This window comes from Trachemys scripta, chromosome 21, assembly GCF_013100865.1.
Source record: "Trachemys scripta elegans isolate TJP31775 chromosome 21, CAS_Tse_1.0, whole genome shotgun sequence".
NCBI lineage: Eukaryota > Metazoa > Chordata > Testudines > Emydidae > Trachemys > Trachemys scripta.
Window position 1 is genome coordinate 2,591,862 of NC_048318.1, and position 70,490 is coordinate 2,662,351.

Consider the following 70,490-nt stretch of genomic DNA (forward strand, 5'->3'; position numbering starts at 1 on the left):
CAGGTGGTATGTGCCAGGGTCTGAATCAGTGCCAACAGCCACCTAATAGGGGAAGTGCAAATTGTCTCTCCTCCATCCCTGGATAAACCTGGCTTTTTGTCTCCCATCCAGGCACTCCTCTGTGCCAGGGGAGGGGAGTTAAGTCTTGTTCAACAGGAGCAGAGAGCGACCCTTCCCCAGCGGGCAGCTGACATGCAAAATCTGCAGCCAAAACCTGAGACATGCCTGTGTGCGCCCAAGAACCCTGGTACTTTAGAACCCAGCCCAACCCATCCGTGGCTTTGAGAAACAATATTTGCACCCCAGCTGTGTTGGAAATGCACTCACCCTCTCAAACGGCTCCTGTCCCCAGCTCCCCACACTCACCTTTCTCTTCTCCTCTGGGCACGTGCTGAAGGGCTAGTGATTGAAAATGCAGGTGTGTCAGTCCCAGGATATTAGCGAGACAAGGTGGGGGAGGTAACATCGTTTATTGGACCTGCTTCTGTTGGTGGGAGAAATAATTTTTCGAGGGTACACAGACAGGGCCGGCTCCAGGCACCAGCCAACCAAGCACGTGCTTGGGGCGGCACCTGGTAAGGGGCGGTCAATCTTAGGGTGGTGGGGGGCAGCGCGATGCGGCGCTCGGCGGCGGGGGGGGGGGGGGGGGCCGCGCGGGGGGGGTGAGCAGTGCGGGGCTTGGCGGGGGGTGTTTCGGCGGGGCGGGGCAGCACTGGGGGTGTGTGTGTATTACGGCAGGGCGGCGCTTTTTTTTGGGGCTTGGGGCGGCAAAAAAGTTAGAGCCGGCCCTGTACACAGAGCTCTTCTTCAGGTCAAGCTTGGTGTAGCTCGAAAACTTGTCTCTCTCGCCAACAGCAGTGGGTCCAATAAAAGATATCACCCCTTGCCTCTCAGCGATTGACAGTGAAATGCACCTGGTCCTCTGCAGGGCAAGTTGCTGGAAGCGCAGACCCAAGGCAGCAGCCACTGGGAACAATGGAAGAGATTCCCTGTGCTGTATTTCCATATGTAGAAAGCAATCACATACTTTCAGCCTGCAGTGACTTACTGTGGTTAAGATGAATAAGTAGCATCTCCAGGAGAGAGCACAGAGAGAGAGAGAGAGTGGAGAGAGTGTGTGTGTGTGTGTGCGCGCGCACAGACACTAACATACTGCATAGGGTTACCATATTTTAATTTAAATGGGAAAATCGAGTGGAGGCGATAAAGCCTATCAAACACCAAACTGGGAAGATAGATGATGCCATAGTTGCCATTATGGAGGATAATGCTATGATAGGAACTGTGGGAGAACAGTGGCAGAGGGAAATGGAATCACCAGAAACATACATAACTTCAAATTTCTGTGTGGCTTAGTGTTGTAGCATGACATACTGTTTGAAATAAATGTTGTAAGCAAGAGACTCCAAGGTGTTGACCTTGATATATCTGGAGCAATGGAACAACTGGACAAAGCAAAGTCATACCTACAGTCTTACTGGTCAGATGAGGGATTTCAAAACGTTCTGAAGAGTGCACAGAAGTTGGCAGAGGAACTTCACACTGAAGCTATTTTCCCACCCATTCAAGAATACAAGAGTCACTGAAGATTTTGATTACGAGGCATGGGATAATTCCATAAGAGACCCCAAACAACAATTCAAAGTTGAATTCTTTAACCAGGTGCTATATTGTGCAATACAGTCAGTTGAAGAACATTTCATGCAGCTCAAGGAACACAGCAGTATATTTGGGATGTTGTATGATATTCCAAAACTCCTCACTATACCGGAAGAAGACCTGCACCAGCAATGCCAGGCACTAGAGACAGTGTTGACACATGATGACATGCACGATATTGATGCGAGTGATTTAGGTGATGAACTGAAAGCCCTTTCAAGATACATTTCAGCAGGATCAACTCCAAAAGCTGTTCTGAAATATATGTGCACAAATAGGATGACCACTCTCTTTCCAAATGCTTTTGTTGCTCTGCGCATACTTCTAACACTTCCTGTAACAGTTGCCAGTGGAGAATGCAGCTTCTCCAAACTGAAGTTAATAAAAACACATCTACGCTCCACAATGACACAGGAGAGGCTGGTCGGCCTTGCAACCATCTCAATAGAGCATGAGCTGGCCCAGACTGTGGACCTTCAGGAAGCAGTTCAAATCTTTGCAACCAAGAAGGCACGGAAAGCACCACTTTGATTATTCAAGCAGATAAAAATGCCAGTGTTTTTACTATACAGACAAGAAAAGTTACATTTGCTGTTCAGGTTTGAAAGGTAAGTGTTACTTAAAATTTTTGAACAAGGCATTTTAAGTTGTTAGTTCTCCTTTATTGGGGTAGGTAGCAGAGCAGTACCATGAGAGGAGTAGAACAGGAAGAAGGCAGAATTGAGACCTTTAAAAGTTTTGGCCCAAGCGAGGGGGCATGGGGGCGTCATTTGAGCTCCCCGCCTCAGGTGCCAAAATGTTGTGGGCTGGCCCTGGTGCTGGCTGCTGGTTCCTAGCTGGGAACAACAGGCCCCGCTGTTTGGGGTCACTGCCGACAGGGCCGCAGCTGGGAAATGACTCTGCTCCCCTCTCAGCTAGAGAGACGGGCTCTACAGGCAGAGGCTGGCTTGGGGGAGTTTGCACTGCGACTGCCCCTGCAGGCCCTGTCCGACAGAGCGAGAGCTCAGGCTCCAGGCCGGGCCCTTCCAACCAGCACCTAGCACACTGGGACCGCAGAGCACAGTGCACAAGATGTAGCCAGCCCTGTGTGCTAGTCACGTGGGGCACCCAGATGACTGCCCGCCCCCCCTTTGACTGCTGGTGCCTCTGCAAGGAGGGGCCTGCTCCAGGCACTCCCAGGCCAGGAGGAAGAACACCAATCACCTCCTGATCAATGGGAAGCCAAGAAGCCTACCCCAGGTCTGTGGGCATGCCAGGCCCTACAGCATAGGTGCTGGAACTAGGGGTGTGGGGGGTGCTGCAGCACCCCCTGCCTTGAAGTGGTTTCCATTATGTCCAGGGTTTGCAGTTTGATTCAATGGTTCTCAGCACTCCTGCTACAAAAATTGTTCCAGCCCCCCGGCCCTACAGAGAATGACGCACAGGGCATTCCAGTGGCAGCGGGCACTAACGGAGCCAGGTGCCACCTGCCGCTGGGGGGCCCCCCGTGCTGGCTACAGGTGGCAGGTGTGTCCCAGAGGAAGCCTGTGGGGTGGGATGACTCACGCTGCCTCTGTCATCTATTTAGAGTCTGACTGTGACTGACTGCAGGCCCAGCCCGTAGCCTGGAGCGCCTGGAGGCTGCCTGCCCTGTGACTCAGAGACCCCCCGCCCCCCGAGCCACAGTTCCTCTGCTTCTGCCGGCCGGCCGGTTCCAACAGCAGCTGCTGCCCCTGTCAGCTCAGCTGCTGTCTCCAGCACATAGAGGCTGCCCATCCCCAGCCCCGGAGGGAGCAATCAGGCACATCACCCCCCCCTTCCCCGACGCACCCAGCCCCATGGCTCCCCCCGAGTCTGAATCACAGTCTAGCCCTTACACTGCAAGCTCTTCAGGGCAGGGCCTGGCTTACCCTGGACACCTCCCGCATTCTGCAGGGGCCGAGCAGAGGGGTTGAGGATCAGTGGCGTGAGGTGCCTAAGTGCCTTTGTGGCTTTCCCTGGGCCTCGCTCCCCAGCCGTACAATGAGGAGAAGAGCAGGCCCCTGCCTCCCAAGGGCTGGTGAGGGTGGAGACAGTGAGGCGCTCAGATACTATGGGAACAGGGGCTATGTAAGCACCTAAGATAGCTAGAAACCCCCCTGAAGCAACCTGAGAAGTCAAGTCAGCCAGGAGAAGCTGCCCAGCCTAGCTCAGCATGGGCCCAACCGCGAGGCTGTGGGACCATGCCCAGCAGCACCCGGGAGCTCTCCCTCGCTGGCGTTCTATAGCCCCGCACGTGTGATGTGAGTAAACTGCAGTAATGAAAAGCAGCTCACCATGGAGCGTGTGTGGGCTGGAGGGAAAACTGGCCCCCATGTGTGAACTGAGCCCCCCGTAACGAGGCCCAGTCGGCGTATGAGCTCCAGGAACACGCTGCATCATCCCTAGCTGAGTGTTCCCCTGCGTCACTCTCTGGGGAGGCCCTTCTGCTGGCTAACAGCTCCCTGCAGTTAAGCAGGGCAGAGAGTTGAGTAAAAGCAGGATGGGTGAGAGGGTGTTTGACTCTCTCTGACTGCAGAATACCGCTGGAGTTGGCTGGAGAGTTCAGCCCTGCGTCCCCACAGCTTTGCTAAGAGTCACTGTCCACTTGGGTCAGATCCCGGGGGCGCCAGGTTACTGGCATGGGTGGAGCAGTTACTCGGACGGTAGCCTGCTAGCACAGGGTTGGCCTGTTTGTACAGGGCCCCGATCCTGACTGGAGCTCGGGGGAGCTACCAGAGTAATAAGAACTACTTTGTATGGCTGGCGATCGTCCCCAGGAGCTCGGTCTAGGGAGGCCATTGGCAGCTCGCATTCAGGGTGGTTCCAAAGGACACTGGTGGGGACACAAGCCAGCAGGGTTATACAGTTCACGAGCTTTCCTTTGGAGCTAAAGAAAAAGTTCCGTTTTGATGCTTCACCCTCCTGTCTTTGCCCATGACCTCCTCGCCCCGGAGTGGCAGAGCATTGGCCTGCTCAGTCCACCTCAGGGCTTCACACATGTCATGACATGGCTTTGGTAGTGAGTTTAGTGCTGGTGAAAGGTGCTAGGAGACCGCACAGGCCCAGTCCTGCGAGCGTCTCCCCACCAGCATGCCAAGGACTGGCGGGGTGAGTCCATGACTCACTCCTGCTCCGCGCAGGGCACGGGCAGTAATGCGTCGCATCTCTATGCCACAGCATGGGCCCTCCCCGAATCTCAAAGCACTTTCCAAGCGTATCAGTCCCCCAATTTCATACCCGGGCATGCCGAGGCGGGGGAGGTTCAATGACTTTGCCATGGTTGGATAGGTGCAGATCCGGGCCTAGAACCCAGGTCTCCTGGCTCCTTGCCCTGTCCGTGGCCTCGCTAATGAACAGGAGCACTTTGCATGTGTGGCTGAGCATCCTGAAACACCCAATGGTTTAAGGCTCTCCTCAGCCCCGAGCTGTAGGGCCGGGGTCGCAGGGGAGCAGCCAGGGCTCTTTCTGTGCAAGGTTCTAGCCTAGAACTCAGAAGACTGGGCTTCGGTTCGCGGCCCCAGGCAAGTCACTTAGCCTCTGGGCGCTCTAGCTCCCTGGCTGCCCTCCCTTGTGGGGTAAATATGTTACAAAGCACCAGGAGCTCGGCTCCTGCACCAATGGGCGGCACAAGCAGGGTTCGGTTTATACTGAACACGCCTCCAGCCCGTGTGCCTTTCGTTTTAGATGAAAGGGACAGCGGCAGAAGGCCAATCCCCTGGAGGCAGCGCAGTGTGTGTGTGTTTCCCCTGCCACACGCTGCAGCTGACCCAAAGACCAGATGGCGGCTGCTTCTGTCCGACAGCAGAGCCCTAGGAACATAACGGTGAGACCCAGGCCCCAGGAGGTACACACCTAGAGAGACCCAGGCCCCAGGAGGTACACACACCACATCCAGCTTGGTGACTCGCCTGGAGGGGGTTCCCCCAGCAGCACAGTGCCTTTGTTACCAGGCTGGGGTGCTTGTGCAGGGCTGATGCAGAGGGCAGAAGGGTGCACAGCTCTCTGGGGGTCTCCCATCTTCCCCGACATGCCTTTACCAGGAGCACTATCAGAAGTTTGGCATAAGGTGATAGGCCTGCTGGTACTTCATCTGAACGTGGGCTCTCTCTGGGCCTGCCTTCAAACCCTGCTGATGACAAGGTGGGGGTGAAAAAAGCATGTCTATAAAAGTTGATACAAAGAGCCTGGACAAATTGCTGGAAGGACTTTTACCAAGGGACATGGCGGATTCTCCATCACAGCAGTCTTTACATCAAGACTCTTTGATGGAGTCCTAGAAATATAGCCAAACTTGCCCACAGGACATGGGCGAAGAGGTTGGACTAGATGATCATAATGGTCCCTTCTGGCTTTACAATCTATGAAGCTATGGGGGGGAAGAGATCTGTCCTGCCATGGCAGCATCCCAGTCCTCACCCACCCTCACATGAAATGGGTTATATGCAGAGCTGGGTCTGAGCTCTGTTCTGGAGCCTGGCCCATTCTAGAGAGAGGAGCCAGGCATACATTTCAGATTCAGATCGAAGTTGGGCTGGCTGCTTGGAACTGAGATTTTGGTTTGGTCTCATTTTTATTTATTTGTATTATCTCTGAACCCTAGTCATGTACCTGGCCCCCACTGCTCTAGGGGCTGTCCAAACACAGAACAAAAAGATGGTATCTGCTCCAAGGGAATGGATTTCTGTTGCTAGGGTCTCGTCCAGTTGACTGTCCGCTATTTGGCGGCTGCTGTGTAGAATTCCCACAATTTTCATAATTGTGGGAATTGTAAGTGCATTGTTAGTTAAGGGCGGAGGGTTCCTTTAAGGCCTGTAATTCTGGGTCAGCCCCTGGAACTCATTGCCAGGGGATGTTGTGAAGGCCAAAAATATAACTGGATTCAAATAAGAATTAGATACGTTCATGGAGGATAGGTCCATTGATGGCTCTTAGCCAAGATGGTCAGGGACACAACTTCATGCTCCGTGTGTCCCTAAACCTCCAACTTGCTAGAAGTTGGGTCTGGACAGCAGGGGATGGATCACTCGAAATCGCCCTGTTCTGTTCATTCCCTCTGGCACTGGCCACTGTCAGAGACAGGATACTGGGCTAGATGGGCCATGGGCCGTTCTTACAAAAGACAAGAATCACACGTAGCAGCTGACTCTTGATTGGGAGATTTAGGGAGGAGAGATCTCTGGGGAGAGGATCCTTGAGTCTCCCTGGCTGCAGCTAGAGCTCATATTGCTCTGAATAATTGTCTGGGAATGACACCCGGGGGCCTCTTGTCCTGCTATGAGCTTTAGTTTATTTCACTGTGTTTGCAAGGGTGGGAACTCGTGAAACATTTCGATGATGTGTTCCCAGGACTTCCCCACCCCAGTAATGAACAGATGGGTCTTTGCCCCCAGGGATCTGGCCTGCTGCCCTCCAGCTAAGGGATCACACCTTCACCAGCCCTGTAGGAAGCAAAGCAGACAGTGTCTGCTTTTGACTTGATGTTTTTGCTGCTTGCTCCAGAACTGAAAAGTGGAAAAACTGCCACTTGGCTGTGCAATCAGTGCCCTTTCGCCCCGGTGAAAATGAACACTTGCTCGCAGGCTGAGGGCGCTTGCTCTTCTACAGATCAAAATGGGACAGTAACAACCTCCCCTCGCCCTGCCCTGAATTCTCACGAGGGCATCTAGCTGAGCGCTATCACAGCTGGCAATGCTCGTCTGAGATGCTGCGATCGAAGGAGAGAGCGAGAGCAAGAACCCAGAGACCTCTTTTGCAGGCAAGGAATGGAAAAAAATTCCATGAAGGGAAGTGCAGAGGGAAAGAGGAACGTAGGAGAAAAAGGGCCAGTTTATTAAACACCAGGCGAATCCAAACAGGTGAAGTCACCCCAGCCTCAAGCCAGACGAGTGTAAATTAGCTTGGCGTGGCTGTGACTTCCAGGACGTCTCCAAGATAAACAGCCCTCACCCTCGCCCTGAAAAGCTCTTATGGAAACTTCTAGTCCAACACTCCTGCCTCTGTCTGCAGCAGCGAGTGGGCTGTGCGATTGGCTTCTCTTTAGAGTTACAGCCCAAGTCGTCGGTTACAATGACTTTTTCTACCAAACGTTGCGGCGGGCAGTTGGGCAGCTCGAATGCTGGGGATGCTGGTGAGCTGTTCTCCAGGGCGAGGCGCTGCCGGTCACTTCCCATGCACAGGACTATGGGGAGCTGATGTCTGCACGCTTTTGCACTGCTCAGCCATTGCATAGCAGAGGAATGGGCGATGGGATCCGGGGGTCTGATTCAGCTAGGATCAAAGCCCTGTATACTCTTAACTACACAGTGTAAAAGACAGTTCCCACGCCCCTGGAAGGGAGCACAACCGATAGGCTTGATCCCATGCCTGTTGAAGTCAATGGTAAAGCTCCGTTGGTGCATGGCAGAGCTACAGCCCAGCTTGTCACACACTAACTCTCTGTCTAGACAAGCCCTGACTCAGTTGCCTAGGTCCCACCGGCAGGAGCTGACCCCAGATATTCCCCGGCTCAGTCCAGTGCCTTAACCACACGACCATCCTTCCTTGCTGATACTTGGCACTAATCCTCACCTTGATTGAGACTAAGGGTTATATGGGCTCTCCCCATCTCTGACCCCAGACACAGGTTACCCAGATCCAGGGCGAGGGACGGACAGATGGGAACAGGCAGATTTCACTCTCCAGAGATGTCAAGCTAGCACCGGTCAGCAGCACTAGGTTTGCTGTCCTGTGCACCAAACTCCATTGCAGCATCCTTCGGTACATCCCAGAATGGACAAGTCCAGGCCTCAGCAATTGTCCCCCTCTGGAGAATTATCACAGTCAATGAGCAGACTGTCCATCTGCAGCATTTTCTGTCCTAAGCAAAGTCCTGGTGAAAGCCAAAGGCAGTGAGCAGGGGTGGCCAGAGTCTTCATGCATCAAGACTTCTCCTGCCAGTCAGGAAGTACCAGAGCATCACTAAAGAAAATGTTTGGAGGTTCCAGTTGTGTCAAGGGCTGCACATTCCTCAACTGAGTCCATCATCACCCAGTCCTGGTCCAAACTAGCTGACCCAGAGGGTGCATACAGCACATCTGGCTGCCATGCCCACAAGCTGTGGCAAGCCACAGAGAGTGAGTGATGTCGTGGGCTACAGAAGAGCAGGCCTGTGAGGCTGGGGGAGGGTGGGGGGGTGGCTGAGACCAGCTGAGGCTGACGGGGCAGGGCCGAGTGGAGCGAAGGGATCGAGTTTCCAGGACGTGATGGTAACAAATCTGTCCCAGTGGGGTTTACATGATGGGTAGGCCTGGAAAGCAGATGTTCCCCTAGCTGCCAGTATCTGCGCTGTAGAGGACCACACAGTCCTGTCGAGACCTGGCCCCTGGGCAGTCCCAGTGGCTCCCTGAGCTTGATGGGTGCTGCTCAGCTGATGGGTTTGTTTTTAAAGCCTGGATGAAAGTTAAACCCACCGGCCACCCCAGTCATGAATAAGTGACACGGCGGATACCTAACCTGGCTCCTCCGGGAGGCAGACTGCAAATACTAAGCAGCAACCCATCAAAATCTTCTTTCACCTGCCGAGACTCGGGGTGCTGCTTTCTTCCGTCTCTGGAAACCGTTGTAACTGAGAGCAGGCTCCCCCACAGACTCAACCCTGAAAGCTCCCCCCAGCCCATGGGAAATGGGCTCCTGGCTGGAAGAGGCCACGTGGTAGCTGGCTTTGTGAAGGGGCTGGGTAAGACCATTGCTAGTTTTATGCTTTGGGATAAGGGTGATTGGGTCTCCTGCTTTCATGTTTCAGCTGACCCCTCAGCAGGGGTCAGGAAGGAAATGTGCCTCTTATGTTCAGCTCTGCACGAATAGCCAGGTGCATTATGGGTTGGAGGCACTGGTTTCCCAGGAAGCACTGGGGCAGGTCCAGATGGACTTTTCTGATGTGGCAAATGCTGCCTTTCTCCCCTGAGTATCTGCTCTGAATGGGGCCCACAATACAGGGTCGTTTCTGCAAGGCCAGCTGGGCAGAGATGCCAAGGCTAGGATGGGAGCATCCTCGGATGCAGCCAGACACAGCCCCACTGCCCAGCTTACATTATATAGCCTCTCTTGGGACGATCCCAGGCAGGTCTCAGATTTGCACCCTCCTTAGCTCAGTGCATGAAATGACCGGAGACGCTGGCTGGGCCTTCTCGGGGGCCCATGTCTTCAAAGGGGGAAGATGATGCCCTCCCTCGTACTCTGCATCAAGCCCAACCCGGTGCTTGGCAGGTCCCCCAGGTGCGCACACACATTGAGAGACACCACAGTCCCACTCACTGGAGGGGCAGAGAGGCCCTAGCCTGAAGCACAGGCGGGGATTTCTAGGCTGTCGCCTGGAGATGCTGGGAGGAGAGGGATGCTGCCCCCCCGCCCAAGCTACACCCAGTAATGGGGCCCTGGGTCTGTTGGTGAGGCAGTTTGCTCTGGAGTCTGTGATAATCTGATGCTTCAAGCACAGCTACGGCTTTGGTGCAGGGAGACCTGCACAGCTCTGGGCAGCACCCCAGTCCCTGACCATCAGACCCCAGATCCGCCCTTGGGGACTCGTCCGTCGTTTCAATTCAGATTTCCATGAACGTGACACACCAGGCCAAGGGAATGCGACAGGTGACTCCGTAAAGAGGCGCCTGCATAATAGATCAAGGAAAAGTGATTAAGGAAGAGAAGGAATATGAATAATTGAGGACTAATCAGGGACTATCCAGAGTAACCTGAGACCGAACTGGGCTGCATTTAAGCGGATGGGAGATTGAAAGAGGAGACAGACACGTCCTGCTCCCGCACCACAGAGATTCTACAGGGCTTCGGACTCACCCGGAGGTGGGAAAAGTGGCAGCGGGACTGGGTGCAGAGTGAGATGCACCAGTGTGGGGGCAGCTAAGGGCCGATTGTCTCTCTCTCAGAGTGACATGGAGACATGGATTATGGACCAGCCAGGAACTCACCATTTAGAAACCTGCTGAAAATATTTTGCCTTCTCCCAACAGTGGCTTACGGTGAGTACCGTGCTCTGGCTCAGCCAGATCCCTGGGCAACGGCTCCCATGCAGAGAGAATGGGCTCGGTACATTGCTAAGGGCCCAATTGCCCAGTGCCCTGCACCCGTGCGACGCCAACACAAACGGCACCACGCTGAGCCGGCAGCACTTTGCTCTGGTGCACATGATGACACAAGGCGCGGTGAACCTGGTGCGACAAATCCATGGGAGGAAGCAAAGGGTTCATTCCAAATAACCAGTGTGCCCAGCCCCCAGTAGTTAGAGGTTTGGGGCTTTTGTGCAGAAGCAGGAGGGTTTATAACCCTCCCCAAAGCTCTTGAGAGTCGCTGTGATATTGATGGGTTACTAATATTCGCACTGATAACTCAGGACCGTCCTGTGACTGGTATGAACGCCCAGCCCTGTCTGGATCCCTATCGATCGCTTGCGACCCGAGCCGTGCTAATCCTGCCAGGTCCTTGAGCAGCTCCCTCAGATTATCCAGACGTGGGGCACTGTGCTGGAAACCTCCTCCTGGCTCAGCAGCGCCTCTCCCGGGAGCAAAGGCCTACGCAGCACAGATTTCAGCAGGCTCCATTTCTCTGCTGCCGCCCACCCCTCCTCTCGGGGGACGCGTCGCTTTCGGTTAAATGGATTCCTCTCTGTCCTTGGCTGGAGGGGCTGCCAACCCCCTGGAACAGATTCCCTTTGAAAGGCTGAGCTCGGGGGAGTCCCTAGGGGACAGGACCCCACATCGCAGAGCCACCCCCATGCTTGGCCAAACAGGCTGGGCAGCATGAGCTCCCCTCTCACCCTGGCAGGATGCAGCTTGTGGGTGGGGAATGACACTGCCCCTGTGCTGTGCATCCTACAGGGCCAGCCCTGAATGCTCTCCAAGTGTAAACATGGGGGGAGGGATAGCTCAGTGGTTTGAGCATTGGCCTACTAAACCCTGGGTTGTGAGTTCAATCCTTGAGAGGACCATTTAGGCATCTGGGGCAAAAATTGGGGATTGGTCCTGCTTTGAGCAGGGGGTTGGACTAGATGACCTCCTGAGGTCCCTTCCAACCCTGATATTCTATGGAGCACTGACTGCACTGTGTCAAATAGGCTCTTTCTGGGACACCAGTAGCCCCAATTCCCTTTGTGGATTTGGTTCTTCCTCTTCCCTAGCTGTGTGTTTCCAGGCTCTCGCCTGTTAAGAGAACTCAAAACAAGTGTTACAGGCAACGTTTTAAATTCTATCCCTTGGGAAAACCTGCTGATGCTGGGGGCAGCTACCTAGAGCTCCAGGGGACACTGTTCTCTTACGCTGTCTTCAGTGCCTATTACCAGCACCTCCCAACCATCCCCGTATCCATCCCCACAACGCAGACAGTGCTGTATCCCCATTGAGCAAAGGGGAAGTGATGCACCCAGAGCCTGTGCCGGAGTAGGGAACTGATCCCCGCTCTCCTGAGTCACAAGCTGCCGCTCTAACCCCTGGCCCATCCTTCCTCTCTCGTTCACCCCAGCTCAGCTACTCCACCCAGGCGATGCGAAGTACGAGGAGCAGGCCGTGCGGGGGGTGCGGCACCAGTCTGTGCAGCTGGCTTGTGGCGACGTGGTCTCGCCCATGGTGGTTTTTTGGAGCTTCACCAAGCTGGGCTCGCTGGTGCCCAGGGCCGTTGCCATCAGCAACGGGATAGAGTCCAAGGTAGAGAAGGCTTCTGCGGCCCTGGGGCAGGTGAGCCTGCAGAACGGCACCCTGGAAGTGAGCGACCTGCAGACGGCTGCCCAAGGGCACTTCATGTGCCAGGCAATGTTCGAGGAGGACGGCGAGATCAAAGTGGGCTACTTCTACATAGAGCTGGTCGTGCTAGGTAGGTAGCGTGGAGGCTGCGTCACCTCTGGGACTCTCTGAACAAGTATACAGAGGCACCAGTCAGGGTCCCCGAACCCGAAGCCACAGTCCTACTGTGCTCCCTTCTTTAGGGTCCCTGTTACAACCCTCGCAGACCCACCCCACTGAGGTGGGGCGCAACCGCAGCAGGCAAACTGAGGCAGAGGGAGGGGAAGTGGGTCGCACCCGGGGTGGAAGGGTGGGACTAGAATCCAGGGGCCCCGACGCCCAACCATCTCATCCAATCACTGCACACGCACCCCCACTCGTCTGTGCCTCGTATCCCTGCAGGTGAAGCTGCCCTTTGCTGCCTGCAAAGATGATGGGAGACGGAAGAGACCCATTTGGTCCCAGCTGTTCCACCCTCCCAAGATGTCCCCTGCAATATGTTCTCCGCCGCCTAACCCAGCCTGTCCTTATTATATTGCGGTAGTGCCTAGGACCAGACATTGCTGTGCTAGATGCTGTACAAACACCGAACAAACAGGCAGTCCTTGCCCCAGAGGGCTGAGTTCTCAATGCCTCCAAAAATAGGACTTCCTCTGCTTCCTTCTGGAGGCTCCTCTCCTGACCCTGTGCTACAAGGCCTTGTGTAGCATGGCCAACATTCCCCTCGGTCAGGAGCAACCTGAAGAGAGCCCTTTGGTACGGGGTTGTGTGATGGGAGTGAGTGAGACGGCAGGGCTGCCTGCCCAGCCTTACTGACCTTAACCACAACAGCACAATCTGTGGGCACAATGGCATTCTCAGCTCTGGGCCCTGGCGTTCTGCGTGCCCGGATCTCACCTGGCTAGAGACTGCCAGGGAGAGAGGGATATCCCCAGGCACCCTGCTGAGCAGAATGGTGTCCTACGCGGCCACGCTGCGGTCACATTCTGCACCATCACGCAAGCTGGTGCAAAGCAAAGCAGATGTTCTGCTGAGCAACCTAAACAGGCACACTTAGACCTCTTGAAATCCAGCCGGAGCTGCAGAATTGTGGCCGAATCCCAGTATTCCTGCCTGGGGGGTTACTGTCAGGGATTTTCTGCGGGACCCGTGAGGGGTGTATATCCCACCTTTCCTGGGACACCCAGCGGTTCTCAGCTCCTCCCCGCGCAGTGTGTCTGTTCACATGCACTCTGCTGGCTGGGGTTGGATAGACTCCACTGGCAAATACTTCTTGGTTGCTGGGAGATTATCTTCCTGAAGAATGTCGCTCAATGCCGGGCAGCCACTTCCCGCTGGTATGTCCATGAACTTCAGAGCACAGGGGCTCGCTGCCGATGGAAGAGCTGTCATCTGTCCAGGGCTCAAAGCCCTTTGGCTTTCTCTTCAGTATTAGCTGCAAACTGTGACTCTCATAAAGGCAGAACATTTCATAGATTCATTCAGAGTTTGAGGCCAGAAGGGACTGATTAGATCCCCTAGTTGGACCTCCTGTATATCAAAGGCCAAAGAATTCCAGTCCCATCAGGTGTTTATTCCAGCTTACATCAAAGCCGTGTGAGCCAGGTGCTGTTAGCATCCGTACCGTGATCACTGGAGATATAAAAAGGGAGAGATTTGGGGAGAAAACAATCATGGTGACAAGGCAGAGCTGGGAAAATGACTCGCTAGTAATTCATTGACTGACGGATGGGACATGTTTGCGAACAATTCATTGTCTGCTCCATAGAGGGGATTATTTACTCATCAGTTGGTGGGAAAACTCTCTGAATAAACTTCCTGGGAATAGCAACCTGTTCTAGGAATTCTAACACCTGGCATTTGTCTGATGCCTGCCCTGGGAGTACCCTAGAGCACTCAGTGAACTGAGCTTGCCCTGGTAAGGAGGGTGAGGATAACTATTCTCATTTACAGATGGGGAAACTGAGGCAGGGGATGGTTAGAGCCAATTTTTTTCAATATTAGCCTCTGATTTAGGGTGCTTCAGTTATTTATTGCTGTGGTGGCACCAAGGAGCCCTGCTCATGACCCAGGGCCCCTGGTGCTAGGCGCTGTACAAACACAGAACAGAAAGACAGTCCCCACCCCGAAGAGCTTACCGTCTAAGTCTAAGACAAGAATTAGGTGGCTACAGACAGATGGATGGGGAGAGAAAGGAGCCAATATTGGCTAGCATGACCGGCCGTGGTCTCAGCTGGTTGTCAAGTTCTTACAGGCAGAGGAGAGCCCCCGCAGCTCCTACCACTCCCTTTGGGATTGTGGGTGCTGAGCAGCTCTGAGAATCAGGCCATGGGTGTGTCGAGTTGGCACCAAAAATCAGAGGCCACACACGGATCTGTCAGCTGAAGCGGCACATTTTAATGGTGGGGACGGGGTGCTCCCTCCCCCCGGGTCCCCTCTGATCTGAACCGTGCAGAGGTTTTCAATCTGCCCTGGGCACAGAATCAATCAAGTGCAGCATCAAAGAGTGCCTCCAGCAGCCAAGAACAGAGGCACATGTGCAGCTGCTGCTGAGGCAGCCGTGCCAAGTGACAGAGGCGGGCTCCAGCCAGACAGTCACTCGCCGTGACATAGCAAGTGCTCTCGCTCGAATGGTTCCCAGCCTGCAGCGCCGACGGCTCTGGGGTGGACCCTGCTCCTCTGGGCTGCTCTGTAAAACCAAGGGGCTGAGAGTCCACTGGCCAGGCACAAACCAGCCTTGGCATCACAAACCCTAAGAGGTCAAAAGTCATGAGTCAGGTGCCCCCCAAATTCATGAAAGTGGCTTTAAAATCATGAGATTTATAAAAAAATATGCCGTTTTGGTGCTTTTGGGGGAAATTTTTGGCTGCCTTGGGTCACAGCCACTTACTGTTTTTCATGCCAGCTGAGAAGCTCGTGTCATCACCTGACTCCAGGAGCTGGGGCTTTAAGAAAAACACCAAATATCATCAGGTTTATAATAAAATCATGAGAGATGGCATCACAGCAGCCAGCCACTGGATTCCTGTGGTACCTGGCAGGGCCACCAGAGTTAGTCACCAACAGACCCACCTAGGGCAGGCATGTCCCCAGCACAGATACACGTGTGCACTGTGGGGACAGGCCGCTGCCCCTGGAGTGAGTGGAGAATTCTGATCAGGGAGCCTTTTGTACCCACTTTGCTCTTGCTCGGCACCACTGTAAATGGCTCCACCAAGTGCGAAGCAGTGGAGAATCCGGGCCCTGGAGGGGCCTAGACTAACACCCGGATCCAGACACCCCTATTGACAGGAGAGTTACTGTTGGTCCTGGGGCCACTACTGGCGGGCACCGGATGTTTGTTAGAAGAAGAACTCAGGGCATTTATCTCCAAAGCCAGCTCTCCGCTCCCCTGACCCAGAGCTCTCATTGACGTCAGTGGGCAGTGGCTCTCCCCCATGGTGCACCAGTCAGTCAGCGGAGTGCTCTGGTACTGGTGCTGTGCAGAGCCCGGCAGCCAGGTCACGGGGCTTGGCTGGACCCTGTACAGTTCTCTCCCTGGGGCGAGGGGTCAGAGTGAGATCCCAAGAGGACACATGGGTGGTACAGAGCTCCGGTGCCCAGCACGCATCTTTGCAGGGCAGGATGAGAGGGGATTGCTCTCCCCACACCCCTGCTGCCCCCTCAGGCTGGGGAAGGAAGCCGTGGTCTGATCCAGGAAATGCCTTCCCTGTGTACTCCCCCATTCCCAGCATGCCTGGTCAGGTCCCAGTGCCCTGCTAGTTTCATCTCAGTGGAGGGCAGCCAGCTGGCTCTGGGGCTGGGAGCTGGCTGCCCCTCTCCTGGCTCTGTGATGAACCATCTGGGCAGCTCCCCCATAGACTCTGGGCTCCAGCAGGCTTCAGAGGGGGAGTGCTGCAGCTGGCCTGCACCCCAGCGCATCAGCACCAGGGCCTGGACACTCGCTGCCCTCCAGTTCAATCCTTCAAAAACAGTGGGCGGCTGGGAAGCCTTAATCTTCTTCTCTCTCCCCACCACCTGTCCAACGTCCCACTGCCTCCTTCCCCCAGCCACTCATGGCTCCCTGGCCCCTCTGACCTCCTCCCTGCCCCGTCCCGCCTCAGCTGTCTCTGTACCCCCCAGAGCCTTTCTCTGCAGGACTGTCCAGCCCCCTCCTGCTGCCCCACCTTCCTCTGAGCTGCCGTCTGTGCTGAATGATCATCCGAGACCACGCTGCATTGGGAGCAGCTTCCATCGTGGGGGGCTGACCGATCCCGCCTCTTTACGGCTCCCTAGAACCTTCCCTCTGTCTCTAGCAATTCGTTAGCGTGGGTCTGAAGGGCACAGCAGAAAAATCACACGCCTGGGAGTGTAATGGACGAGATTCTAATAGCAAGGGCTGGCTTGGAAAAGAACCGAGCCGGTCATAATGGAAGGGATTAGTATGAAAGGATTGGCTTGGCTGAGATGGGACTGGAGCCAGCTGGATGGAGAGCATGGAGGGGGGCGTGGTGATGAGGGATGGAATGGGGCGGTTTGGAATGGATTGGATGGGGAACGGGGCAGAGTGCATCGGAAGAGGCTGCAGCGGGTGAGCTCACATCCGAGCTGTGTGTTTGGTCTCCCCTAGTTCCCGTTCCGAAGCCCTTCCTGCAGATGACCGACCCCACGCCGGTGGAAGGCACGGTGGTGATGATGACGTGTGCGGTGAAGGAGGGGACGCCTCCCATCGGGTACTCCTGGCACCGCCACACCAACAGGGAGGGTGCGGTGGCTGTCGCGGAAGCTGCCGGCGGGCTGCTGAACCTGACAGCGGCTAACCGGACTGACATGGGCTGGTACGCCTGCACCGCCCACAACGAGGTCAACAGCCAGACCAGCGACAGGATGTATCTCGACGTCATTTGTAGGTGACCTGCAGGCAGGCGCAAACGTCCTGCCCCTCTGCTTTGCTGTCACACGCCCCCCTCCAGGCCCGATCCTGCCAGCTGCTGAGTGCCCATAACCCCTACCAAGGCCGGTGGGAACTGGGGTTCTCAGCACCTCCCAGCACTAGGTCCCTAAAGAGCGTCTCCAGAGAACATAACCAGGGCTTCCAGACTCTTTTCCCCCCGGCCCAGAATCCTTGTGCTGCTTCCCAGACACCCCTGGGCACGTGGCCCAAACAGCAGCCCAGCTGCCCCGGTGTCTGACAAGGACTGAGGATTTGGAATGGGAATAAGATTATGATCCCCCCAGAAAACAACTGCTGGCAACCACTTTGGGGGTCATAACCCCATCCCTGCCCCCAGCATTGGGGGTCAGAGTGGACCCCCCTGCCATTCCTGGGCTACAGAGCCCCACGTCCTATTCCTGGACCAAAAAGATTCAGATAAACGATCCAGCTGCCGGATGGTCATCTGAACAGAGCCCCTCCCCTTCCTGCCATCAGCCAGGTGCTAACCACCTCATGCTTCATTCTGCAGATGGCCCTGATGAACCCGTGATCAATGTTGAGCCGTTTGCTATTAACCAGAACGGCTTCTCAGCTAACGAGCAGGAGGAGGTGATCCTGACCTGCCTGGCCCCTTCCAACCCGCCCAGCCACTACATCTGGTTTTACAACAGCTCCCAGATCTACTCCGGCCAGAAGTATGTGATAGCCAAGATCTCCCGGACTCAGACGGGCACCTACACCTGCCTGGCCCAAAACACACATCTCAATACGCGCACTCAGACCACCATCATCCTCACCGTCTACTGTAAGTGCGTCCCTCCCCGTGGCTGGGCACGCGGCCATCTGGGCATGCGTTCTCTCTGGCATGTGCAGCGGCATCCCCCTTCTGGTCCCATCTTCTCTGTCCTCTGCATTTCCCTCCCTTACTTCCCTTCTTTGATTCTCATGGTCACCTGTTAGCTAAAGAGGTATCAGGACGCTAGGGAAGAGCTCTTCAAGCTTGAGAGTGGGCAGGTCAAGTCTCATGAGAAGAACAGAGAGGTTTCTACCTCTGTCGGTCCCGCATGATCCAGACCAAGCAGGGACCCAACCTGTGTGAGAGCAGAATAGCCCCTTCCACAGGACCAGTATCACTCAGGGCTTAGCACCTCGGGACGGAAGGGGGGCAGTGTTGTGAGATCGATGGCGTGTGTAGCCTAAGGCAGCTGTTGTGTTCTTTTCGGTCGGGCTCCTCCAGCGGGGCCGTGGGGGAGCAGAGACGGGGTGTGTAAGCGATCCAGAGGCAGGTCGTCTGGCAGATGGTCGTGAAGAGAGAGTGTTTGCTCACAGCCGTGGCGAGCACAGCAGTAAACACCTGTGCGGATGGTTCCACTTGGTTTGGATCTACAGCTTAGACTGCTGTGCTGTGAGGGCCCGGAGAGTGAGCCGCTGGGAGAGGCACTGGGCCACGTGATGACGGCGACCGGGGAGCGGAAATGCGTAAGAGAGCTGAATTCCCTGTGAGGCCTCTGAGCTGGTAGCTTTGTTCCTCGCAACATCCACCTGCTCCCCCTTCATTTAGACCAGGTGTCAAGCCCTCCAAACCCTTTCCAAGCAGAGCCAGCCATTCGAGGGGCCAGATTTCTGGGCGAGGCCACTGGACACGTTACAAGATATTGATGTGGGGGATGCTGGCAGCTGGGGCGGCTGGGATGGAGGAACTGTCATGGGGGGCTGGAGGGGATCTTGGCAGGTGGGTTGGGGGCTTGTCACAAGGAGAGCAGGGGGATTTGGGCAGATCAGCGAGTTGGAAGGACTGGTCATGGGGACAGGGTGGATTCCGGCAGCTGGAAAGCGTCACTCAAGGGGGACGCTTGCCATGAGGGTGCTGGAGGGTTGCGGCAGCCGGGGGAGGGGTTGACTCTAGTCAACAACAGGCACTGAAACTGTGACACTTGCAAAGCTGGCACCCGCCTGAAGAATCGGCGCCAGCTCACGCTGTGTCCAAATGTCTCTGGCTCCGCACAGCGGGGGAGACATCTTGCGGACTGTCACCGGCGCGCCGGAGTGTCTCAGAGCCGCTGGGTCGCTGTCCTGTCCCCGGCGCACCAGAGCGTCTCAGAGCCGCTGGGTCACTGTCCCATCCCTGGCGCGCCGGAGCGTCTCAGAGCCACTGGGTCGCTGTCCCGTCCCCGGCGTGCCGGAGCATCTCAGAGCCGCTGGGTCGCTGTCCCGTCCCCGGCGTGCCGGAGCATCTCAGAGCCGCTGGGTCGCTGTCCCGTCCCCAGCACGCCGGAGTGTCTCAGAGCCTCCGAGTCGCTGTCCCGTCCCCAGCGCGCCAGAGCGTCTCAGAGCCGCTGGGTCGCTGTCCCATCCCCAGAGCGTCTCAGAGCCGCTGGGTCGCTGTCCCGTCCCCGGCGCACCGGAGCGTCTCAGAGCCGCTGGGTCGCTGTCCTGTCCCCGGCGCGCCGGAGCATCTCAGAGCCGCTGGGTCGCTGTCAAGTCCCCGGCTTGCTGCTTTCTGCCCTCTGCAAACTCCAAAGGTCCTGGGTGTCACTGGGTTGAGGCCACAGCTACCCCACCTAGGGTACAAACCATCATTCCAGTGAGGGGGCAGCCTTTACGGAAGAGGGACCACATGCCTGCCCTGCCCCTCCCTCACACTGGCCCTGGCTCAGGTGCCTTGCTGGGGAGCGGTCTCATGGTACCAGAGGGACAGCAATGTGCCAAAGGGAACTCGACCTCTGTCTCCATCGGCTGCTCTTGCTCCTCACGTTCGCACCTTAGCACTGATGGTGGCCAGGGCCTGCCCAGCACGTCTTGGGCTTAGCGATCCAAACCCACGTCGCCGGTCGCCGAGTACCCTGTGCTCTCCCTGCTCCTCTCCATTGCTCCTACGGCGCTTCGCCAGGGAGCCGGCCCCATTGGGAAGAGCCCACAGAGCCACACAGACAGAGCTGCCCCATGGTCCCTGACTCCCTGGCCCCAGTGCAGCTCCTGCGCATGGCAGCCCCAGGCAGCCGGCCTTGTGTTCTTCCCAGTGTTGCTAACTCCTCTTGCTGTTGATACAATCTTTGCCCCACGCACAGATCTGCCCGAGGGGAAGCCGAGCTGCACACCAGTCCCTGCTGCCAATTTCCGGGACATTGCTCTGCAGTGTTCGTGGCCTGGCGGGTTCCCCCCAGCGCGGCTGCGGTGGGTGAGAGCCGGCCGGGAAGCAGACGCTGCAGCGTCCTACTCCAATGCTACCAGAATCCACCGAGGGGTGGACATCCGGAACGGCAGCTCGTACACCTGCCTGGCCTCCCACCCAGCACTCAGAGAGGATGCTGTCTGCACCACCACTGTGTGTAAGTACCCTCGCCCTGCCTGCTCAGTGCCGCCCAGGAACAGAAACACCACTGCCCCTTCCGTAAGGCAGCCGGGTCCTGTGCTCTGCCCCCTGAGAGCCCACGCCAGCTTGTGGAGATGGAGTCTCCAGCTGGCGGCTAGAAACAAGGCTGATGCTGTGGGAAGCAGCTCTCCAAACAAGGGCGCAGTTCCTCCTTGCTTACTGTAAGGCCTCAAGCGGACATTCAGGGCTCCAGGGACCCTGGGTAGATGGCACCTTTGGTCTGGCAACAGGGAGCTACAGGGGTACTGCTTGATTGCAGCACTGTGACACGGCTAGTGAAGGTGACGTGTGTAGGAGCTGGCTTTGCTCTGGCTCTCATTCCCAGAACGAAAATAGGAATAAGGTGCTGATGCCCCCAGTGCAAACACTGGTCCTACAGGTGAGATGGCTGCAGCGTCAGGAACCCGTGCAGCCACGAGACTAACTCTCCAGGCTCGCCTGTATTCCAGAACCACTTCACTCTGGAGGGGTTTTGTTTGTGAGGTGCCTGTAGGCCATGAAATCACTTCCAGGGCCTGCAAAACCCCATGTGGTGCCAGGTCACATCATGTCCTGGTGACGGCTTTGCCCAATGGGATGATGTCGCTCATCCCATCCCATCACAATGAACCAACCCAGCGTCACGACATAAATGTCCAAGGGTGCTTGTGCCTGACTAAGGTGACGGGCTCGGCAGGCCGTGCTGGTCCCGTGGAAGCAGACACAGGTGGTGCAAACCCCAGAGAGTGCTGTGGTCAGCAAGCTAGCCCAGCACCCAGGGGCTCAGGACTCTCATGGGAGGTGCAGGGAGGTCTCCAGGGGTGTGGAGGAATGTTAGGGATGTTGGCATGTTTTCTCCTGGTTCCTTCATGGCCTGGTCTGGTCCCTCAGTAGAGATAACGCTAACGGGCTGGAGAGCCTGTGGGACTGTACCTCAGACTTGATTCTCCTCTCACTCACACTGATGTAACTCCATGGAGCTCCCCGCAGGGCCAGCGAGTGCTGGTTCTCTGGGGTATTTACCGCATGAGGCCCAGAGTTTGAATGTCAGAGGTTCTGGGGCAGAAAGTGCCCTTTGGGGCATATGGAAACACCCAATTCTTCCCAGTTTATGTGGGGAGAGCAGAGACCTGGGGACACGTATGATAGGACGTGCAGCATCTCCACCAGCTGAGATGTAGGCAGGGATGCTTGTCTCTAAGATGCTGCTGTCTCTGTCCCCTAGGGGTCCCCGTGGGGAACCCCACCTGTTCTGCCATGGCTACGAAGCAGAACGAATTCCTCATGCTGTCCTGCGACTGGGCGGGAGGCCTGCCCCGTGTCACACTCTGGTGGAGAGACTGGCGGAACCGCGTGCTGGGTGGCTTGAAACCATCCAGCAACATCTACGTCATGCAGTCCAACAGCACCCTTGGGGGCAAGGAGTTCACGTGCATCGCAGCCCACCCTCTGCAGGCCAGAGCCACGGAGTGTCTTGTCCGGCTGGGTAAGCAGGCCGGCTGCCACTCGGCGGGGCCGCAGGGACTTGTGGGCCATGTAACTGCTGGCAAAGCAAGTATGGGGAGTGCGGGTGGGACGTGGCACCAGTTCTGCAGTTCCTGGAGCCCTGACCGAGAGGCAGATTTCCACAGGGAAAATCCAGGCCGGGTCCGGCTCATGAGAGCGTCCCAAGGCATGTGTCAGAGCCCCAGGTGGGGACCGGGTGCCATGTCCGCCCTTCACTGGCTCATGGCGAATGTTGTGTGAGTGACGAACCTCACCGGCTCCCAAACCTCAGTGCTCAAAGTGGCCAGAAAAAAGTGGGGGGCTCTGAAAGTAACATTACATCTGCCTCCCTCTCTCCCCCCCTTCCCCCCCAGCCACAGCTCTGCTCCTCCTGCAACTCAGGGGCTCTTTACCCCCCTCCCCAGGCCTGGAGGAGGCTGCAGCGAGTCCCCTGTGCCCCCTCCCAGCCCAGATGCTGGAGGGGAAGGCGGGAGGGGCAGAGGAGTTGTCTCATTGCTCACAGGGATTGAAGGGGGATGAAGGGACAGAGCTGCCCTGAGCTGCTGGGCCCTCTCTGCTCCCCCCACCCCTCCTGGGAAAATGGGGTCTGCTCCTGAGGGAGGGGGCAAAGCTCTGGCTGCTCCTACAGCTGCTCCACCCCAAGAGGCAGGGCAGGGGGCTGAGGCGGGTTCAGGGACAAGACTTCTTGAGCTGGCAGATGGGGGAACTGTGCCCCAATGACAGGCGCACTCAGCGCAAATGCTAGGGGAGGCGGCCCTGGCGGGTGCTCTGTGTGCATGTAAGAATGGCCTCGTGGGCTCCCATGGCCGTCGTCTTGGTGATTCCTGACTCAGAGCACTTGGTTTGCAGCCCAAAGCGTTCCTCACAAGGGGCCAGCAGTCCTCACTCTGCCTTCAGAGACACCTGTGCTGTCTAGGGTTGCCAGGCATCCGGTGTTCAACGGGACCTGGGTGGCTCCTGTCAGCATAGTTGACGAGGCCATTAAAAGTCCGGTTGGTGGTGCAGCGGGGCTAAGGCAGGCTCCCTGCCTGCCGTGGCTCTGCACGGCTCCCAGAAATGGCTGGCATTTCCCTGCGGCTCCTAGGCAAAGGCGCGGCCATGGGGGCTCTGCGCACTGACCCCATCCTGAGCGCTGGCTCTGCAGATCCCATTGGCCAGGAACCATGGCCAATGGGAGCTGCGGGGGCAGGGCCTGCAGATGAGGGCAGTGCACAGAGCCACCTGGCCATGCCTCCGCCAAGGGGCCGCAGGGACAAGCTTCCCAGGAGTGGCCTGAGGTAAGCGCTGCCCGGGGCCTGCACCCCAAATCCCCTCCTGCACCCCACCAGCCTGCCCCAGCCCTGAGCCCCCTCCTGCACCCCAAACCCCCTGCCTGGAGCCTGTACCCCCAGCTGGAGCCATCATCCCCTTGCCCCCCAACCCCCTGCCCCAGTCCAGAGCCCCCTCCCACACGCTGAACCCCTCATTTCTGGCCCCACCCAGAGCTTACACTGCCAACCGGAGCCCTCACCCCCTCCCATACCCCAACCCCCTGCCCCAGTCTGAAGGCCCCAGCCTCTCACACTCTGAACCTCTTGCTCCTACCCCTCTAGCCCAGAGCCCCCTCCTGCATCCCACACCCCTCCAAGGCCCCACCACAGCCCAGTGAAAACGAGCAAGTGAGCAAGGGTGGGGAAGTGTGAGGGGGAATGGAGTGAGTGGGGGCGGGGCCCCGGGAGAAGGGGCAGGGCCTTGGGGAAGGGGCGGGGCAAGGGTGTTTGGTTTTCTGCAATCAGAAATTTGGCAACCCTAGTACAGTCCCCCTGTCATCACTGGGGTGCCCAGGGGTTGTGGAGGGCAGAATTTGGCCCTGCACTGGAACTGCAAATTAGTTACCAATCCTGGTGATGATGCATGAACTGGAATAGACCCTGGGTCCCCTCCCTGAGCTGGGCCACCCCGCAGGGCTCCCGGGACAGACCCCGGCTCCCCTCCCCGGGCTCCCCACGGGGCTCCCGGGACAGACCCCGGCTCCCCTCCCCGGGCTCCCCGCAGGGCTCCCAGGACAGACCCTGGCTCCCCTCCCCGGGCTCCCCGCAGGGCTTCCAGGACAGACCCCGGCTCCCCTCCCTGGGCTCTCCACAGGGCTCCCAGGACAGACCCCGGCTCTCCTCCCCGGCTCCCCCCGGGGCTCCCAGGACAGACCCCAGCTCCCCACCCTGGCTGCCCCCGGGGCTCACGGGACAGACCCTGGTTCCCCTCCTCGGGCTCCCCACAGGGCTCCTGGGACAGGCTCCTGCTCTGTTGAGAGTGAGGTGCCCTGCCCTGGGCACTGCTCTCACTGCAATAGCCCCCGTGTCTCTCTCTCTGGACAGATGTTCCCAAGCTGGCGGCCGAGCGCACCGAGGTGTCGCTGTTCGAGGGCGGCGAGGTCCAGCTGGCCTGCGCGCTGCAGGGCCCCCACCTGGGCTCTGAAGTGTTCTGGTTCAACAACAAGCACCAGGTGATCCGGCCGGATGCTGCGAAGTACAGGCTGCAGCAGAGCGACGCCTGGTTCAACCTGACCATCTGGGACACCGAGTGGATGAGGGACAGCGGCACCTACCACTGTGCGGCCGTGAACGCCGTGGGCAACACCACCGTCCCTATCAGGCTCCGCGTGAAGAGTACGGTGGGGCAGGGCGGGTGCTCATGGGAACCATACAGGGGCGGGACGGGGTGGGGGGGACAAACGGGGGCTTGGCAGAGTTTAGAAGGAAGCAGGTAGGAGTGTGCTGGGAAGAAGAAGTGGATGGGAGGGTCTGGGGGACCATGGGATAGGGAGGCGGAAGGAGAAGTGGATGGGGAGGTCCGGGGGCCCCATAGCAAGGGCTGGGGGCCCCATAGCAAGGGCTGGGGGAGAGGAAATGGATGGAGGGGGTCTGATGGGGTACACCGGGGGGGGGGGGGGGGGGGGGGGAGGGGGGTGGGGGGTTTGGTGGGGGCCCACATGGTGTGTGGAGGGAAGGGAAGTAGTGGAAGGGTCCGGGCCGGGGTGGAGATGAGGGTAAGGGTGTGATGGGGAAGGTGTGGGCAGGAGGTTTAGTCATGGGCCTGTTCTGAATGCAGATTGGTAGAAGCATAGCAATGGTGGGATGGGAGGGAGCTCAAGAGATCATCCAGACCAGCCCCTGCACTGAGGCAGGACTACGTATTATCTAGACCATCCCTGACAGGAGTTTGTCCAACCTGTTCTTAAAAAACCCCAACAATGGAGATTCCACAACCTCCCTGGGCAATTTATTCCAGGGCTTAGCTACCCTGACAGGAAATTTTTCCTAATGTCCAACCCAAACCGCCCTTGCTGCAATTTAAGCCCATTGCTTCATGTCCTGTCCTCAGAGTTAAGGAGAACAATTTTTCTCTCTCCTCCTTGTAACAACCTTTTACATACTTGAAAACTAGTATCATGTCTCATCTCCTCTCCAGACTAAACAAACCCACTTCTTTCAATCTTTCCTCATGCGTCATGTTTTCTAGACCTTTAATCATTTTTGTTGCTCTTCTCTGGACTTTCTCCAATGTGTCCACATCTTTCCTGAAATGTGGTGCCCAGAACTGGACACAAGACTCCAACTGAGACCTAATCAGCGTGGAGTACAGCAGAAGAATGACTTCTCATGCCTTGCTTACAACACTCCTGCTAATACATCCCAGAATGAAGATTGCTTTTTTTGCAACTGCATTACACTGTTGACTCATAGAACATCAGGGTTAGAAGGGACCTCAGGAGGTCATCTAGTCCAACCCCCTGCTCAAAGCAGAACTACTCCCCAATTTTTGCCCCAGATCCCTAAATGGTCCTCTCAAGGATTGAATTTACAACCCTGGGTTTACCAGGCCAATGCTCAAACCACTGCGCTATCCCTCCTCCCTCATATTTAGGTTGTGGTCCACTCTGACCCCCAGATCCCTTTCGGCAGTACTCCTTCCTAGGCAGTCATTTCCCATTTTGTACGTGTGCAACTGATTGTTCCTTCCTAAGTGCAGTACTTTGCATTTGTCCTTATTGAATTTCATCCTATTGACTTCAGAAGGTTGGACAAACACTTTGTGCAGCCCTGGGCTCCTCAGAGACCATGGGGTGAACTCCCAGGGGTTCCTGTTTCATTCACCCCCTTGGTTTCTATGACACTGAGTGAGGTCATGTGGGACTCTGGCAAACCCCAGGCTCCGGGGACTGCGCTGAGGCTGGTTTCACTCCAGGTGGGGGAGGCAGGTGCAGCCCTTTATTACCTGACTGGCCAGTTAAACCCTGAATGCAGCGAGAGAGGAAGGGAAGGAGCGTGTGCGTGAGAACGTGTGTGAAAGATGAGGTGTTTTTGTGCGTGTGTGTGATGTGCAGGTGTCCGGTGTCTGTGAGGCATACAGGGGATGTGTGTGTGTGTGTGTGTGTGTGTAGCATGGGGTCGGGTGTGTGTGAGGTTGTTTCTTTGCGTGCGTGTGTGTGTATGTGTGTGAGCAGTATGGGGCTGGATGTGTGTGAGGTTGTCTCTGTGTGTGTGTGTGTGTGTGTGTGTGTGTGTGTGTGAGCAGCATGGGGTCGGGGGGGGTGAGGTTGTCTCTGGGTGCGTGTGTGTGTGTGTGTGTGAGCAGCATGGGGTCGGGTGTGTGTGAGGTTTTCTCTCTGGGTGCACCACTGACATGCTCCCTACCCCCTGCAGAGTACCCGACGCCCCCCAACGTGACGATCAGCAAGCTGATGTACACCCGGCAGCGCACTGAGGTGCAGCTGGAGTGGGTGACGCAGGGCTCGGGGAACCTGACCGGCTTCGTCGTCCAAAGGCAAGAAGCAAAGAAATCCTCGCTGGGCCCATCCCGGTCGGCAGCCCGGGCCTGGGAGACGGTGGCCAGTGACATAGAACCTGACATCCGGGACCACAGGGTGGGCGGCCTGGACCCGGCGGTGGTGTACGCCTTCCGCATCCTGGCTGTCAACCACCGCACCACCGGGCACCCGTCCGAGGGGAAGACCCCAGGTGAAGTGACTAGGCCCCAGACTCCACTCTGGGGGCTGGAGTGGGGGATCCCCTACTGCAGCGGCTGTCCGCCGCCCACATGTCCAGAACCCCACCCCATCTCCCAGGGCTGGGCCTGTGTGGGGCCGGGGGTGTGTGTGGTCTGTTGGGGTGTGAGTGAGGTGGGGCTGTAGAGAATGGCGGGTGTATCTCTGTCCTGTTCCAGCTAGACAGGTAGGACTGGGCAGGATTAGCTTCCATGCCCCATTTATTCACCCAGCCCCTTTAGGATTCTTGTCACATTGGGATGAAGGGCCTGGAAAGCAGCCGGCTCCCAGGGCCACGTCCCTCCCTGGGTGTGAATCACAGCAAGCAGGACAGGCCTGTGTGGAGCTGGCAAGGCTGGACAGCTCCCCACAAGCGAGACTGGGCCAGAGGTGAGTAGGTCTTTAGCACAGTTGGATTGTAGGGATATAGATTGGTGAGATTCCATTGGGGTGTAGTGGATGGTGTCATTGTATCAGGGTGTAGGGGATGGTGTCATTGTGTTGGGGTGTAGGGGATGTTGTGATTGCACTGGGGGGTGTAGGGGACGGTGTTGTATCGGGGTGTAGGGGATGGTGTGATTGCATTGGGGTGTTGTATTGGGATGTAGAGGATGATGTATTATGATGTAGGGAATGGTGTCATTGTACTGGGGTGTAGGGGATAGCGTTGTATTGGGGTGCAGGGGATGGTGTCACTGTATCGGGGTGCAGGGGATGGTGTGCTGGAAGACCAACTAGCATTGCCACATCATGCAGGGAATGTTTCAAGTGTTGTAGTGGAGCTGAACAAAACTGCTCACAGAACCTGATCACTGGGCCCTGCTGGTGCAGTGGTAGATGGCTGGAACCAGGGTGTTGTGAGTTGGGAGTGCGGGGTATTGGCAGTGCAGTGCGGAGGATTCCAGGAGTGGAAGAGCTGTGGGTGCTGTAGTTCAGAATTGAGGAGCATTGGCAGTCACTTTGTCTGTTTATTCGTGACTGGGGTCAGCTATGAGCTTGGGGAGAAGTGCGGCATTGTACTCAAATTCCACCCAGCATCACAATCCCAGAATCTGAGCAGCTGAGTGCATTGTCATAAACTGATGAGCAGTGGCCTGTAAGCATTAGGTTTCAGAGTTAACGCCCTGAGGCAATAGGAGCAGGTCACACCTCCTTTACAGCTACTGGGCCTGATTCTGTTCTCACTCACGGTTGATCAGAAATATTCCTGGAGTGTGTGAGATCAGAGTGGGACCCGAGGGTTCTCTCTGTCTGCAGACTCATTCAGACCACGCTACAGCATGGTCACACTTTGAAGTTTTCTTTGCAGACGGGGGAGCCAGAACCAGATTTGTCCCCAAATTGAAGGTTAAATTCTGCAGCACTGTTAGAGCCATTGGTGAGACGCTGGTGAGGTGCAGTGGCCAGGCCTGGCTCGCCCGAACTTACAGAACTGGAATTCTCTGCCCTGAGAGAGGCAGGCAGGAGGCACAAAGCCAGAGTCAAGGGCAACCTATGGACCATTCCTTGGGTACCAAAGGGATCTTGGATTATAGAGCGGATTAGATGCTTAACCGTGGGGATTTGTGCTCATATGCGGTGTTGAAGAGAAGGTAAGGAAAACATTCCCCTTTCAGGGCAGGCTGCCTGGGAGCTTGGGCATCTTGGCCCAGCTCAGCAAAGGTATTTAGGCTCCTAAACCGTCAGTGGAAGTTAGGAGCCTAAATAGGTTTGTGGCTCTCGCCCCTGGTGCTTCCTGTGGAGCAGGGAGTTAGCTGGGTATATGCCCATGGCCCATTGGGTGCTTGCACTGGGCCATGGTCCTTTCTCACCCTCACTTCCTGTGCGTCAGTGGGGAGCTCTGGCCTCGGCAGTTTCAATCAGGCATAGACCGCTCGCCAACCAGGTCTGAATCCCCCATGGCCCCCGCTGAGGGATAGAGGAGAACACCCACCTCTGTGCTCACCGAGCAGCTTCCAGCCAATATGAGCTCTCCTAGCTCTGGCTGGAATTGCCGCCTACGGAGCGAGAGGGGCCTGGTTCAGGTCTCCACTTATGGAAAAGTCGTGTGGAATTTAATGGGAAATGCCACCCTGTCTATTGGCTTATTGAGCCCCCCATGGGGTTTGAGGAAGACTATCGCTGCTCTAGGCTTCACCTTCTCTTGCATTCTGTAGGGGAATTGCTCTGGGAAAATAGAGATTTCCTCCCTAGTAGGTCCACAGGACTTATCCACTGGGCCCCCTTGGAAACGCACGGGGTGCAGATACCCCAAGTCCAGCCACCAGAGAGGGACTCTGATAACTGCCGTCATCTGGCTGGCTCATGAACAGAGGCCCAAGGAACACCCCCTGGGTCTGTTGGGGCCATTTGGCACATGGGGCACTTCTGTGCCAGCAAAAGATTTCCCTGGGGTGGCAGGTGGGACCAGTGGGACATTATCAGCCCATCCCCCCCTTGGTGTTAGCTGCCACAGTTTGCTGCAATCCGGTGCCTGTCCCTCCCGGATGCCCCGTCTCCTCAGGACAGCATTAAGAGGAATTGGAAGCGTGAATGTCCCTGGCTGGTCCTGGATCGAGACTGAGGGGGTTTCTCTTGAGCACGGCTCTGCTCTGCAGGGCACGAGTAACAGCTGCTGGGAGCCACCGAACTGCCCTGCAGCTTGGATGGGCTTAGTTAGAAAGGGCTCTCCGGGGCCTGACAGTGACCTCCATGAAAAAGTTACCATGACAAGGAGCTGCTCTAGCAACAGGATCCGCCCTGTGCGTGTGATCAGCCAGTGAGAGTTAGGCCTGATGATGCAATGCTGCTAGCGGGGGATTTCCTTGACCAAGTGCTGATGACCTGCTGGAGTGCTGGTGCGGGGAAATCTCTGCAAGGTTCAGCTCTTGTGAAACTCAGTAGGTGTCTGCCTAACTTAGGGTGACCAGATAGCAAACGTGAGAAATCGGGACGGGGGTGGGGGTAATAGGAGCCTATATAAGAAAAAGACCCCAAAATTGGGACTGTCCCTATAAAATCGGGACATCTGGTCACCCTAGCCTAACTCCTTTCTAGGATGACATGAGGCCCAGGGCAAGAGGGTGCTAGGTCTGAAATGGTGTCAGCATGACCAGAACGAATCCCTGCTGCTCCTTCTTCTTCCCGTGCCCCTTCCGGGGTCCCTCTGTGCCTCCTTTTTCTGTCCCTGCCTCTCCATTTGCCTCCTGCATGGCCCAGCCTGCTGTATCCCCCCAGCTGACCCTGATGCATGAGTCGCCAGGAATGGGTGTCGATTCCTGGCGGTGCTGTGCAGTGTGGTGTGGGGGGGACCCCGTCTCTGATGACTTCAGTGTGATTGTCACTTCTGTTCCCCATCATCTCATTATCCTAATTGCATGGTTTCCTGCAGAGGATTATCCTTCCCGGGGAAGCACACCCCACCCTCTTGCTCCAGATGTCACTGCACAGCTCCAAGAAGTCATTCTGCTCACTTGTTTACTTGTCACTGTTAGCCCTGGCTGCGGTCCGGGTTGGTTTCACTCACCCGTGCTGTCTCTGCGACACAACAGAATCCACGCTGCATTCGTTCCGATAGGGGATACGACGGGAGGCTGCTCTGAGTCACATTTGCACAGAGGAAGCTACTCCAATTTGGCTTCATTATTTATACGACTGGCTTAAAATACCCTTAAAATTCCTGGAAAATGACTTCTCTTTGAAGTGCGATTTCTCCTGAAAAATGACTAAAATGGTCCCTTCTCTTTGCTGGCTGGGAAAAGATTCGTTTGCCCCTGCAAAAATTTGCAACAAAAACAAAGTGTTTGTTTTCATTGAACTTTTCCTTAACAATTGGGGGTGGGGGGTTGTGTAATCAAAAAACCAAAAACGTCTCCGTTTTTGGCATTGATGTTTTCAGTTATAGCCCTACAATGTCTGATGAAAATGGGGATTTTCACCAAACGATTTCCATCTTCACTGAGAAGCCATTTCTCGTCACTTAAAAAGTCTCAGCAAAAACTTTTCAACCAGGTCTGCCCCCTGTGTGCACAAAAGTTGGATCTGCTGACTTTAGGGACCAAAACAAGACCCAAGCAGCTGATTATTTGTAGTGCCATAGCACCTAGGAGGCCCAGGCATGGACTGTGCCCCGTTGTGCTAGGTGCTGTACAAACCATAGAGCAAAAAGACAGTCCCTGTCTCTTTGAGCACAGCTCTGCTGAGCTGGCTTGGCCTGAACACCCCGCCATGCAGAACCAGCCCAACACCTGGAGAGGCAGCTGAGGTCTGGTCCGTCCTGGGCAGCTTGAATAGGACCCTTCGTTATGTCCCGATTGGTTGAGTTGTGCAGCCAGTCAGGGTGCCTGGGCCTTGCTGAGGTCAGAATGTGGCCTGCAGAACCTCCAATACAGAGGCTGACGCATGAGAAGGGGCGAACTCAGTGTGACCCTCAGATCCCAGGCTGAGTCGGCGGGGATGTCAGCAAACCCCCTTTTCCCCTGGGCACTGAGCACCTTTAGGGAATAGCCATGGAGCCCCGTGATGCCCTTTTCAGACAGAGAGACGCATTTTAAAACCTGCTTCAAGGGCGTTTCTCTGAACAGCTCCCCAAGGGGTGCTGCTAGTGGACACTAGCTGAGCACCGATCTTCACCGATGTCGCTGGAGGCAATGATCCGTGGACATGTCAAAACCAGGGTGTTTGGGCCTTCTCTGCTGCCTTTCACGGGAGGGACTCAAAACACTTTCTGAACATTAAACCACACAACACCCCTGCCAGGCAGGTAAGTGTCATTGTATAGAGGGGGAAACCGAGGCACAGACTGTCAAAGGGACTGGAAGCCTGGCTCACACCTCTATTCAGTAGCAGAGCTGGGGATAAAGCCCAGGGGTCCTGACCAGTTCAGCACTGTGAACACTGGCTCGCCCATTCTCAGATCCCTGGGGGATCTCTGCGCAACCATGGCTGCTGTTAAAACAAGCCCTGACCAGCTTAGATGGTGTTGATGGTAGGACGTAGAATGAAAAAGACATTTGCCCCAGGTTAACCAGGGGGCATCTGAGTTGAGAGCTGAACTCAGGTTCCCATGAGGCTCCGGACCGCGCCTGAACCACGCGCCCCTCCTTCCTTCCCAGCGCTAGACGTGACCCCTCTACAAAAACCGAGGAAGAAATGGGTGGATTTTCTTGCCCATCTGTATGTGTCCGGATTTGATCCAGTGGGTCAGTTAAATGGGGGCCGATCTCTCTGCTCAGAAGGGATTGTACAAGCGGTGGAAAGTTTTCTGGTGCGGTTGTTTAATGCTCAGAGCTGGCCCAGCCACGCACAGAGATCGGCCCCGCCCAGAGGACATGGGTGGCGGGTATCATACGCCAGGGGAGGTTAAGCCTCCCCTAACCCAGGTCGTGGCCCCGCCCACACTTCCCCCAAGGCCCCGCCCACACTCTCTCTCTCCCCCAAAGCCAGCGGGGGCTCAGTTTGGGCGAGTGACTCGGGGCTCAGGGCAGTTTGGCTGGGACTCCTCCAGCCACGGGGGAGGGAGAGTGGGGGACTCGGGGCTCTGGTGGGTGAGGGGGGCAGACAGGGTGGGGTAGCAGCGGGGCTTCTAGCAGAAGGGGTGTGTCCCAGGGGGCCTAGCCTCCCCAAAGGGGGGTTCCCGCACCGCCCATGCCGGCAGCGCTTACAAACTGCAGTCAAAATCAAAATCTTCCTCCTGTGGCAGGTGCCAGCAAGGCCAGTGGCTGCACCCCTGTTTTCTGCTGATTGCTCCCTTTGTGGTGCTCGCGTTTCCCCCCACTGCCTCTCCGTGGCTGTGCTGGGGCCCCACCCAGGGCAGCCCCTTACTCAGCGTGTGGCTCCGGATCCTACCGACAGCTGGTGGGCCTGGTTCTCCCTGGGAATCTGCCGCTGGCCTGCCCTTACGCCAGGTGGACTCTGGCCCATGGAGAGACCCATCTTCTGCACTGCAGCCCTTCTCCTCCCCTTCCCTCCCTGCTCCACAGTGGAGCGTCCGCCCAACCAGGGCTGAGCTCATCCACCGGCTAGGAGAGAGGTGGCCAGCTGGGCTGGGCTTGTGGCCGCTTAGCCACGTCAGCTCTGTCCCTGGGCCTGCCCCGGGTCCGACCTGGTCTCGGTGGTGTTTCAAACCCGGGGTAAGTGAATTGTCGCTGAAACTGGGCAGCAGCTTGCAGTGCCCCCAGCCAAACACCATGAGTGAGGCGGGGGTGGGGCCTTACGGATCAGAGCTCCAGCAGGAGGAGATATTTGGGTTTCAATGCCCCAATTTGGAGTGGGGCTGACCTGACTCCCGGAGGGTCATTAGAACATGCTCCAGTGGTTACAGCACAGGCCTGGGGTCCAGGACACCTGGGTTCTAGTCCCTGCTCTGCAGCTGACTCGCTACGTGGCCTTGGGCAGCTCCCTTTGCCGCTGTGTGTCTAGTCTCCCCCCTGTCCAATGAGAGTAACGGCATCTCCTGTGTGCAGTGCGACCAGTGGGGGCAGTAATGACACAGCGAGCTCTGGGCACTGCTACTGGCCGAGCCAGGGGCCTCCTGTGTGTCTGTATTAACAAACCCTTGTGAGCTGCTCTGAGATACACAAGGGGTGAGAGCTGGGGGGCCAAGGGGTCTGCACCCCTGTGTGGGCTGTGTGGCCCTCACCTGGAGAGCAAGTCCCTGTCTCTAGCAGGCTCCTTGTGCAGGGATCCCCAGCTTGGGCTGCGTGGTGCTGAACGCCGGCCTGCTCTCTCTCTTCCAGCTGACCCCCCTTTCAACGCCTACCCCGCCGTGATAGGCGCTGCAGTAGCAGGGATGGTCGTGGCGGCGGTTGCCTCTCTGCTGGGGTTTCAGTACATCGTCCGGAACCGGGACAACAACCCACGTGAGTGCGGGGGAGGCCGGGGCCTCTTCTCGCTGCCGCTGGGGCTGTTCCGGTCAGGGGAAGCAGGCGCAGCGGAGAGCACAGGGCTAGAACATGGGGAATACCCATGCAGCACAGCTAGACTGGGACCCAGCTGATGGTTCCTGGTGCTGCAGTGACGGATACACCCTGAACGCTTTAGACTGGGAGGCAGAGGTGGATTAGGAGGGACAGGGTGCCAGGCGGAGGTGGGTTAGGAAGGACAGCATGCCAGGTGGAGGTGGGTTAGGAGGGACAGCGTGCCAGGCGGAGGTGCTGGGGTTAGGAAGGACAGTGTGTCAGGTGGAGGTGGATTAGGAAGGACAGCGTGCCAGGCGGAGGTGGGTTAGGAAGGACAGTGTGTCAGGTGGAGGTGGGTTAGGAGGGACAGCGTGCCAGGCGGAGGTGCTGGGGTTAGGAAGGACAGCGTGCCAGGCGGAGGTGGGTTAGGAAGGACTGCGTGTCAGGCGGCGCGGATGGGGTTAGGAGGGACAGCGTGCCAGGCGGAGGTGGGTTAGGAGGGACAGCGTGCCAGGCGGAGGTGGGTTAGGAAGGACAGCGTGTCAGGTAGCAGTGGGTTAGGAAGGACAGCGTGCCAGGCGGAGGTGGGTTAGGAAGGACAGTGTGCCAGGCGGAGGTGGGTTAGGATGGACAGCGTGTCAGGTAGCAGTGGGTTAGGAAGGACAGCATGCCCGGTGGCGGTGGATTAGGATGGACAGCGTGTCAGGCCGAGGTGGATTAGGATGGACAACATGTCAGGCGGAGGTGGGTTAGGAAGGACAGCGTACCAGGCGGAGGTGGGTTAGGAAAGACAGCGTGCCAGGCGGAGGTGGATTAGGATGGACAGAGTGTCAGGCAGAGGTGGGTTAGGAAGGACAGAGTGTCAGGCAAAGGTGGGTTAGGAAGGACAGCGTGTCAGGCGGAGGTGGGTTAGGAAGGACAGCGTGCCAGGAGGAGGTGGGTTAGGAAGGACAGCGTGTCAGGCGGAGGTGGGTTAGGAAGGACAGCGTGTCAGGCGGAGGTGGATTAGGAAGGACAGCATGTCAGGCGGAGGTGGGTTAGGAAGGACAGCGTGTCAGGCGGTGGTGGGTTAGGAAGGACAGCGTGTCAGGCGGAGGTGGGTTAGGAAGGATAGCGTGTCAGGCGGTGGTGGGTTAGGAAGGACAGCATGTCAGGCAGAGGTGGGTTAGGAAGGACAGCGTGTCAGGCGGAGGTGGGTTAGGAAGGACAGCGTGCCAGGAGGAGGTGGGTTAGGAAGGACAGAGTGTCAGGCGGAGGTGGGTTAGGAAGGACAGCGTGTCAGGCGGAGGTGGATTAGGAAGGACAGCATGTCAGGCGGAGGTGGGTTAGGAAGGACAGCGTGTCAGGCGGTGGTGGGTTGGGAAGGACAGCGTGTCAGGCGGAGGTGGGTTAGGAAGGATAGCGTGTCAGGCGGTGGTGGGTTAGGAAGGACAGCATGTCAGGCAGAGGTGGGTTAGGAAGGACAGCGTGTCAGGCGGAGGTGGGTTAGGAAGGACAGAGTGTCAGGCGGTGGTGGGTTAGGAAGGGCAGCGTGTCAGGCGGAGGTGGATTAGGAAGGACAGCGTGCCAGGCGGAGGTGGGTTAGGAAGGACAGAGTGTCAGGCGGAGGTGGATTAGGAAGGACAGCGTGCCAGGCGGAGGTGGTTTAGGATGGACAATGTGCCAGGCGGAGGTGGGTGAGGAAAGACAGCGTGCCAGGCGGAGAGCTGCTAGAAGGGCAGAGAGCTGGTAGTCCTGAGCAAATGGCTCAACGCTCTCTGCAGTTTGGGGTGTCGGGTGCCGGAGCCGATGTCAATGAGTGTGAAAGTGAATGAACCTCCTCATCCTGTGGCTAGAGTGCCCACTGCAAAGGTTTTCCTGCTGCTGGCAGGGGCGGCTGGGCTGCTGGCACAGGGCTGTGCATGAACATTTCCTCTGGTGCTGCTCAGCATGGAGGGCCTGCCACTGCCCTGGGCTTGGCCCGGGTTAAGCACATTCATGTTGGAGCCCCACGTCAGGCTGGGCTGTGGGATCTAGTGCTGGGAGCGGGTCTTACACCGTTATCTCCTTGTGTTGTTCCCCAGGGCTGCACGACCTGCTCTTCGGCATGTAAGTGTCCTGGGACAGCCATCCCCATCCCTCAGCTGTGATCAGACACCCTCCCCTCCGCCCCCCGCCGATCACCCCCGGCCACCTTCCCCTCCTGGGACTACCCCGCTGATCACGCTCTTATCCCCGAGCTGCCTCAGGTGTAGCTCTGAGAGCTCGGGACCCTGTGGTGCCCGAGGCTGGACCCCCAGGGGCTCAAGATGTGGCACTCCAGGCCAGACCCTCAAAGGTGCTTAGGCTCCAAACTTGCAGTGAAATCAGTGGACCTGCTCCCAATAGCCAAAAGCCAGGCCAGACAAACAGATCTGGACAAACAGCGCGTCACGAGGGCAGCCCCAGTCCTGCCCAGCGTTCCCTTGGCATCACCCCCCGCACCTCCTTCCCCATGGCTCAATTTGCCTTTCCTCCCCCCACCCTCCTGCTGGCCAGACGCTCCCTTCACACGCACGTCCGGGGCCTTGTTTCCATGGCTCTCTAGGTCCGCCCCAGCACCCGTCTCCGTGCGCAGTCCCCCCCATGGACCCCTGGCGCCTGCTGGGCGGTTTGTGAGGAACGGTTTTAGGGACATTCCCCCCCTTGTCCCCAGGGCTGGCCCAGAGGCTCATGAACACATCAGCACTCCGGAAGACGCTGAGACGGCCGCAGGCATGGCAGAGGCTGAGACGGGCGGGGAGCTTGGGGGCACATCCCCCACATCCCCCCCGGTCAGGGAAGCCGCAGCAGGTAACTGGGGCCCAAGTGCAGCTGATACGACAGTGAGGGGCCCAGCTAAGCACATAAGCTAGCCTGCATTTGAGGGTAAGCCTGCCTAAGGTGCAGCCTGTCACGTAAATCATTGGTCATCACGTCTGGTGCTTGGCTCTGGCTGGCCCCGGCTGAGGCGGCAGAATGTGCTAGCAGTGGGCAGCTATGTAATAATCTGTCCTGACCTTTCTTCCTGACCCTGCAAATGACTGACTGGCTTGTGCCTTGGAGCATGAGGGTTTATCTCCCCTGTTTATGGCAGTAGTGCGCAGGCCTACTGTGCGGGGCGGGGGGGCAGGGGCAGTTAGGGTGGGCTAGGGGTGTTTCTGGAGGACCCTGGTGTGCTTACAGTGCTCACCCAGGGCCATTTGCTGTCTGGAGCTCCCAGCTCTCAGTGATTTGCTGTGTGTCTCTCCCTTTTGCAGAGTGTCACCCAGAGCCCCCTGCATCCACCCAGGAGGCTCCCCCAGCTCCAGATCTTCCTGATGACGACCCTCCGGTCAATGTCACAATCACAGTGACTGCGACATCGTGAATCCCAGCCGGCCCCCATCAGACCCATTCAGCACCCCTGCCCCGCAAGAAGGGCTGCAGTCGGGGGAGGGGAAGGGGATCTGGCATTTACAGGGCCCCTGTGCAGGGACTGGCATTGCCAGGCTGTTAGGGGGCGGCTAAGAAGAAAATGGCCCCTGGGTACAATGCCCCAGAGGGCAGGAGCCAACGTACCAAAGCACGGCCTGGAAGGAGGGTTCGCTGTGGGGCTTAGAATCCGCTGGGGTTTTGGCCCTTTCTCCCCCTCCCCCGCCCCATAGCGATTAGCAGGGTGGCGCTTTCCCGTGCGGCTTAACTCACTCAGCCCAGCGCTGAGCTCTGCAGGCGGGACAGAGCCTGGGGAGCCGGCCGGCTGGTGACTTGCAGTCGCTGCTCCCCTCTCTGGGAGCGCCGGTGCCGGTAATAGTCGACGGCCCTGCTGACACAAGGGAGCGGGTTTGGCTGGAGTGACCAGGAGCAGCAGCCTTGTCTGTGTTAGCTGGAGATGGCCACACGCCGTCCTCCCAGCCTTGTTCGGAGCCAGGATACAGAGGACAGCAGCAGGTGCACCTTAGCCCCACCTCCTGGCTCTGCTGCCTGGGTGAGGGGCTGTGGGGGCCCTAGCTGGATTCGGGTTAGGGGGCTCCATGGGGAGCCAGGATAGCCGAGGAAAAGCCCAGGTCCTTTGTGTGAGCCAGGCAGGGGTTGGAGCCCCCTCGTCCCCTGCTGGCCCTGACAGACTCTTGGCAGGCCTGGTGGAAGCCGAGGGGCACAGGGTCCTGGCAGAGCACTGCCCTGTGCCCCTGGGACTGGGACCAGGACCCAGGCCCTCTGGGGAACTGCCCAGCAGCCCGAGGCAGGCCAGGGCTGAGCACCGGGAGGACCAAACCCTCTGCGTGCTGCACCTAGAGCAAGGCTTTTTATTGATGGGACACACACGCTGCACACAAGGGGATGTGGGGCCTCGGGCTGGATTCGGGCCCCTGCAGCAAGGCACAATCCCCTGCGAGCAACTCCTTCACGGCTCGGCCCACAGCTTGGGCTGGATGGGCAGCAGGGAGGGTGCTGAGCCTCGCCCCAAATCTGCCCACTTACTTAGGTGTCTAAGCTGAGCTCCCCTGCAAATCTGGAGGCTGGGCTATACCCTAGCCGGAGGCCTGGCTGCCTTAAAGGCACAGTACTAAATTCCCTTGCCACGGCCTTACATCGCCAACCCTCCACGTTAAGCAGTATAGTCACTGAACTGGCCAGTTCCCCCTTTGCCGTGGGAGGCAGGGTTGGGAGGGACTTCCCGTGCCCAAGGGACTGCGTCTAGGGCAGTGGGGGCGGCTCATAGGCAGAGCCCGGCAGCACCGACGAGCAGGGCCTTTCCTGAGATCCAACTCTGGGGGCGTTGTAAGTGCCAAGGGAGTGAGGCGCACAAGCCCCATGGAGAGTCACTGGGGATTATGCGCCTAAACCATTTGCGCCAGCTTCACAAAGGTGTTATTGATATACCTTTCAGGAGCTGGGCCTTAGTTCTTTGGACTGCCCCACCCTGGGGGGCTTCACCCCTCTCAGGTGCTGCAGCCACCAGTCTTTCGGCAAGAGCTCCCCAGGCACCAGAGCCTGCCAGGATCCCCGAGGCCTGGCTGGCTAAGGCCTGCGCCACACACAGCGTTTGCCCTGATATAACTGTCTGTGCGGGGAGAGGGAGGTGTTATTTGTTTTACCCATAGCCTTATCTCGGTACACCCCCTAGTCTGGACACAGTCATATGGATCTGAAAGGCCGTGTGCTGGGGTAGCTTATCTTGCTTGCCCAACTGGCATACGCTGGACCGGTATAAGCACTGGGTTATACACCTTAACTCTCCCGGTGTAGCTAAAGTGGCCAAACCGTCTAGTGTAGCCAGCCCTTAGGTAGCAAGCCCCCGGGTATTTCTTGGCTTTCCCATTCTTTTAACAGCCCATCCTCCCAGCGTCCTTTGGCCAGCAGAAAGCTGCAGAAAAGTCCCCCCGTGTCTTTCCCATTCACCCGCTGCAGTCAGGCCATGCATTCAGTAATAAAGTGGTAGCTCATCAATTAGGGAGGAGGGATAGCTCAGTGGTTTGAGCATTGGCCTGCTAAACCCAGCGTTGTAAGTTCAATCCTTGGGGATCTGGGGCAAAATCAGTACTTGGTCCTGCTAGTGAAGGCAGGGGGCTGGACTCAATGACCTTCAAGGTCCCTTCCAGTTCTAGGAGATAGGATTTATTTATTTATAATCGCACATTCCTGCATCCTCAGTCCAAGCCTTAGATGCTCTGGTTAGTCAGCACCTTCCAGCCAGACCGTCAGAGGGTTTCTCAGAGGAAGAACAGGAGCATTATCCCTGTTGACATATGGGGAAACTGAGTCACAGAGTGGAATATTGACTTCCCCAAAGCCACACCAGGAATCAATATGCAACCTGGGACTCAGGGGAGGATAGCTCAGTGGTTTGAGCATTGGCCTGCTAAACCCAGGATTGTGAATTCAATCCTTGAGGGGGCCATTTAGGGATCGGTAGCGAAAATCTGTCTGGGGATTGGTTCTGCTTTGAGCAGGGGGTTGGACTAGATGATCTCCTGAGGTCCCTTCCAACCCTGATAGTCTCTGGCTAGAAACCACAGTCCTTGATCATCCCCCTTTTTGGTAGGCCATGCTGCCTTCTTTCCTCCACAGACTCTAACCTGTTAGCCTGAAATCCCACACTGTTAACAGGTGCTGACCCTGCTGGGAAAGGGATAAGTGAGTTCTACTGCCTCACCCCCATCAGTGACTAGTTACCTACCCAGGGTATCAGTGAGGTGGGAGTGGCTTGCTGGGGGTGAGGATCTGGGGTGTGGGCTGAGCAGTCCGGAGGGAGGAGCCCAATGAGCAGCCCAGCATAGGGAGAAGGGTTGAGCCGAGCTTTTGGATTGTATTGTTAATTTGTTTGTGTTAATAAAGCCAAACCCCCAGAGGGGTGAGTCTGGACTCTGCTGTGAGGCCAGCGTCTGAGAGCAGATCGGGCAGGTCTGACACCTGCTCCCGTGTGGTGCGTGCGGTGGGATTTAACCCTCTCTGCCGAAGGAGGGAGCGCGGACTGGAAGCTGGTCTGGAATGGCTGATGGAACAGGCCCAGGAGGTAGCCCAAGAGACCCAGCAGCAGCCGCTCCAGACACTTATTAACACATAGAACAGCTGGGCTGCCTCCAGTGCGGCAGGCCCCTTCATACTGGTACCACTGGGCCCAGTGGGAGGAGTCTGTCCATTGGCCCTGGGGGATGCGCTGGCAGGTAAAGCCCTGCCCATTCACCAGCTGGAGGCCGGCATGTCACACACATGACTCCTGGCCCCCCCCCACCCCCACACACCCCCTGCGTGAGTGCTGTGGCCAGGGTTCAAGGACGACCCAGGCTGAGGAGAAAACCAAAGGGGCCCCAGGGCTGCAGGTGGGAGCTGGGGGAGGTCTCAGGGGAGCAGCCGCTCAGTTTGGTCAGTGAAATGGGTGTAAAAGCAAGCGTGGAGACACCTGGCCTCGCTGAGGCCCTGGCCCAGACTATGGGGAGCTGCCAGCCCCACCCACTCATGCTCAGCTCTAGTCTGTGGGGCACAGATCAGGGAGCTCCCCTCGCTGGGGGGGGAGGGCAGGATGCTACCATCTGGTGGTGGCTGCCAGCTGCAAGCCCCTTGGTGGGCATCGCCTACACCAGAAATGACCTACAGATGTGTCCCTGTGAGATGGGTCTGCCCAGTCCTTACACTGAGCCCCCTGCAGCAAGGCCCAGGCGAGGGCTGCAAACTAGCTCCCAGCCCTCAGCAGGCAGTTGGTCACAGCTACCCAAGACGATGCTACAATGGCTTTGCAATGCCATTCTAGTAGGATGCGCACCAGCCTTTTCCTGCTGTCCCCAGGGACGCTCCTACCTCCACTTCTCCCAAGAGCCTTGTGGTGCTGGCGACCTGGCCCAGTCAATGGGCTCCAAGCACTTTATCAAAGTGGGTATCATTATCCCATCTAACAGGTGGGGAAACTGAGGCCCAGCAAAGCAGTGACTGGGCCCGGCTCACACACTGATGCTGCATCCGAGCCAGGACAGCGACTTCCAGTCAATTGTACGAATAGTCTCAGGCACTGAAGCTTACATGTTATCCAATGAGAATTTGTGCCGGAGATGCTTGTGTGCTCCACCAATCAGGCACCAGCCTCCGTGACCAATCAGCTCGTCGATAGCGTGAATATCCAATACACACCAAGGTCAAAGCAGAGTGGTTTTTAAAAACGTCCAATGCTTTTACCCAGCCAATCCCGAGGCGTAACAGGGATCGGCTCTGGGCTGTACTGCCCGCAGAGAAAGAAGCTGTTTGTCCCACGACCCCTTGGGTCCAAAGAATTCACTGGACCATAAGGAAAATACATGGGGCGAGATGGTTTTCTGTGAATTCCTCAGCAATTTTCCCCAATCCTAAGAGCAGCTGGGTGAATCAACAGCCCCCTTTCCAGACAGCAGCCCCCCCCCCCCCCCCCATCCTGTAGCCCTGGCAACCGCCCTGTGCATTCGGCCATACCCATCCAGCGGCCTGCCTGCGTGAGGAAGCTTTGCTGCCTTCGCTAGCCCGGGCTAGTCCCAGTGTTCAAAATCCCTCCTGGGGAGGCAGGTCAATTGGGCTAACGGCCTTAACAGTGGACTGGCAACTCCGTTACAGGAGGGGGCATAACCTGTAGCCGGTTAAAGCACATTTCGACTGGCATCACTGAAGCAGTAAAATACTCACAGCCCTGCCCCCACATAGTTCTACCAGTAAAACCCAGCTAGGGCCCTAGCGCAGACGGACGACGCTGTGGTTTGCCTGGGGGCAGTTTATTCTGGTTCCTGGGCTGGGGTGGGGGTGGGGGGGTGAGACAGGTCTGCACTACGGTTTGCAGCAGGGACATGTCACTCATGCCTGCAAGCCCTATGGTCGCCCAGGTGTAAACGGGAACTAGCCCAGGGCAAAGGAGGGAGTCAAGGCTGTTCGCCCACTAGGAGAAGCCAACCCAGCCCACGACGACCCCTGACGCTTGACCAGACATGCCACCCCCGGGCCCTGTCACTGTCGCGCCACTCCCACAATGCTGCTCCGCCGGCCATCGCGCCCCGCAACCCAGGGGGTTTCCCCAGCCCCGCCCCGGGTTAAGCACCCTCCTGATGCCACGTCTTCTGCAGGAGCCACGCAAACCCAGCCCTTAGCGGGCAGGGGTGCAGCAGTTCCCAGGTTCATGAAAGCTGGGGGGCAGGCCGGGGCTGGAGTGAGCTGACAAGAGGAGGGGGAGGCTGGCTGAAGAGTTGTTTGCTCAGCCCATTGTTTGAACAGGTGGTGGGGGAGAGAGAGATGCAAACAGAAGTGCCGACTCCAACCGATCAACTCCGAATGTTGCTAATCCACTGGCCGCTGAGCACAGGATTTCAGCAGCTACCTTGCCCTAGGAGACATTCCTGCCATTGTCTCTGGGACGCACAAACGGCTGCGCTGTGGGAACCGACTGCCCCAGCAGCACCCATCCTGGGCCTGTCTCATCTGCCTGGAATCTCAGGCCTCTGCAGCCCTTGTTAAGGACACCCAGGCCAACCTGATAAAACACTGGCAATAAGGAGCTGGAACAAAGAGCCCCCTTAGCAAACAAGACCCTTGCCAAAGCCTGGATCGCTATTGTCCGCCAGCTGGGGGATTGGATGGGGGAGGCAGAGTCCTCCCCCAGGAGCGAGGCCTCTGTTTGCCAGCCCTATTGCTCAGCAGTGATATATTTCCCAGGGCTTTCAGCTGGGAGCCTTTCTACATCCCCCTGCAGAGAGACGGGTGGCCTCGGGGATACTTACACAAAAGCGAGGGGAGTCCCAGAGAGGCGGTAAAGGGGGTTGTGTCTTTTCCCCTTCGCTCCTTTCTGATGGACACATTCGGCCGAGCCCTGGGTAAGACACACACGCTTGGAATCAGGACTGGTGTCGCTGGGCTCCCCGGTTTGGCTGGAGGCCCCGGCAGAGGGGTCTGGGCGCTCTAACCCATTAAAAAGGACTGGTCTAGCTTCTAGGCTGAAGGCTGGATCCCCAACAGAGGGCGCAGCCAGGACACTTGGCAGCTCAGTGATGGGGCTTCCAGCCCTGGCTGGGATTACTTAGTTGGTGTTGGTCTTGCTTTGAGCAGGGGATGGGACTAGATGACCTCCAGAGGTCTCTTCCAACCCGAATCTTCTAGGATTCTGTGATCCACTCATGAGATTCTCTGGTCCAGTCCCTTTCCCACTTGATCTTAGCTCATCCCTCCCCCCTGGAGATATACGTAAGAATGATGTGATATAAGCTGGATACTCTTTAGTTCATAAGGAAAAGTTGATATTCTAGGGGACTGAACTCAGAGTCGTTACAATTTTGAGTTATTTGCCTCCCATTCCTTATTTGTAAGTGTCTGAATGAGGCATCGCTTTGGTTCATGTAAGTATTCTATGATGCCTTAAAGGACATACATGTTCCCTCATCACAAATATCCTGGCTTGTCATAATGCCAACTCTGGCCACAGTTGACAGATTAGTTGTAAGGGTAGAGGATTGTTGGCAAGTAGCCAAGGAGGAAATTCCTTGGGCTGCTTTAATATGCTTAAACATGACTTGAACATTTACAACCAAGCGGGTTTGTGCCTGGTTTTGTGTCTTTATGACTGATAAAGATGGCTTGGAAGATTTATGTAAAAATGGGGGCGGGGAGGGAGGGCTTTCTACTTGGTCTACAACAGAAATTCAGGTCTAGTGCACACTGGAAGACTATGGTGGCGGATGGACTAGTGAAATGATGATACGAAGGTACAAGAGAGTGAATTTTGAGTAACTGGGAGGGAAGGAACATGCAGTCAAATGCTTTAGAACTCTGGTTTTGTTAAAACCTATCTAAGGTCAATAGCTAAAGAACACTTGGGAGAAAGGACCTCTGCTACAAATTCAGCATGTCCACCCCATCAGTGAAGACAGGCATGCTAGCTCACAATACACAGTTGCTGGGACTTTGGTTGCAGGTGTCCGGTTTTTGACCGGAATGCACCGCTGACTGGGCCATTAAAAGTCTGGTCAGCAGCACAGTGGGGCCAAGACAGGCTCCCTGCCTGGCCTGACTCCGCGCAGCTCCCGGAAGTGGCTGGCATGTCCCTGCAGCCCCTAGGCGCAGGTGCGATCAGGGAAGCTCCGCAGCCAATAGGAGCTGCAGTGGCGGTGCCTGCGGGCATGGGCAGCGTGTAGAGCCATCTGGTCGCACCTCCACCTAGGAATCAGACACGCTGGACACTTCCAGGAGCCAAGGAGCCTGCCTTAGCCCCACTGTGCTGCCGACACCCGCACCCAACCCTCTGCCCCAGCCCTGACCCCCCTCCCAGAGTTGCAGTTTTGGTGAATTTTGCATAAAAGGTGAGGATTATTTATCCCGCACCCACACCCACACCCCAACCTCCTGCCCCAGCCCTGAGCCCACTCCCGTACTCCAAACTCCTTGGCCCCAGCCTAGAGCTCCCTCATGCACCCCAAACCCCTCATCCCTGGCCCCATTCCAGAGCCTGCACCCCCCAGCTGGAGCCATCACCTCCTCCCATGCCCCAACCACCCCCTTCCCCAGCCCAGCCTCCCCTCCCACACCCTGAACCTCTCATTTCTGGCCCCACCCCAGAGCCCACCCCCCCACCCCATGACCCAGTCCAGTGAAAGTGAGGGAGGGAGGATGGGGCCTCAAAGAAGGGGCGAGGCCTCAGGGAAGGGGCAGGGCAGGGCAGAGAAGAGGACAAGGGTGTTCGGTTTTGTGCGATTAGGAAGTTGGCAACCCTAACTGGGCTTTTGCACAAGGCTCCTCCAAGCAAAACCAGGTTCTTGTTATTTCTAGAGAGAAAAAACAACAACCCCAAACAGTTAACCCCTCCTTTTATGCCCTCTTTACCCACCAGACAGAAACCCACATTCTGAGCCCCCTTCGCCAATCAACTTTAAGGATCTAATGCCACATTAAAGCTGTACATATGGCACAACTAAGCTGAATATTATTCAGTTTAGAGACTGCACTTTGTATAAAACACCAGCAAATTTTGAGTGCTGGTAAATAATCCTCAGCTTTTATGCAAAATTCACCAAAACTGCAACAGTGTAGGCCAAAAGCAGCACCTTAAAGACCGTGACTGGGAATCCCGCTCTAGCCAAACCTAGAGGAAGAAAGAGGCACTTTATGATTCACCTTTGGTGTTATTGTACTGAATAAAAAAAGCAATGTCTAATATTTGAAAATCTGATTTTTAAAAGCTTCTGTGTTCACCTAGTTTTCTTACCCCTCAGACACAGAGACATTAGTAACATTAACTTCACTTTAAAGAACTCTGTCCATGAATTAAACGAAGGTCCCACTCCCAGATTACTGACAAGGGTTGAAATCTTCCCCACTGTGGAACACCACAACCATATGCAGTCAAAGCTCTGTGGCTTCCTTGTGCTGCATGAAAGAACATAAGGACGGCCATACTGAAAGGTCCATCTAGCCCAGTGCACTGGCCAATGCCAGGTGCCCCAGAGGGAATAAACAGAACAGGAATGAATGTAGTTCTTTTTTGAAACCTGTTATAGTCTTGGCCTTCATAACATCCTCTGGCAAAGAGTTCCACAGGTTGACTGTGCACGGTGTGAAGAAATACTTCCTTTTGTTTATTTTAAACCTGCTGCCTATTAATTTCATTAAGTGACCCCTAGTTCTTGTGTTATGAGAAGGAATAAACATCACTTCCTTATTTACTTTCTCCACACCAGTCAGGATTTTATAGACCTCTATCATATCTCTCCCCCCCTCCCCTCCGTCATATCTTTTTCAAGCTGAAAAGTCCCAGTCTTATTAATCTCTTCTCATATGGAAGCTGTTCCATACCCCTAATCATTTTTGTTGCCCTTTTCTGAACATTTTCCGATTCCAATTTATCTTTTTTGAGATGGGGCAATCAGATCTGCACGCAGTATTCAAGACATGGGTATACCATGGATTTCTATATGATATTTTTTGTCTTATCTATCCCTTTCTTAATGATGCCCAACATTCTGTTTGCTTTTTTGACTGCCGTTACACATTGAGTGGATGTTTTCAGAGAACTATCCACAGTGACTCCAACTCTTTCTTGAGTGGTAACCGCTAATCTAGACCCTATCATTTTATATGTATACTTTTGATTATGTTTTCCAATGTGCATTACTTCGCATTTATAAACATTGAAATTCATCTGCCATTTTGTTGCCCACTCACCCAAGTTTTGTGAGATCCCTTTGTAGCTCTTTGCAGTCTGCCTGGGACTTAACCATCTTGAGTAGTTTTGTATCATTGGCAAATTTTGCCACCTCACTGTTTACCCCTTTTTCCAGATCATTTATGTCTAAGCCATATAAGCTATCCACTCTCTCTCTCTCTCTCTTTTTTTTTATTATAAGTCCATTGGCTTCTTCTAGTGCTTGCCTAAGACTTAAAATATTGTTGGCAATCCACTGTTCTTTAGTGTAGGGTAAATTTGGTGAAGAGTAATTAAATATGAAACTAGTAAATAATTTGGCCTGTATTAAGTAGTGATACAGCTAGTCTGACTTTCTCTAGTATCAGTAGCTTTCGGCTAATGAGAATTCACACCACTTCTAGATTCAAGAGCAGACACAATCTAATAAGCATCACTCATAAAGCAGCAGCATTCTCTTTAATATTAATCAAACCACCAAAAAAGTCTGCCCAAAACTACATCATCATTTAAAAATATGTACAATTTCAAAAGAATATTACAACTTTTTTTTTTTAGGAAAATATAGCATATTTTTCTATATGATACAAAAACCATGCATCTTTAAGTCATTGCTTTCAAAAACCACACAGGTGAAATACAGAAAAACATTTTCCTTGGACAGTACGACAGCTGAATGACGTTCTCAGATACTGGGAGGATCAGAGAGGGTTGGTTTGTTTTTACCAAGACCCATATTAAGACAGATCGTTACATAACTAGAGCACGTACCAAGAGGAAAAGGTTTGAAACAGGATTTTTAAATTTATTGTTTCTGAGAGATCAAGATTTGGCTAGTAACAACCAGGATGCTTCAGAGGGCCTCTGTTTTTTTTAAAAAAAAAGAGGATAAAAAAGAGAAACGCACATAGGTCTAATGTCAGTGAATCTTCTTAAAAAAAAAAACAAAAAACAAACAAACCCTAGTTATGTATGTAGTGCCCATAGAAGCAAAGAACGTAACACTTGCTAGAGTCAAGCATAACATAGGCAGTTAATACAAGTTTCCTCATCACAGCTCTGCCAATGCACCTCATCCCCCTGGTGCCAAAACCCTTACCAATGAACCCAGGATTCTAGAGTTTGTGCACCTACTTCTCACATCCCACTAAGTCCCTGTGCCCTCTAGATTACAACGGAAAATAACGTTCAAAGCACAAAACCAAGCCAGCTTTAAAGAACAGGGCGGGTTTTCAGAGGGGCAAGGCCTTTTAGCATTTCCTGGGGAGCTGGTACTAGCTGAAGTCTAAGGATGCGACGGGACTGATTTGCATGAGCTGGGAATCACAGCATCTATGCAGGATTGGTGTCGAGTTTTGTAATTATGCACCTATAGTTAGGAGAACACGACCCCTAAAAAGAAAGGCAAACATATATATATTTTTATAAATAAAATACAATAAAAGAAACACACTTAAAACAGTGTTATTCATTATAAATAAAGCAGTCCATGATGAGACTCTGCTAACATGGCAGATTACAACAATCTCTTCCTTGAGTAGAAACCCCACCCCCGAAATCTGACTCTTTCAAAGCAGTTTAGTCCCAAGGGCTAATACGAACCTGCCTTGGTTTCCTGCTCCAAACTACCAAACTCTTACAGCAGAGTTTCCTGAACTTCTCTGTCAAAGCATTTAATATGCTAGTTCTCTTAACAGGCAACTTTCGTAACCTAACGAGATCGGCCATTGCACTCAATAGATCACACTAGACGACGGGAGTCTGCCTTCCTCGGATGCTAATTAGGTCTCTCAAACATGCAGACGAATCCATTATCACATACTGTACACCTGGACATCAGGAATAGAGAACTTGTGTACACATCTGGTGTGGCCTCCTCTCCCAGTAAGTTCTCATTTAAAGGCTGTATTTATAAAATATATAATATATATCTTATATTATATATAATATTTTCCACACACTGTACACACACATGCTGCATTTGACATTTGTTGCAATAGTTAGAAAAGTACAGAGTCAGTCTTTATGATACACATATCTTACTCAATGACCTCTGAGTTCCAAACACCTTGGGAATGGAAGTGGTTAGTAACTCTGAAAGGCTTGTAACTCGGAGCAAAATGTTATGGTTGTTTCAAAAGTTTACAACTGAACATTGACTTTGAAGCTTTAGTATGCAGAAGAAAAATGCTGCTTTCCCTTTATTTTCTTTTAGTAGTTTATGGTTAATGCAGTACGGTGCGGTATTTGCTTTGTTGGGGGTCCCTGCTGGTTCCAAACAAGGCGTGTGGTTGGTCAATTCGTAACTCTGGTGTTTGTAACTCTGAGGTTCTACTGTATAATGCACCTGTAGCCACCTCCTCGTTTCTTCTGTAAGTGGTTTGTGATTCAAATAGGGCAGCTTTGCTTCCCTCCCTCCCCTCGGGGTGTTTCTCGCTCTCGCTAGGAAAATATTCATTCCATTAAAAGGAGACTGCACATGTGTCGCCTCAGGGCGGCAATAATTGTGATTTATGTGCTTCATTCCTTGGGTTATAGGCTCTGATTTTTGGATAGAGTGTTTTACAAGTGAAAGTTTGTTTTATTTATTCTGATTAAATTTGAAAAAAAATGTGCAGTTAACATTGCAACACCTACATCACGCTCCAGCTGCTATGTCTGAGATACAGGCAAATTTCTTCATACACAGCCATTGTCTGAGCTGTGGTTTGTTGGACACCGTTTGCGACAGCACTGGGCTCAATTTTCTAAAGCAACACCTCCGGGCTCTTATTTAACAGGCAAGGAGAGCATTATTACACAAGTATCAGAGGGGTAGCCGTGTTAGTCTGAATCTGTAAAAAGCAACAGAGGGTCCTGTGGCACCTTTAAGACTAACAGAAGTATTGGGAGCATAAGCTTTCATGGGTAAGAACCTCACTTCTTGCATTGGATTACTTGCATCTGAAGAAGTGAGGTTCTTACCCACGAAAGCTTATGCTCCCAATACTTCTGTTAGTCTTAAAGGTACCACAGGACTCTCTGATTATTACACAAATGGTACGTTTTCCCTTTTTCTCAAACCATGGAGTTAAAATACCATTCAGTCCCTGGGAGATCCATTGCAAAGGATTGAACTTTACCTCTGTAAGTGAACAAGCAAGCAGGGCTAAAGTATCACAAAATGTTCGTTATACTTTAGTTTTAACCATTTGTGATAGCAGTGCATCTTGGACTATCATATTTAAGGAACGTGAGCCTCACCACAGATCTGCCTCTACTAACTAGGGTTATGTTTAGAGATATGCAACTACCAGCACTACTGAATATTAGCTCACGTGGGGATTAGAAAAGTACCAACCATTGGAGATTTTACGGTAAATTGAACAGGTCCATTCTGAGGCAACTGGAAATTAAGCCAGTGGAATTAGTGGCAACTAAGTACTAATGTGCCGTAGAAACTGAAGCAGTTGGACATTTCAGAGTGACAAGTATCAGAGGGGTAGCCGTGTTTGTCATTTTTTACAGATCCAGACAGAGTCCTGTGGCACCTTATAGACTAATAGACGTATTGGAGCATAAGCTTTCGGGGTGAATACCCACTTCGTCAGATGCATGTCACCCACGAAAGCTTATGCTCCAATGTGTCTGTTAGTCTATAAGATGCCACAGGACTCTGTTGCTTATTTCAGAGTGAGTTCACTTTGCCCTGCCGGCATTTACTCTTGGTATATCAATCCCACCTGCTCCGAAGGAAAGGTGCGCATGCATGAGCAGGTTTAAGATGTAAACTTAGAAAATTCAGCCCGATTTACCCGCAGCGAAATTTAAAACATGCACAAGAATGCAAAACAACTGGCTAATAAAAGACAGTTATATACTCACTGCCAGTAACTCTTCTGAATTTAGCATTCTGTTTTGGATGAGAGCCTTTAACAAGAATAACTAGTATGTTTGGAGAAATCACTATGCGCTAACGAGCTTGAATAAACAATGCTCAGACTCTAGGCCGTTCACAAATTATTCATGTAGATTATTCCTTATGTATATTATATAGCTGGTCCCACAAGTCATATGGAATACTTTCTGTTCCCTGATTAGATGACGAATACTTTTAAAAAACAACAAATAGTGACCTTCCAGTAAGAATGTTCAGATAAATCATTCCTGCTAGAAGGCATGAGAGTTTGGGGAATTATGAAATTTTCTCTGAACACTAAGGGTTTTCCAATACTTGGAGATAACTAAAAATATGATAAGTCGTATCCAACTGAATGCAGGGCTCTGGCTCCCAAATCAGATTTATTACTACTCGACCAGCTGGACCATTCATATAAACAGATCGGCTCGGGTTCATTATGTTAGGGTTCCATTATCAAATCTCTTTCCATCAAGAAAGCCTGAAACAACAGCATTCGAATGTAGTCAGGCAAATTAGCTGTAAAAATATTGCAACAAATGCCAGTGAGACGGCAGCTCTATAGAGTGGCTATAATCTGCTATGAACTTCAGAACCACTCGGGTTGGATCCGCTCTAAAATCTGCACACTCAACATCTATGCTCCTTTGCAGAAGTGCTTCTCATGCTGGTAATATCCATGGAAAACACACTACATATTTCCCATTGTTGTTCTTTATATTATTACAAAACTTTATACATAACCAGGCTAATTCCACAGGGTGTGGAAAAAACAAAGGAATTTCTCAAGGCATAAATAATATAAAAAGGCAAACATTTTAAACAAGATACATTCATGACACTACTACAAAAAATAAATAGTGACTCTCTCTGTTATAATTAACACCCCTCCATCAGTCCTTGTCAGTGATTCTGCTGTGCAGTTACTGGCTTTGAGTGGGAAAATGGTTGCTGCTTCTTCAGGTTTCCTGCATCTGGAGCTGTCGAAGGTCCCCGGAGCTGTTTAAAGTGACACCAGGTGAATTCCATCCTGATTTTTCATTACAGTCCTTTGAAACAGGCTGCAGAATAAGAGGACTCCAGCTCAAAATATGATTTGATGTTTCTGAACGTGCACAAATGTCACCTGCAAATCAAGAGCAGTTTATATTAGCATGAAATCTCTCCTTGCCCCTTCACTATTTCAGCAGACTTGCCCCACCAGTCTCCAAATGCAGATTAGTGAACTGGGTAAAATCTTTGCTTTTCATTAGAAGTGAAAATTAGTTCGGACGCTGTACAGTGTTAAACCCTGGCAGGAATTGCTAATTTCCTAGGGCATTTCTCATGATAAATTTCCCTGTTCTCTAGGCCTTTTAATAATGTACTTTCAGTTATCACTAGATTTAGTGATCAGATTGTGGGTAGTGGCTTTGCTATTTTGAGAGATTATGGGCAAAGCCCTAGTTTCAAACGGCAAGCTGCCTCTCTGATCTAAATAAAATCAGTGGTTTGAGCATTGGCCTGTTAAACGCAGGGTTGTGAGTTCAATCCTTGAGGGGGCCATTTAGGGATCTGGGGCAAAAATCTGTCTGGGGATTGGTCCTGCTTTGAGCAGGGGGTTGGACTAGATGACCTCCTGAGGTCCCTTCCAACCCTGATATTCTATGATTATGACCCTAAGAACCTCTCAATGCCAAATGGTTCACTGTTGTGTAACAGGAACTCATAACAGGCCTGACAAACTCATCACTTCTAGCACACCATTTTTATGATAAATATCCATAAATGAGGTTGTGAGGTTTCTAAGAAAAAGATTTTGTCATACTGATCCTCAATCATTGCCTGATGTATGCATGGATAGTTAAGGAGCTGCGTATATGTACTGAAAATATAGGTTTTAAAGTCTGTCACCAACCAAAGAGAAAAACGTTTCTTCCAGACAGGGAATAAGATGTGCATCTCTTTGTCAACTGTAAATTAAGTATTGTAAGCCAACACAAGGGAAGGCCCATTTACATACAGGATCAACCGGAAAAGAACAGAGGGAAAAAAAACAAGCAATGGGGGCAGGGAGGGGGGAGATTCTGCTGTCTCTAAGGTCAATGATCTATAGGGGTGTAAGTAGAAGGCAAGGAGACACCCCTTTATCCTGCACCTGAGGAAGTAAAGGGACAGCATGTTTATATTCATGCAAATAGGATCTCAACCAGGCTTGGCTGAAACACCATGAAAGACATCTGGGGTGAGCCAAACGTCCTTAGACAGAAGGTTAGACTGTTAAATTTAATCTCTAGAAAGTGTGTTATCAGTGGCACGGGAACGCTTTGAATAATGGGGTGCTGAAAACCTGCCCCCATACCTCTGTCCGCCCCCCCTCCCCTGCCCCCAGAGCCTGGGGGTGCTGCAGAACCCCTCACCCCCTCTAGTTCCCGCACCTATGCATGTTATGCTTTTGTTTTATATATAACTATTACCATTATCCTTACTCACTGTCTTGCATCTTAATCTTTAATAAATTTATGACTGTCTTTACTATAAATATATCTCAGTGCTGTGATGTTACATATGAGCTGATCCTGACTTGAATCATACAAGCCGGTGCATACACTGTTCCCATGGGGATAGCTAACCTGATAATTCTGTGAGCATTCAGTGTCTAAGGGACTGAACGCTACAGGAGAACGCTTCAAAGGGGCTTGTGGACTGGGGTGCACTTACTGTTAACCTGCACAACAAAGGAAGGGCTGCCATAGCCCAGAGGAGATTGTTTCACAGAAGAAGAAAAGGCAAAATGATGGGGTGGGAAGGAACTGCCAGGACCCCTGATCCCTTGTCTTTACCCCCTCTAAACACCATGTTGGTCCAACCTGTCTTTTCAGCTGGAAAGCTCAAAATCTCTTTTTGGGGCCAGCCGGGATCTATAAAGGAATGTGTGACACTTTCAGCTCTTGCCGCCCCGAAGAGCAAAGACAGTTTATTCCTGAATTCCAGTTTCCCCATTTGGTACTTCCCCTAACTAGCTCTGAATTAACGCCACTTTCTGCAGGTACCTGGGCTTTCCCTAGAGGTCTCATATACATAATTACCCAGACGGATTCTTCCTAGAATAGGAGATCTGATAAGAGCAACGCCTAAGGTGGTACTGGCAAAGATTATTAAAAAAATAGCATTCAAAATAAATCAGTCATCACATCATCTGGAGTAAGCGTACTGGAGGGGTTCCATTTAGAACACATCATTTAGGGCATGCACCTGGAAGGCATTTTAATATCTTCACTTCCATTGTCTTCAGGGGGACCTGCAAGCTGATCAACACCTTGCAGACTCTGGCCTTCCTTTCCTGAGACTAATTGCTAGTTTCTGTGTAGTCAGATTAAGCACCCTACAGCTGTTGTACAATAAGTATGCAGCTTGGAAGCCAAGATTTATTCTCCCCCAGTTTGGCATACCTTCTGGGTAATCTATGTTAATCTGATTCATATTTTCCTGACAGCAGGAATGCTGAGTAGATGGCTGCTCCACTTTCTCCTTGCTGTCTTCCTCCAGCTCGACGCTGCATTCTGGGACCGTGGAGGCTAAACACATGGCAACCATCACATGATTCATCGGTTTCATCTCTAAACTGTCCTGCTGATAAGGTGCTACTATGGGCACCACAGGTAGTGTGTTGCTGCTAAAAGTGCCATTGGTTTTGGTGAAACACCTGTGAATTTAAACCAAAATGAAGAATCACTCAGACTCCTGATCTCTCCAGATTCTTTGTTCTAGCACAGAGGTGGGCAAACTACAGCCCGCAGGCCACATCCAGCCCGTGGGACCCTCCTGCCTGACTCCTGAGCTCCTGGCCCAGGAGGCTCACCTCCAGCCCCTCCCCTGCTGCCCAATGCTCTGGGCGGCAGGGCTGCAAGCTCTTGCCCGGCAGCGCAGCTGCAGAGCTGGCCTGACCCGGTGCTCCAGGCAGTGCAGTAAGGGGGCAGGGAGAAGGGCGGGGGGTTGGATAGAGGGCAGGGGAGTTCGGGGTGGTGATCAGGGGGCAGGGGTCTGGGTTCTGGGGGCGGTCAGGGGACAGGGAGGGGTGGATGGGGCAGGGGTCTGGGTCCTGAGGGGCCCCATCAGGGGACAGGGTACAGGGTACAGGGGGGCGGGATGGGGCAGGAGTCCTGGGGGGGGCGGTCAGGGGGCAAGAAGCAGGGGGGCGTTGGATAGGGGGCGGGGGCCGGGCCACGCCTGGCTGTTTGGGGAGGCACAGCCTCCCCTAACTGGCCCTCCATACAATTTCAGAAACCTGATGTGGCCCTCAGGCCAAAAAGTTTGCCCGCTCCTGTTCTAGCAACTAAAAGTGATTTAAGAAGTTTTTGAATACTTCATCAAGTAAATCTCAATTATTTAATACAGTAAATATAGCAGCGCTGATGGAATAAATTACAATTATTCTACCAGATAAATTCAGACTTTTTTTGGGAAGAATATATTCACAATTAAATAGTTGTTTGCCCTGCTCACCAGATGGCTGAAAAACATTCAGAGAATCATTTGTTTAGCATTTTTCCCCCATCTATTGTCAATTAAGTGACATTCCTTCATTTGGCCAGCTCTGTAATACAGATTTTAAATGCCATGACACAGGGCTTAAGTTACGAATCCAACAAGCAAATAGAGCATCTTATGTTTAACTAGCTTAGCAATGCCTATTTTTATGTAAACAGAGGACCTACATACAACCAACTGCAGCATTTTAAGTGTAAAAAACGTATAGTAACTTTTCAATTTATACAAAAAATAATATCAAAGACACTCATTCTGGACTCTGAAACTGAAGGCAAGCTGGGAAGTCAGCTATTTAACTTTTAAATAGAAAGACGTTCATAAAGGGCTTTTGCTGTAGATCTTTGCCTAGCATTATCTCATCCTAAGTAGTGAAAGTGCCAAGAATGTTGTAGAGTTCCTCAAGTCCTGGGCACAGCAGTGCTAGCAGCTTCCTTTGTAACAGCCACGTTAAATGTGAAAGCCCAGGGCAGACCACTCCAGTATGACTGCATATGTACCAGTAATTGTTACACAACTCAAACTTTCATATTTAGAACAGTCACATGACTTGGAATTCTCTGAAACAAACTGTATGAGCTGTAAGAAGACTGCATCCTTTCTTCTGAAATCTAGCATGGAGAGTGATAAAGATTTGCTGTATATTTTCTGCTTTATCACATTGCAGAAAAATTACAACAGTTATTTCACCAAAACCTCACTACCCGTCATTCACTTTAATCACACACCCTGGCAGTCAACAGAAACTTACTTATTCTGCAGGATTCAGTTATTAAGGACACAAACCCTGGATTGCAACACCACAGCTCATCAACATGGAAACAAGAGTGATAGCAGCAGGAGCAGGGTGATTACAAAGAAGAGCGTATCTGTTTACACACAATTACCTTGGCCATAGCAACGTTTGGAAGTGCTCATGAGAGTCAGACAGGGTTCTCAAATATTACACATAGATTATCCAGTGATATGCCAAATGGATACAGCTCAGAACAATTTCTACTGCCAAATCTAAACATACAACCCTTCCTGCTTTATGCACCAGGCACAGAACTATCCCATCTCATTTTAGATACTTGTATAGCACCAAAACAACAAGGAGTCCGGTGGCACCTTAAAGACTAACCGATTTATTTGGGCATAAGCTTTTGTGGGTAAAAAAAAACCTCACTTCTTCAGATGCATGGAGTGAAAGTTCAGATATAATTTCTGCATCTGTAACTTTCACTCCATGCATCTGAAGAAGTGAGGTTTTTTTTTACCCACGAAAGCTTATGCCCAAATAAATCAGTTAGTCTTTAAGGTGCCACCGGACTCCTTGTTGTTTTTGTGGCTACAGACTAACACGGCTACCCCCCTGATACTTGTATAGCATCACACAGCACCGTTCTGAGCTGACACCAGTTACTAAACACAACTCCATCAGAATCTGAAACATGTTGAACAGCTTTATAGCACAATGTATCTAACATGATAAAATATCCTTTGGCTGATGGAAAGAAATCAACCCAGAAACAAGTTAAATGAGGACTTATTTCTAAACACGAGAGCATATTTATGCCACCAAAATAAACCACTCCTACACACTTGAAAGACCGAGCACACATGCAATTGGCAGGAGTGAGTTTCGCAATGCTGGGACTACCACATCACATCTGAGTTCAATAAGGAATTGCTGTGACGGTAACGTTTTACAAATGAGCGTATGAAATACAACTTGGAGAACCACTAGGCTGTGCTACATGAAACCGTGCTCATTCAGTTGCTGTGTTACTTGTTTGGTAGTGAAAAAAGAGAAGAAAAAAGCTTAGTTTGAGTGGCTCAGGCCCAAATAATTTATTTCCACTTGTTTTAAATAAAAAATATAAATAAACTAAGGGCTTAGTGTATTCTGCCACACACAAATCTGAACTGTTTGTGTGAGAACTTACTGCATACATCATTGTGCTCAAAATAACATGCAGTAAACAGAAGAGGCCCATTTTACCACCTGCAAAGTAGGAAAATTACTCGAGGTTTATTCAGGCCGCATTTTAAGTAGTCAAGTCTTCTTCATGTGCCTCTAGAAGGACGGGCTTTTCTGGCTACGCAGAGTCACTATCTTGTATTGCATTGTATAGCATAGTGCCATTGGGAGAAGCCAGTATGTTATTTGAAGTCAGAACTGTCTCATTACCAAGTTTCTTTTGGCACTGGGAAATGCAAGATGTTCTCACCCTTTTTTCTTAAATGCCTGTGTCAGCCTGGACAGCTTGCCTGTGAGAACTGGCTACAGGTTTGTGTGTTATTTGGCATTCCATAAACTGCTGAACTTTCAGTATTCAGAGCTGATTGTGTGCATTAGGAAGTTCAATGCCTATTTTGAGACATCTGCATCTAGTTAACAGAACCCATGCTGTTCTAGTTTGTCGAGAGTATGCAATTCAGAAGAGTTAAATGGGTCGGTCACTCCGGCATTTGATCGTTAGACTGCAAGGGAAGATGGAAGACTATTACATAAGCTATTTTGGAAGACATTAACAGTGATAGCATATCTGCATTCAGAAGCCCCCCTGCTGACAGGTAACTAATCCTTTAGTACAAAAGTATTAACAGAATTCACCCTCTATTTAAAGGGAAGTAAATATATTCAAATTCATAGTTTCTATGCAAGGTAACTGCTAAATTTAATAATAAAAAGTTGCTCCTATTTAGATTCCCCCAAAGTATTTCCCATCAGGACATTCTGATTAGTACAAAGATCATATTTAAGGGGATTCGATCTAAAATAATTTAGAGATTGAGCCTGAAGTTCCAGGGGACTGTAATTCTGGTTTTAAACATGGTCACCTTATGCACAAAACCTTAGAATCGTAGACTCGTAGGATTGGAAGGGACCCCAAAAGGTCATCTAGTCCAGTCCCCGGCACTAAGTATTATCTAGACCATCCCTGACAGGTGTTTGTCCAACCTGCTCTTCAAAATGATGGAGATTCCACAACCTCCCTGGGCAATTTATTCCAGTGCTTACTTGGGTCTCTCACATGAAACCAAAGCGAAGACCAGCATTGCTGGAAATAAACAGAATCAAGATAATTCATCTTCCAGAGCCCAGAAACCAAGGAATGGAGCCGTCATGGGGAGATGAAACGGACAAGGTCAAAATATGGACTTTTGAGTAAGAATTTGTCTGTCCTTGTAGGTATCCCAAGCAGCCCCATGGGGTAAACTCCCCTCCCAAACATTCCTATGACAACAGCAACACAAAGTGCCAGTGCACAAGCAGCTTCCATTTTCTGTCCATCACCTCACATTAAAACAGTCTCCAAGTACTTATTATTCCAAGAACTGAAATACCACAAAAGCCACTGCAAAACCCACATGCAACCCATCTGGTCTTCAAACAAATCCATTCATGAGTTGACATTTCTTTCCACAGAGGTTTTGACTAGAATCCCTTTTTTTAAAAATAGACAATTCCTTTAGTGAAACCCATTTTCAATGTTTGTTTTTGCTTGTTTTGGGGATCTTCTTTTGAAAGACACGAGTTCAGTATCATTCCTGGTAAAACTGCACTGGCTGGAGTGGAGTTTCAGTAAATTAATTTGGCTCATTAAATGTAAATCCAATGGTGCATACTAAAACTCTGATTAAAACTAGTTATTACATCTCCAATGCAGAGCATGTATGAATGATAATATAAAATCTGTCCAGTGGAAAATGCATTTCAAATCTCAGTGCTAAAAAGCCAAAAAGCCAAAATCAACCCATGACCTGATTTATAGACCCTACTTCTGAGTAACTTATATTACAAATTGGCTGAATACTGCTTTGCTGGTCCATTTAAAGTTTTTGTGCTGCTATTGAATCTGACCACAAAATACAAATATTGCCCTGGTCTGGGACACAAAGAAGGGTTAGAGAGAAGCAGCCCTACCACAAATATCTTGCCTACATGTGCTTGCTGTATATAAATATAGAACATTAAAAAAAAATTGGGTGCCCATTTAAAAAGTACCTGAGAGCCTTTCACTGGCAAAACTGACACAAATTGCAGTCTCATTGGCCTTGTCAACACTAGAAAAATGAGTATTCACAGTTCAGCAACTATCAGCAATGGTGCGACTGCATCAGTGGGAGCAGCAGTGTAAGTATTAGTGTAGACAGAAATGCAGGTGTTTTCACCACTATCAATTGCTGAAAATACTGGTATACTTGTTTAGCTAATACAGATGTACCACAAGCAGCACACTTTGGCACTGGTCAAAAAAGCAAGCAGAAACTGAACAGCCATTTGGTTAAGTACACAGAAACCCACTCAATAAAGAAGCGTGCACCAGGTTTTTTAGTGCAGGAAAAAAGCAAATTGACTATAATCCTTACTATAGCATGAAGAATTATGCTTATCTACCGGTGAACAGTGCAGAACAGAGGTCAAGTCTGATCCAAGACACAAATTTCAAATCTCACTTTTAGTGCGGCTAAGAACCATTCCATATTAGCTGCTTGCCGTTAAATATGCTAAATTAATGGCTTTCGACCTGTGAGGGTCCACAGATGGTCTAAGATTTCCAAAGGGGTCCACACCTCCATTTGAAATTTTTTAGGGGTCTGCAAATGAAAAACCACTGTGCTAAATAATGAAAAACATTCATTTATATTTGGTTTGAATTTAAATGCAGAATTTAAACTCTCAAGATACAGGGATGCAAATATCGTTTAAAAAATATCAGTTAGTCATTTAATATTTCACATCCCTAGTTGATATCCCATCAGCACCCCCTCCTGCGCACTGTCATGGCGACGGGAGATGGGGGGCGGGAAGGGAGGGAGAGACCATCACGTGATCCGGGAGGATTATAGCAGCAGGGAGAACCGGTCATGTGACCGGGAGATGTCATGGTGACATCAGTCTTCCCCCATCACCTGATCTGGTCTTCCTCGGTGTGTTGTGGGACTTTGACTAGTTCCAGTCACGTGCCCCTTGCTGCCCAGCTCCCTTGCCACCCCACAGGCCAGGAGGCAGTGAGACCTTCCAAGTTGTGGCATAAGCAGCGGCCAGACTTAGTGCACAGCGCCACCTGCCCCCTCAGCTGCTCCCCAGGCAGGAGGAGCATGTGCCTCGCCTGGGTCCCTGTGCTGGCTCCTGGCAGGGAGCAAGGCACCCAGCCCTGGAAGCCGGCCTTGATAGCACGCACTGTGCTTTCAGGCTGACCGTCCCCAGTCTCTGCTGTTCTGGGCTCCCGAGCCATCGCCGTGCAAGGAGAGCTCAGCTTGTCCGGCCCTTGGCACTGCTGCTGAGTGCGGAGCAGGATGCGGATAGGGAAGAGGTGGATTTGTTAATGCACATGGTGTGCTTGGATGTGGGGGCGGGGGCAATCTGTTTTAAATGTTAACTGCAATATATTAACTGCTAGGTATTGGTCTTACCGTTAACCCTTTAATATTTACATCCCTACTAAGATTATCAGTAATATCAGCCAACGTTTGTGGTCAAATTCCAGGATCAGCAGCATTCAAGTGATTCATGCAATGAGGCCAGGTACAGCCCAATAGCAATTCAACAGGTAGATTAGGCATTAAAGGTTGATGTCACCCTTAACCCACATGAATCCCTTTTAAACAAAGTTTTTATATAGGAAATTTCCTGTGTTTTTAGTACGGCTAGTGCTGGAGCGTCTCGGGGGTGCAAGGAAGGCAGCAGGGATGCACCCAACATCCCCTATGGCATGTGGGGATCGAGGGAGCAGGGATGTTTGGAGAAGGAGAGGCAGCAGGAGCTATCAGCCCTGCCTAAAAGTCCAGAAGAAAAATGCCTGTATTGATGGGGCAGGGCAGATCCCACGAAGTGTTAACTGCTCAGCCAGGCCAGTCACGGCTTCTCAGCTTGAGAACCCTTTGTCAAACTGAAGAGCTTCAACAGACGCTAGAGAGTCATAAGCTCCAATCTCTGGAACTTCTCACCCCAAGAAACCTCCTCCTCTACTCCCTGATTGAGACAAGGTCGATGGCAAAAACTCTCTAATCAAGGGCCGTTCTCTTTCCTGAGGACAGCCCGGGGCTTTGAGACAGATATGGCAATTTCCTGCAATATCCTTGAAAAAAATCTTATTGAATTAAGTTTAAGTATCTGTGGAGTCCACAGTATGAAATGCAAACAATACAGAACTGCTATTAGCAATTATCCCCAATAGCCAGAGATGGGACACTAGATGGGGTAATTACAGAGAATTCTTTCCCAGGTGTCTGGAGGGAGGGAGTGTGTGTGTGTGTGTGGGGGGGGGGGGGTGGTTCGTCTCGCCCCCATGTTCTGGGTCTAACTGATCACCATATTTGGGGTTGGAAGGAATTTCCCCCCAAGTAACACTGGCAAAGACCCTGAAGGTTTTGGCCTCCTTTGCAGCGTGGGGCACAGGTCACTTGCTGGTTTGAACTAGAGTAAATGGTGGATTCTTTGTAATGTGTAAGTCTTTAAATCAAGATTTGAGGATGTCAGTATCTGAGCAAGAAGTGATGGGTCTATTACAGGAGTGGGTGGGTGAGGTTCTGTGGCCTACGATGCGCAGGAGGTCAGACTAGATGATCATGATGGTCCCTTCTGGCCTTAAAGTCTATGAGTCTACACAATATTGTGGGCTAGGACTTTATGTAATGCCTCTCAGGGGGGAAAAGGATGTGAACCCAGGAAGTGTTATGGCAATCATGCTGTTTGTAAGCTTTTGCATTTAAAGCACAGACTCTGGTCTGTTTAGGCAGTCTGGCTTGCTGTGGATATCAGTGTAGGCAGAGATCTGTGCAGACTGAAAAAAAACTTCAGTCAGGAGGGAGAGACACATAGGTCTCTACCCAAGAGAGGTGACTGTTGAGGAGCTGGGAGACTAGAGGGGGAGCCCTTCAGGGACCATGGAGAGGGAATACAAGTGCAGTTGCCCTGACCTGTGACGGGCTTCAATCCCATTGGAACAAGAACCAAGAGGTGACCACCTTTACTAGGGAGCAGCCTCACTATTCACATGGCAAGTACAGCTCTCAATTGCATTGCAGCTGAACTAGTCTTGGAGAGGGAAGACAGAATCCCATCAAAATACACCTTAGCTTAGCAGTAAGTGCGTTGAGCTGGGAATCAAGAAAAGACTAGTTTAAATCTCATCTCTTCCACTCCCTGTTGCTTATACGCCTGTGCACTTCACAGCCCTTAATACTGAGGAGGCTAGTATTAGCCACCCCATTTTACAAATAAAGGAACAGAAGTTGCACAAAAGCACTTGTAGCAGAGCTAGGAACAGAACTGAGATCTCTTATATGGCAGACCCCATCTCAGCCACCCTGCTGCTCAGAAACAACCTGCCCAATCTGATGTATTTGATGATGCTGTCTGTAACTACGAGACCATTCTTCCATCCCAGAGCCAGGAATATAATTCCTAACGTCTAATCATTAGAAATGAGGCAATCCCAATTCCCAACATTTTACTGCTGTCTAGCAAATAGTTGCGTCACCCGCTGGCCAAATGAAAGTCACTTTCCTCTCTAGCAGAAGGTCCATACAGAGGATAACAGTTAGTCATGTATCAGCTGGAGATCTGAAGGCTAGGGTCCAAATGTTGCTGATAACATGTGAGGTGAACCTTTGTTACACATGACAGAATTCCTAATTTTCCAGTTTTCTTTTTTAAAAAAATGTGAAAAGAATTCTCACAGTGAGCGACAATGTGCTCAAAAGCAAGGGGAAAAAAAAGTCAATTAAAGTGTAATGCACAAAAATATGTTCCTCACTAAGGCCACGTGTCACACATCAATGGCTTGTGTCACACCCAGGCAGGTTTGAAAGGTGAGACGTTTGATAGCTTTAGGGTATGTCTGCACTGCAGTTGGGAGGTGCAATTCTCAGCTCAGCCAGACTTACACATACTAGATCTCTTGAGCCAGCAAGCTAAAAATAGTAGGGTGGCAGCGATGTGGACTAGCCACCTGAATACGTACCTAGGATCTTGAATGGGGCTGTATTCAGGTGGCTAATCTGAGCTGCCACCTGGGCCTCCACAGCCACACTTATGTTTTTAGCACTGTAGCTCGGGCAGAGGTGTGTGTGTGTGTGTGTGTGTGTGTGTGTGTGTGTGTGTGTGTGTGTGTGTGTGTGTGNTGTGTGTGTGTGTGTGTGTGTGTGTGTGTGTGTGTGTGTGTGTGTGTACGTACGTACCCTAGCTGGGAATTACACCTCAAAACTGCAGTGCAGATATAGCCTTAGTGAGATGGTAGCATCCTCCCTGAAGAGGATTTATGGCTTCAGTCCAGTTAACAATAGCCAACAATGGCCATCTTTACTAGGGGAATCCCTCCCCACTGAGAGTAGATTAGTATATTTCTTTACTGAGGGCATGAACAACTTCAATCCCATTGTAAGTAATGGGAAACGGGGTCATTTTGAGTAAGGAAAATAGTGACTATACTGGGAATTCTAGGAAAAACAAATCAACTTTGCTTAATTACCACCTGAATTCTTCAAATCTATGTTTGAAGGTAGATGGCAATGAGTTTTAAGAATATGGGGAGTTTGAACAACAACAAGTCAGCCATTTCCTAGCAGAACAGGTCCAAAAAAAGTGAGACACTGAATTCTAAGGTCCCATTTTTAAATTAATTTTAGCAAACTAAATCGAGATTTACTTGAAAATCCTGAAAACAAATAATCTTTACTCACCGATGTGAGGTCAGTTTGGAGAAGAGACATTCTTCACAGAAAAAAGGCTAAAATCTTTGAAAAACGCAACCTAACCTTAATACAGGAGGCACTACTGGACCTCAAATTCTATAAAGGAATCTCCTTTCTCCTGCTGGGACGTGCCCAGAGTGTGAGGCTGGCCAAACCTCTACCAAATGCCTCAAGAGCCTCAAATCTGTAAGACTGAATGCTGTGACCCCCAACGCACTTGCTCTGGTTTTATAAATGGTCTCAGGGGATTTCAGAAGATGGCAGAAAATTCATAATACAGAACAGACAGTAAGAATGTGAATGGTAGCTGACAAACTAACCTTTTTATGCTGAATTTAGAATTGTCTATCGCATGTAACTGAAGGAAAGAGACGTGCATCTGAGACCAAAGGTCAACCCTCCCCATTAACCCCAGACCCAATAAAACCCAGCAAGGGTTAGTTAATGATTTGAGCAACAGCAACTCCAGGGGTCTAATATTGGCTTTATTCAATCCTATCTAGGTTCTTATACTTTGTTCATCAGCTGATCACCTTTGAGACTCATCTGTCAAACACACATTCACACGGACTTCCTCTGTGTCCTTGGCTAAATCACAACCAGAGTTGGCTGAAATTGGAAAGTTTGGGGTTTTCGATTGTTTTCATCCAAATTCAGAACAAAAACAAATTTACTAAAATTTTCTGGCAAACCAGAGACGCCCAAAATGTTCATTTCAGAAACAGTGAAATTCAGTGCTCCTGAGACAAAATGTGAAACTGACACCCGGGTAGCTGTGAAACTGACAAGAACATGAATTTCAATAAGTTGTTCCACTGCAGGGAGCCTGCCAGTCACAGAGACCTGGCTCCAGCCATTTGTCAATTTCACTCATGAAATTGACAATAACCTTCCAGCAAGCTGAGCCCAGCAGTTCTGCCTCCTCACCAACCCTGAAGCTCCGGGAGCCAGAAAGGCACTGCTCGTCCCCCAGAGTTAAAGGTGCCCTGGGACTTTGTCTCTCTGTGCACAAGAAATAGGGAGAGGCGGTGTGCTTGCTGATCTGCTTTTCCACACCCTGGAGCTAAGGGAAGGCGAGGAGGAGGCAGAGAGGCAGGGCACACTGCTGTTTCAATGGAAGTTTAGCTAAATATGTAGCAGGTTCGGTGAAACATTTCACTCAAAGTGACATTTACTGATGAATCTAAGTTGTGTTGGAAAATTTTCGGCAGCTATAGTCACCACCTCTTAGCTTCTGCTTCCCATGTGTAAAACGGGATCATCTGCATTTACACTCATAACAGTGCTACTAGATTGTGGTTTGTAAGTCTCATTGAAGAGGATGCCAAGAATTAGAGGTGTAACTAACTTACCTGTTATTGTTCCGACAGTTCCGGCAATTGATGCACTCCGAGGGGTCGGTCTGAGGCACTGCTGTGTACATTCCACCACCCTGGAGGAAGAAGGGGAAAAAAACCAACCCAAAATCAATTGCAACCCAGGCATACAAGATGTAGTCTAGGATAAATGGGCACAATGTATGTTAACCCCCAGGACCCCTCATTTAATTATGACTCTTAATCACCTTATCAATCTTCAGATCTGTGTTTTGTTATGTGGCATGGGAATACTGAGCTTCTATTATACAAAGTCTAGTTGAGTTTTCTGCCAGCATTTGTGTCAGAGAAAAGTAAATAACTGTAGCTTAGACAAGCATGTAGTAATTTCCCTGGCTTATTTTCAGTCTAATATGTCCAGGTTTAATTTAATAAACACACTGTAAATATGTTTATTTTTAACGCTGATGACAGACATGAAAGCAAATTCCTATTCATTACAGAACTGTGCCCTGTCTGGAGTGACAGGGTGTTAAATATTCAGGGCTGATGTCACAACATAAACCCATCCCACTTTCCTGTAATTACTCCGATTAGATCAGTTTACTTCACTAAACAGACTTTTGAAACATTTTATATTTTTACAGATGGGGTAATTCCTTCGCCAGCAATGACTCTGGGGTGCGAGGGATTTTGTGTTGTTGGTTTTGGCTGAACAGGCCCATTGCAAGTAAGTAAAATGGCCAGATTAACACATACCTCATTGTTAAATACTAGGCGGACACTGATGTGAGTCATTTGAAAATGGTACCGTTGTGTTACAATTCTGCATTTTCTTAAGGGGAGCGAGTTTGGGAAAACTAATTCAACCTCTGAGTTTGAGTTAGGTTGGATAACTGCTTCTTCTCCGGTATTTATTTTCATACGCCTCTGCACCAGGTCTCGTCCTACATTTTGCAGACCTGTGCACTCATAAGTGTGGGACCTGTGGGGCCACTCACAGCATGTCTCTCTCTCCCCCAGGTCTCTTTACTTCATCTTCCCAAACACTGGAGCATTAAGAGGGATGCCAGTAAGAGTGGGGATATAAAAAGTTCCTTTGCTCTGTATTGTGATCATGCAAGTCTCACTTGTTCTGTGCAGGAGTGGAGTCAGCTGCTGACATCCTTGCTCAACAACCTTCCATGGCATTCCAAATGGGGAGATGAAAAGAAAGGCAGGTATTTACAAGGGACAGTCCTCTAGAAACAGTACATCCTGTGGAAATCTCATGGGCCTGCTCCACACAGAACAGCGCAGGGATCTAAAGATCAGCTCCACATACGTGCACCTGGAATACAGAGTCCTATGTGGTAGTACACCATGTACATAAGCTTAGGGCAAGGCTTGCTCTGTGATTTCCACTTCTTACCCTGGAAGGAGGAACCCCAAAAATACCAGCCACAGAGTTCATAAGAAAGCCTGTCCGTAGAGTATCTACGGCCCGTGCAGCCCCCAGATATCTGGAGAAACATCTGTGTGCTTATCTAAACCAAAATACCAAAGTTTTTGAGGGTCCTCATTGTTAATGTTGGTTAGATAGCTTTACAAGGCAAGAAATCTTTAGGCCATGGTTGTTCTTTTAGGCAAAGGAAAAACTGCACCTTTGGTACTTAACCGTGGCGCGAAAAGGAAACCATGTGATGAGATGACTAGTCTACATTCCAACCTGGAGTTATCTGAAGTGGCAACTACTGTGTAAGTGGCAATTTGCTGTTGAATAAAATGAAGTACTTGTGTTCAATTACTAAAGCAAACAATCGTCCCATTTTTTCCCTTTGGAAACAGCATTCATTACATAGACTTTTTGAACTTTTCCTTCAGTTTTCCTGGGCAACATTCACAGTTTTGAGTAGGACCAGTGATAAAAGTGGAGTAAGTTTGAATGTAACCCATCTGTTTCCATAGACAATAATGAAATCATTATCCTCTCTTGGAAATGGGACACGTTTCAGAAAATTAAATATTTTTCCACAGCGCACACAGGCTGGATCACAGATTGAGACCAGTTTTTGTTACTTCAAGAAATTAGTCTCAAAAGTTGCAAATAAAGGACTCAGTAAGGCAGACTTAGTTATTATGTTGTTGTATTTCAAGACCGGGGGGACATTTTCTTTTATGAGACCCCAGCTATGTACACGCTGTGGTAAAATTAATAGCACAGCTTACAAATCACAGATCTGAAACAGGTGTGTGTGTGGGTGGGTGGGGGGGGGGAACAGTCAATTCGTGAAGCTGCAAAACCAGCAACCATCATTAAGTCTATTTGATAGAAAGAGAGAAATACCATATATACAGTACAGTATCTCAATCCAGCATTGCATGAGTCTCAAAACTCTCAGACTAAAAACCGGGGTAAGAGGAGACTCCCCATAATAAATAGAGTTATTGGTGCCTCTAATCCTAATCGTCACAGGAAAGCCCTGAAGATGAAAATATGAGAAACACCAAGCCTAGCTACTTCCACTGGCACAAAGATAGGGTAACTGGTCGTTATTAGCTCCAGCACAACGACTTGAGTATTTCCATAACTGACTTGACTAGCTGGAGCTTCCTTTTACATCTTGAATAAAATTCCAAGGTCAAGATCAGGACCCTTACAACATACAAAGCACTCTTACATTCACTAAATGGTGGGGATGTTCATAATCCATGTGTGTCCTGGATAGAGAGTTGGTGTGTCCCAGGTAAAGGCCAGTCCCTCCATTCAAGCCACCATTCATGATCCCATTAACTCCATTGGGAACCTTGTGATGGAGGTGTGGACAGCCGTTACTGAGACTACCATTGCTGATGAAGTTTCCATGTATGCTGCCGTTGATGCGGCTTGTGCCTGGTAAAGTAGCGTATTCGACCATTTGCCCATTGATATCTGCACCTTGGTAGAGGTAACCAGGAGGGTCATACTCTGCAAAGGGAGACCCACAGGGAAAAAATTAGCAAAATTATGCTAACAAAGTGTTCTAGGTATTCAATGCATGATTAAAGAATATTTTATTTTTCATCATACTTCTAAAACCAAAGTCAGATGAGCATTTCAGACATACAGTGTGACTCATCTACCCCTTTTCAGGGTTTTTATAGTAGCCATAAATTGTAACATCTAAGTGTTTAATATGCAAATGTTTTCCATCTCTACAATAGCTATGTCCACATACTAATCCTCTCGGTCTGGAAAGAATTTGGCAGAAGATGTTGCTCAGTAAAAATAGGATTTTAAAACAGGACCATTTGCATGATCAACAGGCTTTAAAACTCTATGGCAGAAACAATTTAGCTTATTCTGGTCCTGCTCAGTTTCAAAGGAAGTTTTGCATAAATTTGGGTTTGCTGGTGGGGAGCATGGATCATATTTAAACAACCACAGACTGTGCAAATAAAGCTAATTAAAGTACCAGAAACAGAGGGAGCTATTTAAAATGTCATGTAAGACTCCGATTGCTCCGAGTATTTGCTGGGAATAGAAGCTGATAGCTTTTGTACGCTGCTATAAACGAAGTATTCCATAGTACTTCACAGTGCGTTTCTAGTCAGAAACTGGCAGGTTTCTGCTTATTAACAGCTGCTCCACAGCCTGTTGCCAGCACTACAATGAGCCTCAAAAAAGGTGCCACAGGATCTTTCACTTGATCTGGAAAAATTAGAGAGGCAAAAAGAATGTTGGCTTTACACTGCTATCTAGAAAAACACTTACGCACATGCTTAAGTCTAAGCATGGGAGTACTGCCATTGAAGTCAAAGGGACTATTAATCTGCTGAAAGTTAAGCACGTGGCCTTAGTAACAACACAAGTGAAGAGTTTCTATCACTAACCAAATACCAGTTTGATCATAACAGAGGATGCATGGTTCCCATTTGGAGCATTCAATATAAAAGCTATAAATTTATTGTCTAATTTTCATTACCCTCATTTTTTTTTCATATTAAACTAGGGCTGGCAGGAGAGGAAACCAAAAATAACTTACTCTGCATGGCGTTTTGCTGGCGATTCTTCCACAGACACATGGCAATGAAAACTATCAGAATAAGGACCATCACTCCAAGGACACAGCCCACAATCAGATATAGCATGTCGCTGCTCCGAACAGGGCCATTTGATGGGCCAGCATTGCCTCCACCGGCACGATCAGGAGAATTAGGTGGTGTACTCAGATCCTTCACTGGATATTCCGATGCTCCAGGTGTGCGTTTCACTGGTTGAAATACAGGAGACAAACATGGTCTTGTGAACCCAACTTGGAATGAAGTCTGCAGAAATGTTATTCTACACATGTTTATTTATCTGTTATTCAACTATACAGTTATGAAGTGGAAATAGCTACCATTAAATTTAGTATCCCAATGATTTGTAGATAGAAAATTTTCAGCTCAAGATTTTTACATTAGCTGATGAGGTCAACTAACATTGGATGGTAACTATTTGTTTTAGAAAATACCTATTATTATCTACCTACCTATAATCCCATGTATCTACGCCAAGTTACACTTCAACAAGTAATTGAACGTAAGCATTGCTAGAAATTGCACTAGCTTCCAACCTGAAAGAATACAAATCTTTCCACTTCTGAGGTCAGGAAAAAACACAATATGCATTTCTGTCAACTAACCATTGCCAGATGCCCTACTTCTATCTGACGGGAACCCTGCTAACCTTTACTGTTTTCAAAACTGCATTCTTCAGGAAATTAACATCCAGGTAGAAACCTTACAAAATTCAAGACGACGTCAATATGACACCTGCACTAAAGTGAAAGGCACCATTTCAGCAGCTAAGTAAATACATACTGAATTGTAGCCACTCTGTGTTCCCCAAAAACAATGTAAAGAATTAGTTATTGGTAATTCATTTTGCAGGACTAAATTTTTCCATCAGTGAATATTACAACCAAGATTTTAAATGAGGGTTTGTACTGAACATTTTTAATATTGTATTTATAGCATTAGAATTTGTTTTGCTAAAGGTTAGCTCATGCTTAGGGAATCTAATAGAGAACTGTAAGACCAAGTTAGTTTTTGAATGCTAATTACCTCTTTGAACAGAAATGACCAAACAAGCCCTATTCAGTGTCTAGAGTCTCATCAACACTCACCTTGATCTGCTAAAACATGGTCAATACAGACTGCCTGGTCTACATTAGCATTTTAAAATGTGTCTAGCTAACAGGATTTTTAAACATTTTTTTCCTCCTAGTCTGGACAGACCCTGTGTGAACAGGGTAATCACGCCTGCCATCTCGTCACGGCTCTGCTGGGGCAGTGGCAACAGAGGCCCACGCTATGCTGGGATGAAATGAGTGGGGGCTGAATCCT

General features: G+C 51.8%; 2 protein-coding genes across 6 annotated transcripts in view; one reads left to right on the plus strand and one right to left on the minus strand.

The window, feature by feature from the left end:
• Window positions 1–10,591: 10,591 nt before the first annotated feature.
• On the plus strand, window positions 10,592–34,194 carry VSIG10L2 (V-set and immunoglobulin domain containing 10 like 2). Its single transcript, XM_034754892.1, has 9 exons — window positions 10,592–10,670; window positions 12,166–12,513; window positions 17,032–17,307; window positions 17,867–18,142; window positions 20,406–20,666; window positions 21,915–22,175; window positions 24,550–24,840; window positions 26,878–27,192; window positions 33,935–34,194. The coding sequence occupies exons 1-9, from the start codon at window positions 10,592–10,594 to the stop codon at window positions 34,192–34,194; spliced, it is 2,367 nt and encodes a 788-aa protein (XP_034610783.1).
• A 16,413-nt stretch (window positions 34,195–50,607) lies between these two features.
• Window positions 50,608–70,490, minus strand: part of CDON (cell adhesion associated, oncogene regulated) — a 93,913-nt gene continuing 74,030 nt past the window's right edge. The window contains exons 16-20 of one of the 5 annotated variants that reach the window (XM_034754487.1): window positions 69,146–69,373; window positions 67,802–68,088; window positions 65,178–65,257; window positions 54,042–54,295; window positions 50,608–51,736 (exon numbers count right to left, since the gene is read on the minus strand). In XM_034754487.1, the coding sequence (XP_034610378.1) occupies window positions 51,570–51,736; window positions 54,042–54,295; window positions 65,178–65,257; window positions 67,802–68,088; window positions 69,146–69,373 (1,016 nt within the window). In that variant the 3' untranslated portion in view covers window positions 50,608–51,569. Of the gene's footprint in view, window positions 51,737–54,041; window positions 54,296–55,095; window positions 55,187–56,476; window positions 57,604–63,844; window positions 63,868–65,177; window positions 65,258–67,801; window positions 68,089–69,145; window positions 69,374–70,490 lie in introns of those variants that run through there. The other 4 variants (XM_034754488.1, XM_034754492.1, XM_034754489.1 and 1 more) reach the window with 4 other exon arrangements.

Excerpts from the sequence above, each read along its gene's own strand:
- VSIG10L2 (XM_034754892.1), top strand. The coding sequence starts at position 10,592 with ATGGATTATGGACCAGCCAGGAACTCACCATTTAGAAACCTGCTGAAA. Across the intron at positions 10,671-12,165 it reads TCTCCCAACAGTGGCTTACG|CTCAGCTACTCCACCCAGGC; the intron begins GTGAGTACCGTG and ends CGTTCACCCCAG. Across the intron at positions 18,143-20,405 it reads CATCATCCTCACCGTCTACT|ATCTGCCCGAGGGGAAGCCG; the intron begins GTAAGTGCGTCC and ends CCCCACGCACAG.